We start from the raw sequence: 72089 nt of genomic DNA, 5'->3' as shown, positions 1-72089 counted from the left end.
TGGCTAGTTTATATCCACGTTCCATTTTAATTACTATTATCAGTTCTGCGATGTAAACTAGGGTAAATGTCTGAAAACATTACAACCAGGTCAAGACAGACATTAGAGAAGCTAGAATGAGATAACGTTTGACCAGAATTTTATAAAAAATATGTAAGCGTTGGAGTCAGGTGTCCAAGAACCAGTTTTACCCCCACCCCCACCCCCTTTTTCCTATGCTGCACTCCAGGCATATGGAGGTTCCCAGGCTAGGGGTCACATTGGAACTATAGCTGCCAGCCTACATCACAGCCACAGCAACACCAGGTGCGAGCTGCGTCTGTGACCTACACCACAGCTCACAGCAATGCCAGATCCTTAACCCACTGAGCGAGGCCAGGGATTGAACTTGATCGTCGTGGATCCTGGTCAGATTCATTTCCATTGAGCCATGATGGGAACTCCCACTTTTACCACTTTTTAATGAAGGGACGTTCTCTTTGAGATAAAGATTTGAATGGGAGTAATTGAACTGATTCTCCATTTCTCTCCCCCCCCCCTCTCTATTTCTCTGTCTCTCAAAAGTTTACTAATTACTAACATATCGGGGCAGATTGTGTTTTCCAAAGATGACCACAACAATATCTCTCATCTCAAATGTTCTTCCTGAAAAGAAGCTATGATCCTTTCCCACCAAGAGATGTGGGTCTGTACTTTCCCTTTGAAATTTGAAAGAAGCTATGTGACCCCTGAGGCTAGGATGTGAAAGGCAATGCAGCCTCTTCCCGTCTCTGAGACATTTCCTCTTAGAACTCATCACTATGCCCTGAAGTAGGGCAAACAGCCACATGAAGAGCTACGTGGGCTGGGCCTTCAGCATCTGTATTCTCAGAAACCGTGAGTACAGACTAACGGCCGTGTGACTGAGCCATCTCATCTGTCAGCCTGACCCGAGTGAAGAAGAGATGAGGCTTCCTTACCACACCTGGCACACAGTGCAGATCTGTGACCAAATAAATCACTGGGATTTTTTGTTTGTTTGTTTTTCTTTTACATTATAGCTTTCACAAGATACTGCATATAGTCCCCCGTGCTATACAGTAGGACCCTGCTGTTTATCTGTTTCATATCTAGTAGCTTTCATCTACTAATGCCAAACTCCTAAGTTATCCCCTCTTTCCCCTTTGGTAACCGTAAGTTTGTTTTCATGTCTGTGAGTCTACTTATGTTTTGTAAATAAGTTCATTACATTTTGAGATGTTTAGTCACGCAGCAGAAAATTAGCAGAACACACACCATTCTCTAGTGTGCATGGTCACTGCCACTAACAGAGACACACAGACACAGGTACAGTGCCATCCCCAGGTACCTCTAAGGTAACACTGGTTGCACTTCCAAATAATGTTACCTATGCTTCTTTATTTTCTGATCCCTCATATATCTTATAATGACTAAAGAACTTCTGGAATGACAGAGCAAGGACCTTCAAAAATCTATTCCTTTATAAAACTAAGGAGAACAATGGCAAAAGTTGTCAGAATTATTTTTCTAGAATGCTAGAATTTAACCAAGATCTTGTAACAATCTGAGTATTTAGCAAAAAAGTCACATCTCGGCAAGAATATAGAATTTTTTGGAATGAACGTGCTCCATCCCCATACCCCTCTCACAAGCTCTATGTAGCTTTGAAAGTCAACAACCTTGTAATCATGAAACCAGTGCCTAAGAACCACTGGAGGGGCAGGATGGATTTGGAACTCCCTAAAAGGCTCAATGGCAGAGAATTGCCATAATTTTATTTTTCTGTCTTTTGTCTTTTTAGGGCTGCACCCAAGGTATGTGGAGGTTCCCAGGCTAGGGGTCACATTGGAGCTACAGCTGCCGGCCTACACCACAGCCACAGCAACACAGGATCCGAGCCGTGTCTGCGACCTACACCACAGCTCATGGCAAGGCCAGATCCTTAACCCACTGAGTGAGGCCAAGGATCGAACCCACAACCTCATGGCTACTAGTTGGGTTCGTTAACCACTGAGTCACAGTGGGAACTCTGAGAATTGTCATGATTCGACACAAGATTTTAAGAAGGTTTCTCAGCAGATACCATGCAGGATGGGACAGAATGGGATGATATATTCCAAGTGCTGAAAGGAAAAAAAGCTTCCGGTTAGGAATAGCAGACATAACAAAACCATCCTTTAAAAACGAGGGAGAGAGGAGTTCCCTTCGTGGCTCAGTGGTTAACGAACACGACTAGGTTTCAGGTTCGATCCCTGGTCTCACTCAGTGGTTAAGGATCCAGTGTGGCTGTGAGCTGTGGTGTAGGTCCCAGAAGTGGCTCGGATCTGGCATTGCTGTGGCTGTGGCATAGGTCAGCAGCTGTAGCTCCGATTTGACCCACAGCCTGGGAACTTCCACATGCTGTGGGTGCAGCCTTAAAAAATTGTTTTAAATAAACATGAGGGAGAAAGAAATATTTTCCCAAACACACAAACACCATAGGAGTTCTTCATCACTGGACAAGCTGTAAAAGAGTATAAAGTTAAGAAGTTTTTCCAGTTAAAACAAAAGGACACTAAACAACAACCCGAAAACATATGAGAGTATAAATCTCAATGACACAGATCAAATGTAGACACAAACACAGAATAATGTAGTATTATAATGCTGGTGCATAACTCACTCTTAAATCTCACGTAAAAGTTAAAACTGAAAGTATTAATGTAATTATAATTATAAAAATCTGTTACTGGGCACACAACAAAAGATGTAAACTATGGCAGCAATAGCAGAAAGTGTATGGAGGCTGTAAAAGTATACAGTTTTCTAAGGACTTGAAGATAAGTTATTATCAGCATAACATAGACAGTAGAACTACAATATTGCTCAAGTTCATGCTCAGTTAAAGTACAATCAAAGTTTTGTGACCTTATTTATGGAGAAATTTAAGCCTAATTACATATGTGAAAGCCTATAAAACATACATTTCAAAAATTTATTATAAAAGGAACAGCTTATAATCACCACGCTGATCTATAAATAGATTGTTGCCAGCACACCAGAGCCCTATATGCGCCCCTACTTAATGCCAGTCTTCCATTCTTCATTCTCCATCCTGACTCTGCTGCCACTCCTCTCTGGCTGTTTTTGATGGCTTTATCACCTAAGTAGGGCCTCAAGGTCATCGGAATCAGCGCCAAAGAGGTTGTAGAAAGGGCACGCCATAGCCCCAGAACTGTGTTCGTCATGTCTGGATCTCAGTCACATGCTACCTACAATTTATGGCACGAGTGTCTGGGAAATGTGTGTCCTGGAAGAAGAGGTGAGCAGCCAGAATGGGCTGATCATACCAGTGCCTACAATGGCACTGATGTGAAGATTCAGAGAGATCTTGAAAGTAAGTACTGAACTGCTGACACTGGCACTCAGCAAGCACCTATTAACTATAACGATTGTTTTAGGCCAAACTATATATTGCCATTTATTCTTTGTATAGGCAGTATAAAAAAAATATATCTGGAGTTCCCACTGAGGTTCAGCGGGCTACGAACCCGACTAATGTCACGAGGATGTGGGTTCGACTCTCGGCCTTGCTCAGTGGGTGAAGGATCTGGCATTGCCATGAACTATGGTGTAGGTTGCAGATAGTGTTCGGGTCCCACATTGCTGTGGCTGTGGCATAGGCCAGTAGCTGCAGCTCCGATTCAACCCAATATGCTGCAGGTGTGGCCCTAAACAGCCAACAAAAAAAGAATATATCCATATATTCTAAATTAGGTAATAACTGTTGTCAATAAAACATGAAAAATACGCTACAGATATTTTCTTAATTTTTAATGTTTGTCTTTATCTGTATCCAGAGGTATTTTATCCACTGAAACCATTGTTCACGTTTCACTGACTTTTGAAAGTATGCTAAATTTTATATACTTTTCTGAAACCTGATGCATTTAAAATCTAAATATCCAAGTTCTGGTCTCAGCTCTACCACTTATAAACAGTGATTGTTTTTTTGTTGTTGTTGCTGTTGTCGTTTTGAATTTTTTTATTAGGAATTCCCGTTGTGGTGCAGAGGAAACGAACTCGACTAGAAATCATGAGGTTGTGGGTTTGATCCCTCACGTCGCTTAGTGAGTTAAGGATCTGGTGTTGCTGTGAGCTGTGGTGTAGGTCGCAGACGTGGCTCAGGTCCTACGTTGCTGTGGCTGTGCTGTACGCTGGCAGCTATAGCTCCAATTCAACCCCTAGCCTGGGAACCTATATATGCTGTGGGGGCGGCCCTAAAAAGGAAAAAAAATTCTTAAAATATAGTTGATTTACAATGTTCCTTCAATTTCTGCTGTACAGCAAAGAGACCTAATCATACAACATATACATTTTTTTTTTTTTTTCCGCACTATCTTCCATCATGTTCTAACCCAAGAGGTTGGGCATAGTTCCCTGTGCTGTATAGTAGGACTCCAGTGCTTATCCATCCCACATGAAATAGTTTGCATCTACCAACCCCAAAGTCCCCATCGTCCCACTCCCTTCCCTTCCCCCTTGGCAATCACAAATCTCCTCTCCATGTCCATCATCTATCTCTGCTGTTTAGATACAATCGTTGTGCCATATTTTTGATTTCACATATAAGTTATATATGCCCATCGATAGATGAGTGGATTAAGAAAACGTGGAACATATACACAATGGAATACTACTCAGACATTAAAAAGGACAAAATAATGCCATTTGCAGCGACATGGATGCAACTAGAGATCCTCATACTAAATGAAGTAAGTCAGAAAGAAAAAGGCTATAACCTGTGATTTGGAACAAACCACAGACATCTCTGAGCTTTAGTTTCATTATCGATGAAATGGGAACTAGGATTCCCTTCCTTCATTTTCTCACAGTTCTTTCCTGAGGAACACATAGCCTGAAGATGTGACCAGACAGAGAAAAAGGCAACACTACCTCTAAGAGCGATCAGAACACTCCGTACGTTCGCTATATTAATATCTGACGTGGGTCTATCACATTTTATGTCACAGAGAGACTTAAAGAGCCACCTGCCTCCCACTCACCAAGGAAGAGGTCGCTGCCTCAGAATGGAAAACGGACCAGCCCTGAGTGAGCCTTCAATGTGTAAAGGTGCATGTGCTGTACAAGCCCAGCATGTAAAGCAACTGCTTCACCTGGGGTCAGGCTGAATATACAGTGAAATCTCACAAGGCTTGGGAGGAAAAATCAACTGTGCCAGACTTGGGAAAAATAATGTGTCTGTCCTCAACACGGACATCAGTTCCCATAATCAAATCTCCATCGTAATTTTGAGTACATGAGACTGATGTGAATGTGTCCATGGGTAGCACGCAACTCCACTCGGCTATAATGAGAAAAACTACCTTTATGACTTTCTCTCAGCTGTGACACACAGCTCATTGCACGGATTACCACACACTGAGCATGTTCAAAATGGGTGTTTTGATTGTCGTCATTGTTGTTACTTAATTAAATGGATGATTGAATCAATAATGATTTCCTCTTGCTGGATTCCACAAGTACTTCCTGCTCAGTCTTGCCCCCTCAGGCCCTAGAACCAGGAATCACCTACGTGAATGTGCTTGCAGAGATCAAAAGGGGATTGTGTGCCATGCAATAGATGTTAGGCAGTGGTTTCATAAAACACAAGGCTTGAAGACACTGTGTGTGTCTGCGTGTGGACGGAGGCAGTAGAAAGTGCAGTGTTCGATGGGGTTCAATAAAATTGATTGGGGTTTAGGAACTAAAGGGATATGGAATTCAGAACCCCTTTTCCTTCTGATCTTCCTCAACTCTTAACCACAGTTCACCCTGATCATTCCAAATCTGACCCCGAGCAGTAACTGCATTGTGCCTAGAAAACGTTTCCATTACACAAATTCTGAGTGTAGCCAGGGGACTTTCCGGTCCTTAACTAAGAGGACCACTTCCGTTATACCCAGAAAATCAAAGCTTTCACTGACTTAGAAACAGCTCTGTCACAGAACACAGGACTTGCTTGATTCTCAGCTGTGCCAACTTTGACAGAATTATACTCCTTTTACCCAGTTGCTTATAAGAGATAAAACAAAAACTATCATGACAGCTCTATGCTCTGCAGGTTCAACAACTGACTTGATGCCACTGACACATCTCCCTTTGGAAAGAAGTCTAAGTAGCTATGTAGGACTTAAATGCACTCACTAAAATATTAAATTGCCTCCATTGAAACTTTGCCACCCCTGACTTTTACATAAGGTAGGAATAGCCATTTTTCTCATTAATCTTTTGCAAAATAGTCTGAACGAAGGAAACTGAATTCTGAAGAATCTTTTCTGACATGGACTCAAGTTAGATTTGTATTTCAAATCTCATCAAAGAAAAGGTTAATCACCAGCTTTAAGCCACTCTTTGGGTGACCTTAAATACATGACATATATAACAATAAACACACTCTGCAGTGTCTACAAAGGCTCCCAAATAGCAAAGATATTGTTTGCCGACTTAGAAACTCTGTCCTCTCAATATGGAAAAGGATTTTATCTGAAGAGACAGTTACTGAAAAATGAAAAATCAAACCAAGACCAACTATTTCATAGAAACAGAACTAGTTACATGAAAATCAAACACATTAATATTGCATAGGATACAGGATATGAACAATCATTGAAAACCTTAAGTCAACAGGTAGGTCATGATGAACATACGACAACAAACAAGCACGCCAACAATTCAGCTACGCTAAATTCCGAAATACCTAAACATTGAGTGGAGACTAGAAAACAGCAATGTAGTAAATGTTATTACAGTGTACTGAGAATATATTTAAATTGTCTCAACATGTCATAGTAAGGATTTTTGAGTGGTTATCTTTATCCTATTAACTCAAAAGGAAAATAATCCCGCCTCCCACTCTGTAAAAGACATTATCAAAATTTAGTTTATTCACCAAATATTTCTTTCAAGCCGTCATTCCTCTCTCAGCTGCAATTTGAAGTTTTTATCCTCTAAAATCCATCTAAGGGTAGCATATGGAAGTCAATGAAACAGGAGTCTGAGTTTAACATGTTTAGTATCAAATAACCTTTTAACTGATCCAGAGAAATTCTGTGACTCCACCCCCCCTCATCATATTTCTAGAGCCTTCTAAAAAGAAGAAGAGAGTCACAGAAAGGGCCTCTTTTCTCATCATTTTATTTCTAATCCTTCTTTCTAACTTGAGTTTGAGAAGCCATCACTATGTTATCTCCTTAAGCTGCTGCCCTCTCTCTCCCTGATTCCCCTGGAATGTGGCCATCGCCACCGGTCTTTATCCACAAAACCGCTAGGAATATGCGATCGCTGTCTCTTATAAGTGGTCATCAAAGCTTTATGGACAGTGGAAGATAATAACAGTAATCTACAGATCAGGAGACCAATTCAGGATGAGATGGAGTTTCTAAACCGCACTGCCATTCCCATGTGGGATCTGTTAATTACTGTTCCTATGTCTCTTTGGATCGTGGAATAAGGACACATTCCTAGAAATGGTTTTCTCCCATGCTCCATTCTCTGATTACAAGGCCCTGAAATACTTAATTTCATCCCTTTTTGCAGAAGACAAACATTAACCTTCAAACGAATGTTTTCTCATATCTTACATTGATTAAAATAGAAATAAAATGAAGGAGACAGAAGGTACACCGGAAAGAGTAGTAGTTACGAAAACAGAAGGGTAATAGTTTACTTCTGACTTTTGAATAAAGAAGCTGTGTGACTTTAAGTCCTTTACTTCGCCAAGTTTCCAAATGCTGCACCATAAACAAAAATTGGCAATCTAATGTGCTACTCTTAATGTGGAAAAGTAACTGAGAAATTTCTGAGGTAATATGAAAATATCTTAATGCATCCTGTTGAAGCTGCAAAGTGAGGTATATTTGATAGCTTTTCATGGAATCTCTTATAATTGTGAAATGCTGCTATTTGAACGAGTCACACTCCTGACCACTGTAAGGGGAAAGAGAAGGCTAGGCACAGGTTATCTGACTCATGCTTCCCATGGCACATACAAGTGACATTTAAGAAACTCCCAGGAGTTGGCTTCATGGCTCAGTGGTAAGAATATGACTAGCATCCATGAGGATGTGGGCTCAGTCCCTGGCCTCACTCAGTGGGTTCAGGATCTGGCGTTGCTGTGAGTTGTGGTGTAGGTCGCAGACACAGCTCAACAGATCTGGCGTTGCTGTGGCTATGGCAGAGACCTGAAGCTCCAACTCTCATTTGACCTGTAGCCTGGGAACCTCCATGTGCAGCAGGTGTGCCAGAGAAAGAAAGAAAGAAAGAAAGAAAGAGAAAAGAAGGCAGGAAGGAAGGGAGGAAGAAGATAGAAAGGGAGAGAAAGAAACTCCCCAATTAGCAAGGTTCACCTTATTTGTCATTCAAAATCAATGACTACAACAAACACTGGAAAATCATGCTAGTGTTCCTTTACTGATCTTTAGCAGAACTATTTACATTTTTCCAAGTGGAAAAGAAAAAAATTCCATAGTGACAATAGGAGAAAAAAATGGATAATGTTTATTTCTCAATGTTATCCTTAAATAGGAAACATGAGGAAATGGTGAAAATGGTAATGAAAGTGTGAACTGAAGTTTGGCACTTGCCATCAGCCTCCACACAGCTTAAAACCTGAGCCACTGCAGCTGCTGACCCACAGCATCCCCTGAAGGGAGCTCAGGGTGGAGACCAGGAGGGAGGGACTCTGTGCTCTGGGAAAACTGCAAGAACAGGTCTTCAGACAATTAGATACTTTCAGGAGAAGATTTTATGAGCCCAATTCTTGCATCTCCTCATATCTAGAAAAATCCTTCAATGATAACTGAGTGTGTGACTAGTAGCAACTTTGGCGAGACCAGCAACAAACTTCTGCATAATGTGTACTTGGTTACATGTGCCTCGCCCTTCACCTTTGTGACTTATACCTTGAAATGTCCCCTTTCCCCTTTGGGGCAGTGTTTCAGATGGCTGTGGGCTGAAGTTAGAGGTCACGGTCATCTGTGAGAACAGCCATTCCAAGGATGGGCCAGTAAGCCATGAGGGAACTTGGGAAAGAAACAAGGACCGGCCCCGAGCTGAGGTGCATATCAAAGGAGTGATCCCAGGAAGCCCAGACCTTTACACCTACCCAGACAAACTGGTTTTCTGTAAATCTTCTTCTGAAAATCTGGGTATCTGTAAATCTTTTGTTCCCTCCTAATACTTCCCCTTTGTTGCAAAACTCATCCTAGCTTTCCCCCTTGCCTCCTCTGAGCTGTTCTCAGGGCAACCTGAGATGCCATCTCCCAGGCTTAAGTACTACTTTCACCCCAAATACAATTTAACGCTCAACTTTCAGGTGGTATTTGTTTGTTTGCTTGTTTGTTTTTGTCTACAAAAGAAAGATTATCTAGTCTATAAAATTGAAAACAATTTGAGACAAGGCTCAAATGACAATTGCCATGATGAGAAAAAAATACGACAGGAAGATTGCCACTAAGTATATGATAAACACACAGAATCTGCTGCTCTACAACTACACGCACAGAGACACAAATCAATACCTTCTTCTCCTCAGGGTATTTCTCAGACCCACTTTTACATCTTTGTTCCTCAAACTGTAGACTAAAGGGTTCAACATGGGAACCACATTGGTATAAAAGACAGAAGAGATTTTCCCCTTATCCATAGACCCAGACGATGATGGTTGCAGATACATAAAGACACCGGACCCAAATAACAAACAGATAGCAATGACATGAGAACTGCAGGTATTGAAGGCTTTAGACCTGCCCTCCGTGGAGCTGATGCGAAGGATGTTGGAGAGGATGAGCCCATAAGACACAAAGATGGTGAGACTGGGCACAATGATGTTGATGCCTCCCACAATGAAAATGACCATCTCATTGACATAGGTACTTGTGCAGGAGAGCTGGAACAGAGGAAGGATGTCACAGAAGTAATGGTTGATGGTATTTGCATCACAGAAGGTCAGTCTCAGCATGCATCCAGTGTGAGCCATGGCACCAGAAAATGCCATCAAGTAGCAAGCAAGCATAAGGCTGGAACACACTTTAGGGGACATGGCAATGTTATACAACAGGGGGTTACAGATGGCCACATAGCGATCATACGCCATCGCAGTCAGCACATAGCATTCAGAAATACCAAAAAAACAGAAAAAGTAGAGCTGAGTCATGCACCCCAGGTAAGAGATAATCTTCTTCTCTGATAAGAAATGTGTGAGCATTTCTGGTGTAAACACTGAAGAATAGCAGAGATCTATGAAGGACAAGTTGAGGAGGAAAAAGTACATGGGGGTGTGCAGGTGGGAATTCAGCCCAATTACTGTGATCAAGCCAACATTTCCCAGCACAGTGGCCATATACATTACTAGGAACAGCAAGAACAAAGGAAGCTGGAGAGCTGGATGGTCCGTTAAGCCCACCAGAATGAAGTCAGTCACAAATGAACCATTTCCAGGAGCCATTCTTCTCTAAGAGGATCTGGGGACACAGGAGGAAAGGGTTACATGAGAGATCAACTCAGCGCTTCTCACAACAGCTCCCCCTGCAAGAGGGCGTATAGACTGGGCATGGCTGAGACTAGCCCAGCCTGGACCCAAAGAGTCTGCCTCCATCAGTATCATGATTGGGAATGGCATGGACTTCCACATATTCAAGTCTTGATAAGCTCAAGTAAACAAAGAGCATCACAGACTTAGCCCACAGAGGGAAGGCAGTGCTGTAATATGCAAACACGGCTGCTGGGCAAAACTAAGGGGTAAGAGAGACGGACAGAACAGGACAGAAAGTCTTTCTCTCACCTCACCAAAGCCCCTCTCCTCACCAGGAAAACTGTAGGCAGAGACCCCAGCTGCCTGGGGCTGGCCTCTTATGCAGATTAGACCTGCTGGGGTGAGAACCAAGAACAGTGCCACTAGACAAAAACTATGGGAACAAAAGCTCAGAGAGGTTAAGCTGCTGCCCCATGTAGGAGATTAAGAGTATGCCCATGGAATGATTTTGTGACTGAGATACTGTACTTTCTGAGCCTCCTCATCTCAGAATACCCTCTGATCTTCCTCGAAAACATTCTCCCAACAGTGGCACTTGAATCTCAGGACTGCACAAAGTGGGAAAGAAACGGGCAGATCTCACATCCCTGGTCTTCCATCTCAAAACCAGAAGGATGGTAATATCAGCAGTATTCAGAAACTCACCGTCCTTAAGTCAGCAAGCTTTGAGCCCTCTTACCCTTGCTGTTTGCCCTGTGGTCCTGAAAGGCAGTTCCAGCTTCAGAGGCAGTGGTTCCTTTGATTCTAAGAGGATGCAACCCACACTTCGTTTCGGATATGCCCTGGAATCTTTCTGAACTACACATATTACTGTCAGATTATGACTTTGAATCTTCTCAAGCAGCAAGGAAAAATAAATCGCATTGTGACCAGCTTTGCCACTTGATAAGACACAGAAGACTGAATGTGCATTTAAGGACCGAGCACAATTGAATGGACTCAGGGTAGAAGCTTGCTCAGCCTCTCCCCCAGGCACTAGAGTCTACGTGTTTAAGAGAAGTAAGGGGATTATATTTACACCATGAACCACGTTCTCTCTTTAGTTCCTTAGGGACTCAATCTTGTAATCCAGCTTACAGGTGACCCCAGGGACTGTCCATTCCCAAGGCAGAGGCAAAAATTAACTCTCATCTTCCTATTTTCTTTATCTCCTAAGGAAATCTACTGCTTAGCTTCTTTCGCAGTGTCTTCCAGTGTCCTAAATGAAAAATTTCCACAGTCTGCCTATTGGTTTCCTAAAAGCATTCCTTGAAATTGTGCAAAGACTCTAGCAACTCATTTCAGTTTTTGTCCCTCCTGAGTTACCTAAGGAAAAAAACATTTAATTTAGTTTTTTTCTCCCTTTTACAGTGTTTACTTGTAAGCACCTATGGGAAATTTCCAGATGAGGATCCTGCTAGGTTCTTAAATGGAATATGTCATTAACTGAGGTCATCAATTCCTTTTCATTGCAGAAAGGAGTGAGGGCTACAGAGTTCGAGGGTGAGGGCTTGCATCCTAACCCCATGCTTCCAAATGTGCTCACAGTACTTGAACTCTGCATACCTCGGATTCGTAATTTCTAAAATAGTCAGGATAACAGTAGCATCTCTTTCACTGGGTTGCCTTTATGATTACAAGAAGATTACACAAAACAGTTAGGACAGTAATTGGCACATACTATGTAGTCAAACAATGGCGCCCGTCATCATGATTTACATTCTCAAAACCTCCAGGTCGTCCATCATAAAACTTACCAGACATCTTCTCTTTAAGTCCTATGGTCCCTTATAAACTATAAGTTCTACAAAGACAAACACTTCTTCTGGCTTGCTTACTACCTCCTTTGTGGGGCTATGCATACTACACAGCACAGAGGAGGCCCGCCATACACAATCCTGTCAACTCGACTGTTCTCTGTTGAAAACCTTCAGAATAGTTTTCACATCTGTCACGTGCTCAGCATTAGAGTCTGCAGCCACACTGACCTCCATCCTTTGCCCTCAGGCACCATACAATTTCAGGTCCTCTTTAGGTTTTACCTGAACTATACTGAAGAGTTGTAATGCCTCTTCAATTTTTAACTTTTTCTTTCGATAATTATAATTTTTTTTTTTTTTTTTTGGTTCCCAGGCCAGGAACTGACCTGCTGGGCCACAGAGAACTCCACAAAGGCATTTTAATGTGGAAATTATTGGCTTTCACAACAAGGAAGGAATAATGACATATTTGTAATAAAACAAATGTACTAACAACCCAATTTAATCCGTACCTCACAACATTAACAAAAATGATCACAACATGCAATCAGAAATATTCATGTCAAACGTGAAACTTAACCTTTTAAAAGAGAAAACAGAAAGTATTTGTGACTAAGTGAGCATGAGTAGAATCGATAAAAAAGATACAGATATACACATATATCAACCAGGAAATCTATTTATATAAAATACATGCACATATCAGGGAAGGACATGACTTCTGATCTAGCACATAGATCAGAAAAGAAGAAAAAATAATGCTACTAATTACATGTAACATTATTTTCTACAGAAAACATCCCAAGGACTCTTTTTTAGAGCTACTGGAGTTTTCCAAAGAAAATGAAACCACTAATTTGAAAGGATAGGTGCATCCCCAAGGTCATGACTGCATTATTTACAGTCCTCAAGATATGAAGGCAACTTCAGTATCTATCGATATTGAAGATTAACAAATGAAATCTTGCCCTTGCAACAACATGCATGAATCTAAAGTGTATTACGCCAATGGAAATAAGTCATCCAGATAATGACAGGTACCATGTGATTTAAATTATATGTGGAATCTAAAAACAGAACAAATGAGCAAACAAACAAAAAAACAGACTCACAGATACAGCGAACAAGGGATTGCCAAAAGGGAAGCCACTGGGGAGTTGGGTGATAGAGGTGAATGAGATTAAGAGGTCCCAAATTCCAGTTGTAAAATAAATACATCTCAGAGATGTATCATACGGAGGAGGGAAAACTGTCAATAAAATCCTATGAGCTTTGTATGTAGATGGATTGCTATATGACTTCCTGCCGTGATCATGTCACAACATATTTTTTTATTACAAGATAGTTGATTTACACTGTTGTGTGAATTTCTGCTGTACAGCAATGTGGCCCGGTCATACATAGATGTACATTCCCTTTTTATATTATCTTCCGTCATGGTCTATCCCAAGAGACTGAATATAGTTTGTGTTATTCACAATGTGATAGTTTGCGTCAACTAACCCCAAACTCACAGTCCATCCGTTCCCTCTTCAGAATGTATCCAAATGTCAAAGCACTATGATATACATACCATGCTATACATTTGAAGCTAACATAATATTGTACATCAACTATATTCCAATTGAAAAATGCCTCAAGAAGCTCTTTTTGTTTTCTTTTTTTGCTTTTTGTCATTACACGAGCCGCGCTCGCGGCATATGGAGGTTCCCAGGCTAGGGGTCTAATCAGAGCTGTAGCCATAGGCCTATGCCCGAGCTACAGCAACGCGGGATCTGAGCCACATCTGCAGCCTACACCAGAGCTCATGGCAACACCTGATCCTTAACCCACTGAGTAAGGCCAGGGATCGAACCCACAACCTGTGGTTCCCAGTAGGATTCGCTAACCACTGAGCCACAACAAGAACTCCCTGAAGAAGGTCTTTTAGGAGAGACCTCAAGGAGAAAGTGAAAGAAAATAAAATTACGTAATGGGAGTAAGACTTAACTCCCATTTCTTATGCCATTAAATTAAATATAAGGTTTCACATCTACTACAAATACATAATTTGAGCTTGTACACTGACGTTCTTCCACCCACAGACACTGGTGGAAAATCTTCACTGAATCTGGTAAAAGGATTATCTCTGCCCTGGACGGGTCTGGACTAGGTTGTACCTATTACTCAATCTTGCTGATTACCCTGTGGGAGCTGATCTGTACTAGGAGAGCTGATTCCATACATTTGGATTGTTATTTCCAATGTTGGCTTACGGACTAGTTTGATAAGTTTAAGTAAAATATCATCTAGTTTTGCAACCTTAATTTATTCTGAAACTCAGCAAAAATACATATGTGAAAGCCTAGAAAACACACATGTCAAAAATGTAATATAAAATGGACAGCTTATACTCACCACTTAATTTTAAAAATAGATTATTGCCAGCACACCAGAGCCATGTGAGTGTCCCTACTTGATGTCAGCTTTTTCCATGCTTCCATTCTCTATCCTGACACTGCTGCCATCCTCTCTGGCTTTTCCTTCATGGCTTCATCACCAAAGTAGGGCCTCAAGGTCATGTGGTCAGCACAGAGAGGATGTGCAAAGGGCACACCTCAGCCCTGGAATTATGTCCATCATGTCTAGAACTCAGTCACCTGCTACGTCTCACTGCGAGAATGTCTCTCTGGGAGATGCATGCTATGCAAGAAGAGGGGAACAGTGAGCAGAATGCGCTAATCATACCAGTGCTTGTCAATATCACTGACGTGAAGGTTCAAAAAGGTCTTGAAAGGAAGAACTTACTGCTGACTCTGGCACTGAGCAAGCGCCTGTGAATAACAATGCCTGTTGGAGACCACCCTGATATTCTAAATTAAGCAATACCTATCAATGAAATGTGAAGGATCCGCTACAGATATTTTTCTTAATTTCTAATGTTTGCACCTATTTTTGTATCCAGAAGCATTTCATGCACTAAGACCACTGTCCATGTTTCACTGGTACATTCAGTATAAGGTTTTTAAACCTGCTATTGAGAATCTGAATACCCAAGTCCTGGTCTCAGCTGTACCACTTCTCAACTGTAATTTAGAAAAAGCCATGAACATCGCTGAGCTTTAGCTTCATTATCTGTGGAATGGTAACCAGGATCTCATTGCTTAAACTCCTCAAGTTCTCTCCTGAGGAACACATAGCCTGGCAGAGGCGATAGGACTGAGAAAAAGGCAACACCACCTCTAAGAGCCATCAGAACACCCTGTGCGTTCTCGACATTAATATCTGACGTGGGTCTATTACATTTTCCGTCACAGAGAGACTTAAAGAGCCCGGGGGATTCCATCTGCCTCCCACTCACCCAGGAAAGGGGGAATCGTGCCTCAGAATGGAAAGCTGACCAACACTGAGTGAACCTTTAATGTGTAAAGGTAAATGGTTTGGACAACAAACCCCACATATAAAGCAACTGCTTCATCTGGTGCCAGTCTGAATCAGTGAAATGTCCCTGTTCTTGAAAGAAAAATCAGCTGTATCAGACTTGGGAAAAATACTGTCTGTCCTCAATATGGATTTCAATTCATCATAATCAAATTTCAGGGACAATTTTGAGTACATAAGACTGACATGAAAGTGTCCATGGGCAGCACGCAACTCCACTACGCCCTAATGAGAAAAACTACCTGTATGACTTTCTCTCAGTTCAGACATACAGCCCATTGCACACATCATCAAATATGGGCACAAAATGGGAGTGTTGTTTGCTGCTCTCGTTGTTACCTAACTCAATGGATGACCCCTTCAACAACCATTCCCTCTTGCTGGGTTCAACAAGCATTTCCTGCTTAGCCTTGGCCCTCAGGCAGTGGCGCCAGGAGCCACGGACCTGAATGTGTTTGCAGAGATGAAAAGTGGGTTGTGTGCCATGCAGCTGATGATAGGCAGTGACCCCATAAAATATAACACTTGAAGACACCCCTGTGTGCGTGTGTCTGTGTGTGTGTGTATATTGTGAAACAGCACAAAGTGGAATGTACAATGGGTTGCAGTAAGTACGGGGTCAGGAATGAAAGGGATATAGAAATCAGAACCCTTTTATTTCCAGTTTTCCTCAGGTCTTAACCACAGGGCACTCTCTTCCTGTTCATTCCAAGCCTGACCCTGAGCAGTCACAGTAGCTCCCTTAGAGGAAGTTTACATCAAACCAATTCAGGATGTAGTCAGGGGACATTCTGGTCCTTCACTCAGAGGACCATTTCCGTCAGGCCTAGAAAACCAAAGCTTTCTCACTGACATAGAAACAGCTCTGTCCTGCAAGCATGCAAGCAAGTGGCAGACCCATGGCTTCCCTGTTTGAGTCTCAGCCTGGGGACACCTTCTTTCATCCCATTTCAAATGTTAAATAGAACCAAAATCTACACAAGGCTATTCTATGCTGTGCATGGAAAACAACTGACGTGTTTTCTCTGGCATATCCCTCCCTTTTGAAAGAAGTCCATAGAGCTCTAAAGCATTTAAATGTACTGATTAAAAATGTAAGTTGCCCCTCCTGGAACCTGGCCAGCCTTAACCTTTTACAATCCGTATGCACATGGCTTTCTGATAATTGTTGCAAAATCATCCAAAAGAATGAAACCTAATTTTAAAGAATGAGATTTGTCTGAGATCGAAAGAGGTTTCATTTGTATATTGAATCACATTAAATAAAAGATGAACCTGCAACCTCATGGTTCCTAGTCAGATTCATAAATAATTGAGCCACAACAGGAACGCCTCAATTATTTCATATAAATGAACTCATTAAGTGAACATGAAGCATATTAATACTGGGTCAGGGGATGGAATATGAGCCAACATTTAAAACCAGAAGTGGAATTCCTGTCGGGGGCAGCAGAAACAAATCAGACTAGGAACCATGAGGTTGCAGGTTCAATCCCTGGCCTCGCTCGTGGGTTAAGGATCTGGTGTTGCCGGAAGCTGTTCTGCAGGTGGCAGACTCAACTTGGATCTGGCATTGCTGTGGCTCTGGCATAGGCCTGCGGCAACAGCTCCAATTAGACCCCTAGCCTGGGAACCTCCATGTGCCAGGAGTGGGGCCCTAAAAAGACAAAAGATACAAATTCATAAATAAATAAAACCGCAAGTCAAGCTTTTAGCAATGAGCAGCTAAAATCAAACAAGAGAGCCAACAATCTGGCTATGATAAATTTCAAAAACCTAAACAGTGAGTGGAGATCAAAAAAACAGTAAAATAGGGAATGTTATGGTAGTGATATTAGAACATGTTTAAATTCTTTCTTCACATCATGTTAAGGATTTTCAAGTGGGTGGTCATCTCTTTGCCTATCTTCTCCAAAGAAAAATAATCCAACATACTTTTCTAAAAAAGACATTGTAAAAATGAACTTATTCACCACATATGCTTTCAAATTAACATTGCTCTCTCAAATGCAAGTTGAGCATTTGGTAGATTAAAAATTCCATTTGTGATATACTGTAAATTAACTGTATTTTAATTCTTAAAAAATCTCTATGAGAGTTGCATACAGAAACCAACAAAACAGGAGGAATTTTTTTTGTTGTTCCCAGATCCACTGGTTTTGTCCATTTGACTCTAACAATGGAATAACATCAGTTTTATTCTATCCTGAGAAATCTGGTGATACCCACAATGATTCTAAAGGCTCCAGAAAGAAGAGAGTCACAGAAGCGCTTTCTTCTTTCATCATTTTATGTTCTATTCATTCCTCTTACTTTGAGTTTCAATTACCAATCACTAGTTTATCTCCTTAAGAGGTTGTCCTCTCTCTACCTAGTTCTCCACAAATTAGTCTTCCTTCCCCAAACCGCTGTTAATGTGGCATCATTGTGTATAATAAGGGTTAATCAAGGCCTTATGAACAGTGGAAGATAATGACAATACTCTCCTGAACACGATACAAATTCAGAAGGAAATGCACTTTCTAAAACTCACTGTTCATTCCCCTGAGGCACCTCTTATGTACTGACTGTGTCTCTTTGCATGGTGGGCTAGGACACGCTCATGGGAAATTTTTCCTCCCACACCCTCGTCTCTGAATTACAAGACCCTGAAAACATTTCATTTCACACTATTTTTTACACAAAGTCTGCTTTCAAAGAAAAGTTTGCTCATACCTTCTATTTCTTAAAATAAATGAAGTAGACAGAAAGTATACTAGAAAGAGTAGTAGACCTGAAATCAGAAGGCTAAGCGTACATTCTACACTTTTTTCATAAGGAACCTGTGTGACTTTGAGTAAATCATTAACCTCTCTGACTTTCAGTATTCTTTCCATATAATAATTATGTATGGAACACCAAATGTGCCACTTCTAATGTCTAGAGGAATATATAATCTCTGAGGTAAATGTAAAGGAGCTTGTAAATGCATCATATTCACAGCTTGCAAGTAGGGTGTGTTTGAGGAGAGTCTTTATGGAATCTGCTATAACTGAGAGACACAGGCATTGAAAGGAGTCATATTCCTGACAAGTGCAGGGAGAAGGAGAAGTGGAGAAACAGCTTATCTCAGTCACGCTTCCAATGGCGCGAGCGGCATTTAAGAAACCCCCCAATGCACAAGATATTACTTTACTGATCACTCAAAATGATTTTAAAAAGACAAACGTGTTACTTTACTAATGACGCTAAAAAGCCAAACGTGTTACTTTACTAATCATTAGCAGAACCATTTCTGCTTTTCCAAGTGAAAAAAGGGAAACTTCATAATGATAACTTAAAAATAAACATGAGCTTACTTCTTAATGTTTATCGTAAAAAGACATAGGATGAAAAAAGAAAGGAAAATGGACAGAGTGAAAAAAGATGTACACGTATAAATTGGAAATGGCTGGCGAAAAGACTCAAATTTCCTTCACCAAGAGGAGAAAGAAATAAGGTAAGACGGCTGCCACCAAAAATATTATCAATAAACACATTGAATCTCCTACCCACTGACGACACCCACAGACAAAGATTCTAATCAAAACCGGAATCTTCTCCTCAGGGTTTTTCGCAGAGCAAATTTAACATCTTTGTTCCGCAAACTGTAGATTAAGGGATTCATCATGGGAACCACATTGGTATAAAAGACAGAAGAGATTTTCCCCTTATCCATAGACCCAGAAGATGATGGTCGGAGGTACATAATTGTCCCTGATCCAAAGAAGAGAGAAATTGCAATTATGTGGGAACTGCAGGTGCTGAAGGCTTTGGACCTGCTCTCCATGGAGCTGATGCGAAGGATGTTGGAGAGGATGAGCCCATAAGACACAAAGATGGTGAGACTGGGCACAATGATGTTGATGCCTCCCACAATGAAAACTATCATTTCATTGATGTAGGTACTTGTGCAGGAGAGCTGGAGCAGAGGAAGGATGTCACAGAAGTAATGGTTGATGGTGTCTGCATCACAGAAGGTCAGTCTCAGCATGCTTCCAGTGTGAGCCATGGCACCAGAAAATGCCATCAAGTAGCAAGCAAGCATAAGGCTGGAACACACTTTAGAGGACATGGCAATGTTATACAACAGGGGGTTACAGATGGCCACATAGCGATCATAGGCCATTGCAGTCAGCACATAGCATTCAGAAATACCAAAAAAAACAGGAAAAGAAGAGCTGAGTCATGCACCCCAGGTAGGAGATAATCTTCTTCTCTGATAAGAAATGTGTGAGCATTTCTGGTGTAAACACTGAAGAATAGCAGAGATCTATGACGGACAAGTTGAGGAGGAAAAAGTACATGGGGGTGTGCAGGTGGGAATTCAGCCCAATTACTGTGATCAAGCCAAAATTTCCCAGCACGGTGGCCATATACATTACTAGGAACAGCAGGAACAAAGGAAGTTGGAGAGCTGGATGGTCCGTTAAGCCCACCAGAATGAAGTCAGTCACAAATGAACCATTTCCAGGAGCCATTCTTCTCTAAGAGGATCTGGGGACACAGGAGAAAAGGGTTACATGAGAGATCAACTCAGCTCTCCTCACAACAGCTCCCCCTACAAGAGGGTGTATAGACTGGGCATGGCTGAGACTAGCCCAGCCAGGACCCAAAGACTCTGCCTCTATCAGTATCATGACTGGGAATGGCATGGACTTCCACATATTCAAGTCTTGATAAGCTCAAGTAAACAAAGAGCATCACAGACTTAGCCCACAGAGAGAAGGCAGTGCTGTAATATGCAAACACGGCTGCTGGGCAAAACTAAGGGATAAGAGAGAGGGACAGACCAGGACAGAAACCCGTTCTTCACTCCCTTAAGCCCTCTCCTCACCAGGAAAACTGTAGGAAGAGACACTAACTACATGCTGCTGGCCTCTAATGCAGATTAGACCTGCTGGGGTGAGAACCAAGTACAGTGTCTCTAACCAAAACCAAGGGACCCAAAGCTCAGAGGAGCTAAGTCACCCACCTATGTGGGAGCCTGAGAGTCTGCCCACAGAGGGGGAACTTACTGACTGAGAAACTGTACTTTCTGAGCCTTCTCATCTCGCAACACCCTCTGATCTCCCCACTACACATTCTCCCGACAGTGGCACGTGAATCTCAGCATAGCACAAAATGGGGAAAGACATGGCACATCTCACATCCCTGGTCTTCCATCTCAAAACCAAGTGTTGTTCATATCAACAAAACTCAGAAACTCTCCCTGAAACTCCCTGCTTCGTCTGCAACCTTATATCCCTCTTATCCTTGGTGTTTGCCCTGTAACTCTGGAAAAGCAGTTCTTGCTTCAGAGGCACTGGGTTACTTTGATTCTAAAAGGATGCAACCCAGACTTCATTTCAGATATGCCCTGGAGATCTTTCTGAACTACACATATTAATGTCAGGTTATGACTCTGAGTCTGCCCATGCGGCAAGGAAAAATAAATCGCATTCTGACCAGGTTTGCCACTTGATAAGACAGAGAACACTGATTGTGAGTTTAATTACATAGCACATTTGAGTATCTATAGGGTAGAATTCTCTCCCAAAGAGAATAGAGTCTACATGTGAAAGAAACATAATAGGATTATACTTACACTATGGACCATCTTCTCTCTTTGGTTCCTTAGGGACTCAATATTGTAATCCAGTTTACATGTCACCCTAGGGATTGTATATCCCCCGAAGGCAGAGTCAAAAATAAACCCCCATCTTCCTATCATCTTCATCTATTAAGAGAATTTTTTTTCTTATGTCCCACCAATTTTATAAAACAATTTATATAACAACTTTATGGAATTCCTTTCTATTTCAGTTCAGTGATAAGGTAGGTACATTTTTTTTGTCTTTTCTTTATTACTCAAATGAATTTATCACATCTGTAGTTATATAATCATCATAACAATCCAGTTTCAGAGGATTTCCATCCCATAACCCAAGCACATCCCCCCACCCCCCAAACTGTCTCCTCCAGAGATCAGAGCTTTTTCAATGTCTGTGAGTCATTATCTGTTCTGCAAAGAAGTTGAGTCTGTCCTTTTTTCAAATTCCACATGTCAGTGGTAGCATTTGATGTTGGTGTCTCATTGCATGGCTGACTTCACTTAGCATGATAATTTCTAGGTCCATCCATGTTGCTAAACATGCTGGTATTTCATTCCTTTTAATGGCTGAGTAATATTCCACTGTGTATATGTACCACAGCTTCTTCATCCACTCCTCTGTCGAGGGACATTTAGGTTGTTTCCATATCTTGGCTATTGCAAATAGTGCTGGAATGAACATTGGAGTACATGTGTTTTTGCGAGGTATGCTTGTTTTCTGGGTAGATGCCCAGGAGTGGGATTGCTGGATCAAATGGTAGTTCTATGTTTAGTTTCCTGAGGAATCTCCATACTGTTTTCCACAGTGGTTGCACCAATTTACACTCCCACCAACAGTGTACTAGAGTTCATTTTTCTCCACACCCTCTCTAGCACTTATTGTTTGTAGACTTTTGGATGGTGGCCATTCTGGCTGGTGTAAGGTGGTACCTCATCGTGGTTTTGATTTGCAGTTCTCTAATATTGAGTGATGTTGAACGTCTTTTCATGTGTTTTTTGGCCATCTGCATGTCTTCTTTGGAGAACTGTCTGTTTAGATCTTCTGCCCATTTTTTGATGGGGCTTTTTGGTTTTTTGGTAGGGAGCTGCAGAAGGTGTTTGTAAATTTGTACGATGAAGCCCTTGTCAGTTGAATCACTAGCAAAGATTTTTCTCTCATTCTGTGGGGTGTCTTTTCATTTTGTTTAGGGCTTCCTTTGCTGTGCAGAAACTTTGAAGTTTGATTAGGTCCCATTTGTTTATTTTTGACTTTATTGTCACTACTCTGATAGGTGGATCTGAGACGATGTTGCTGTCGTTTATGTCAGAGGGTGTTTGGCCTATGTGTTCCTCTAGGAGTTTGATAGTGTCTGGTCTTAGACCTAGGACTTTAATCCATTTGGAGTTTATTTTTGTGTATGGTGTTAGGGAGTGTTCGAATTTCTGTCTTTTCCATGTGGCTGTCCAATTTTCCAGTTTATATTGGTTCTTTCTCTGTCTTTCCTATCCCAAAAGGAAATTTTCCAGAGTTTTCACACAGGTTTCTTCATATCTTTACTTGAAATTGTCCAAAGACTCTAGCAACTCATTTCAAGTTTTTGTCACTCCTGGGTTATCTTTTATTTGTCTTTGGTCTTTTTAGGGCCGCACCAGCGGCATATGGAGATTCCCAGTCTAGTGGTCTAATTGAAGCTACAGCTGCCAGCCTATGCCAGAGCCAGATCAATGCCAGATCTGAGCCTCATCTGCGTCTTGCACCACAGCTCATGGCAACACTGGATCCTTAACCCACTGAGCAAGGCCAGGGATCAAACCCTCAACCTCGTGATTCCTAGTCGGATCCATATCTGCTGTGCCACAATGGGAACGCCACTCCTGGGTTATCTTAAAAAAATGAAAATAATAATGCCTTTGTCCCTTTTATAGTTTTCACACTAAAACTCAAACTGGAATTTTCCACCTGAGGATCCAGCTGGTCCCTTAATGGTATCATTTCCCTAACTGAGGTCATCAGTTCCTTCTAATTATAGAGAAGAGTCGGGGCTATATATTTAGAGGGTATGAGTTTGAATCTTAACCCCATGCTTACTAACTTGATCATAGTTCTTGAACTCTCCATGCCTCGGGTTTATATTTTCCAAAGTAGCTTTAACTCTGTTTTTCTGATTTGTGAATGAGTTCTTTTGTATCATTTTTATTAGATTCCACATATTAATGATCTCACATGGTATTTATTTTTCTCTATCAGACTTACTCCACTTTGTATGAAAACCTCCAGGTCCATACATGTTGCTGCAAATGACATTATTTTGTTCCCTTTTATAGCCAAGTGATAATCCATTGTATATAGGTACCACGTCTTCTCTATCCATTCCTCTTTTGATGGACGTTTAGGTTGATTCCATGCCCTGGCTACTGTGAAAAGTGCCGCAAGGAACATCGGGGTGCATGCATATTTTTTGAATTTCTCCAGATTTATTCAGGAGTGAGACTGCCGTATCATATTGTAATTCCATATTTAGTTTTGTAAGGAAATTCTATACTGTTATCCATAGTGGTGGCACCAAACCACATTGCTATCAACACTATATGAGGGTTCCCTTTTCTCTATGTCCTCTGCAGCCTTTATTGTTTGTAGACTTTATGATGGCAGCCATTCTGACAGATGTGATTCTGATTTACATTTTTCTAATAATTAGTGAGAATGAGCATCTTTTCATGTGCTTTTTGGCCATCTATCTGTCTTCTGTGGAGCAATGTCTATTCAGGAGCTCTGATCATTTTTTTTATTGGGTTGCTTGCTTTTTTGATATAAAGGTGTAATGAGATGTCTGTATATTTTGAAGATTAATCCCTTGTCAGTTGGTTCATTTGCAAATATTTTCTCCCATTCTGTGAGTTGTCTTTTCGGTCTTTTGTATGGTTTCCTTTGCTGTGCAAGAGCTTTTAAGTTTAATTATACCCCATATGTTTACTTTTGTTTTTATTTTCATTACTTTAAGAGGGAGAACTGAAGACACTGCTGCCATCTATGTAAGAGAGTGTTCTGTCTATGTTTTCCTCTAGGAGTTTTAGAGTATCTCAATTTGTGTTTAGGTCTTTAATCCATTTTGAGTTGATTTTTGTGCACGGTGCTAGAGTGTTCTAATTTCATTCTTTGGCATGTAGCTGTCAAGTTTTCCCAACACCACTTTTTGAAGGCGCTGTCTTTTCTCCACTGTATATTTTTGCCTCCTTTATCATAGATTAATTGACCATTCATGTGTGGATTTATCTCTCGGATTTCTATCCTGTTCCATTGATCTATAGCTTATCGTCCATACCATAATGTTTTGATGACTGTAGCTTTGTAATATAGTCTGAAGTCTGGGCGCTTGATTCCTCCAGCTCTGTTTTTCTTTTTCAAGATTGCATTGGCTATTTGGGGCCTATTTTGTGTTTCCATAAAAATTTTAAAATCTTTTGTTCCACTTCGGTAAAGAGTGCCACGGGTAATTTAATATGGATTGAACTGAATCTGTAGGTGCCCTTTGGTAGTATAGTCATTTTGATAATACTGCTTCTTCCAATTTAAAAGCATGGTATAGCTTTCCATCTGTTTGTGTCTGCTTTCTTTCCTGAGCTTTTGTGGTTTTCACAGAACAGGTCTTTTGCCTGCTTAGGTAGTTTTCTTCTCTTTGATGTGATAGTAAATGGGATCGTTTCCTCATTGCTCTTTGTGATCTGTCATTGTTAGTGTATAGGAATATAAGAGATTTCTGTGTATTCATTTTGTATCCTACGACTTTACCAAATTCATTGATGAGTTCTTGTACTTTTCTAATAGCATCTTTAGGATTTTCTTATACAGTATCAGGTCAGCTGCAAGTGGCGACAGTCTTACTTCTTCTTAAAGAGAACAGATTCTCTTGCACAGCTCTCGGAAGGAACCCATCCTGCCAACACCTTGATCTTGAATGTTTCTCATCCTCCAGGAATGTGAGATAATATTTTTTATTATGTAAGCCACTTACTTTGCGATACTTTTTATAACAGCCTTAGTAAACTAACATATCTTATCCTGTGTGATTTTGCTACCATTCATTTTACTAAGCCACAGTTGAAAAGTTTGTGAACAATGTTTGTAATCGGAAAGTGCACTTGTTCAATTTAGCTAGAGAGCATAGTAGTCATTTTTATGTAAATTTACTATTTTAAGATTTAAATTAACCCAACTGCTTTAACAAACACAAACCATTATATAAATATGTGTAGATAAAAAAATACATATAATAATACCTACATACACACACACACACACACACACACACACACACACACTGCTTACATGAAGTAAAGGGAAAAGGACATCATGCTATACTTAATAAGAAGGGTTCCTTTATTAGTCAGAAAGTGCCAGGCTCCTCAACTGTTCAAACTGCTCAAAATAAGGAGTGCCTCCAAAAGACATAATTAAGACAGTGAAAACACAACACAGACAATGCGTGCTAATCATCTATTTGATAAGGACCTAAGATCCAAAATGCATAAACCACTTTTCCGCTCAATAATTTTAAAAAAATCCAAACGTTAAATGGACAACTTGTTGGAATCAACATTCCTCCAAAGAAGATGTACAATTTGCAAAAAAAAAAAAAAAAAAACCATGTAAAATATGCATAATATCATTAGTAAAGAAGGAAATGCAAGTCAAAACCATAGAAAAATATGAGTTCACACACACTGGGAGGGTACAAAAAGGGAGACAGGTAATACTAAGTCTTGAGAGGATGTGAAGAAATTGAATATCCATACACTGCTGGCTGGAATGTGTAATGGTGCAGCCACTTGGGAAAGCAATCTAGCAGTTTCTCAACAATGTAAAAGTAGAATTATCACATGAGCCAGCAATTTCTCTCCTAGGTATATGTCTGAGAGAAAATATATCCATAAAAATATATACAAATGTTTCCATACCATTATTTATAATAGCCAATATGTAGAAAAATATAAATAAATGTCCATCAGCTGGTTAAAGGATAAACCAGATGTATATATCCATATAGCAAAATATGATTCACCAGATAAAAAGGAATAGAGTAGCTTTAAATGTTATATTTAAAATCTAAGCTAACTTCGGACTCACTACGGATGAACTTGAAAACACTATGTTAAGTGAGGGAAGCCAATCACAAAAGACCACATGTTGTATTATTCCATTATATGCAGTATCTACAACATTCGAATCTATTGAGTCATGAAGTAGATGAGTATTTTCAGAGGGCTGGGAGAAAGAAAGTAGAGGGGTGATAGCTACAGGGTGTGAGACCTCTCTGGGGGATGATGAAAAAGTTGCAAAACTGATTGTGGTATGGTTGCACAGCTCTGTACATAAACTAAAAACTACTGAATGTTACATACTAAACATGAGTCACATGGTACATGAATAATATCGAGAAATTTCTTACCAGAAAAAAGTAGTAAAACTTTAATTTTTTAAAAAGGTGAAAAAAAGGAAGTCAGAAAACATTTCAAGGAGTTCCCATCGTGGCACAGCAGAAACAAATCTGACTAGGAACCATGACCTTGCGGGTTCAATCCCTGGCCTTGCTCAGTGGGTTAAGGATCCAGCATTGCCATGCACTCTGGTGTAGGTCACAGACGCGGCTTGGATCTGGTGTTGCCATGGCTCTGGCGTAGGCCAGCAGCTACAGGTCCAATTGGACCCCTAGCCTGGGAACCTCCATATGCCACGGGTGTGGCCCTAAAAGGACAAAAGACCAAAAAAAAAAAAAAAGAAAGAAAGAAAAAAGAAAACATTTCGACATAAATACAAATATAAACACAAAATATAAAAATGTGTATAATATAAATATAGTGCTTAAAAGGTGCTATAGGGCATCTAAATGCCTTCATTGGAAAAGAAAAGAGGTTTTAAATCAAAGACTTAATTAAAACGTCACCTTATGAAACTGCAAAGTAACATTAAATTAAAACCTAATTTAACAACAACAAAAAAAGACCACTAAGTAGAAAAATAGGATCATTAAAATCACAGCAAAAAAAGCGAATAACATAGGATATGGAAGATCAGTTCATCTAAAGGTGTATTTTGCAATTATTAAAAACAATAATTCCCTAGCCAGACAAATACCAGAAATAGGAGAGGATGTAGCTATGCCTCCGACAATCACTAAGAGGAAAATAAAAGAATGTTGTGAGCAAATTTATACCAAAGAATGTGACACCCAGCGAAGGATAAATTTGTTGAAAGACAAAAAGAGCAAAATGCACTTTAGCTAAGTAGAATGGTCTTATGTCTATTGAAATAATTGAACCTTAAGTTTAAAACCTTCACACCAAGAAAAACTAGGGGCCCACATAGGTCTGTTTTAAAATCTACCAACTGTTTACAAAGGAAAAAAATAGCAATTCTGCACAAGCTGAAAAGCTTTAAAACAAGGAAATTTTACAACTGAATCTATAAGATAAGCATTACCTCAAGGCCCAAACCAGACAAAGTAATTATTAGAAAAGAAAACTGAAGACAGTACTTTTCAAAACCAAATACACAAAGTTTTCCCTAAGTTTTAGTAAACTGAATTCAAGAACACAGAAAAACAAAAACCCATCAAGAAAGTAAGGTATAGTCTTGAGAATCCAAAATCAGTTTTCAATCATTGAAAAAATGTAATTACCAAGGTAACCAGTACAATCACCATATTAAAAGAGTAAAGAAGTAAAATTATATGGTTATCCAAACAATGTGGGAAAACCACTTAAAAATATATATATAAATGGAAAGGAAGGAAACTTCCTGAACCAAAGAAAGTTTACTTACAAAAAGAAAAAAATCTATAACTAGTTTCACATTGAAAGACAAAGGGTGAATCCTTTTTGCCTAAATGTGGAAACAACACAAGAAATTTTCACTCTCACTATGGCTCTTGGACATTGCACTGGAGATCATTAAGTAGTCAAATAAGGCAATACCAATAAAAAATAGGAGATGCCAAAAAAAAAAAAGATTATTTTTCTTAGGAAAAGACAAGATTACATTAAAAATCCTAACAAATCTAAAAAATATATACCTATCAGGACCCAAAAACCCTGGGCAAATTCAGAGAATGTAAGTCAATATTATTTCTATTTACTAGCAATTAACTGTTATAAATCAAAACTTTAAAAAATCTGTTCCATTTACAATAGCACCAAAAATAATGGAAACAAGTATAAAGCCGTAAGATATGTGCAATACCTGTACACAGTGGATTATATTAAAAATGAGGAAAGAAATCAAAGAATAGCTATATAAATGGAAAAGTAAATGGTGTTCATGAATTGAAAGATTCAATATCGTTGAGATACTCATCCTGCCTAAACTGATGTAAACATTCCATGCAATTACATTAAATTCCAAGCACAATTATTTACAGAAAACTGATTTTCAGATTTATAGGAAAATCCAAAGGAACAAGAACAGCCAAAATAATATCTTAAAGGAAAACATTTGGAAAACTCACACTATGTGACTTCAATAGTTACTCTATAAGTCAACAACAGTCAAGACAATACAATTGTTACAAAAAATACGAGATAGCTCAATGGAATGGAATACAGAGTCTGGAAGTACATCTACATATCTTAAGTCAACTGACCTTGACAAAAATGCAAAGGCACTTTTGGCCACACCCACGGCACATGGAGGGTCCCAGGCTGGGGGGGAATTGGAGCTGAAGCCACCTGCCTACGCCACAGCCACAGCAACTTGGGATCCGAGCTGCGTCTGTGACCTACACCACAGCTCACAGCAACGCCAGATTCTTAACCCACTGAGCTAGGCCAGGGATCGAACTCATGTCCTCATGGATACTACTCAGGTCCGTTAACCACTGAGCCATGACAGGAACTCCTTTTTTTTGACTTGTTAATAAAGAAGCTGTGCCATCTTAAGACTTCAACTTCTCTAAGTTTCCATATTCTATCTATGCGATAAATACAAATTGACAAGCTAATGTGCGACTTTTAATGTAGAAAAATAAATATGAAATTTCTGAGGTAAATATGAAAATATCCTAATGCATCCTGTTTAAGCTGCAAAGTGGGGAATATTTGATAGCTTTTTATGGCATCTTCTACAGTTGTGAAATGCTAGTATTTGAAGGAGTCATATTCCTGACCACTGCAGGGGGAAAGAGAAGAGTACAGACAGGTTATCTGATTCATGTTTCCAAGAGCACATACACCTGGCATTTAAGAAACACCCAGGAGTTCCCTTCTTGGCTCAGTGGTAAAGAACCCGACTAGTATCCATGAGGACACAGGTTCAAACCCTGGCCTCGACCAGTGGGTTAACATAGTTGTTGCCATGAGCTATGGTGTAGTTGACAGACGCTGCTGGAATCTGGCTGTGCTGTGGCTGTGGCAATGGCTGGCATATACAACTCCGATTTGACCCCTAGCCTGGGAACCTCCATATGCCTCAGGTGCAGCCCTGAAAAGAAAAAAATAAATAAATAAAGGAAGGAAGGAAGGAAGAAAAAAGAAAGAAACAAACAAAGAAATTCCCCAATTTGCAAGGTCTTACTTTATTAATCATTCAAAATTAATGACCTTAAAAAACTAAAGTCGAATAGTGTTACTTTACTGATCACTAGCAGAAGTCTTCATATTTCCAAAGGAAAAAAGCGTCCACAACCACTATGGAGAACAGTATGGAGGTACCTTAGAAAACTATACATAGAAATACCATATGACCCAGCAATCCCACTCTTGGGCATATATCTGGACAAATCTTTCCTTAAAAATTAAGACACATGAGAGGAGGCCAGACGGCAGAAGAGTAAGAGGACGTGCTCACCCTCTCCCACAGATACCTCAAAAACACATATCTACATGTAAGACGACTTGCAAAGAACATCAACTGAATGCCAGCAGAAGAACTTAAACCTCCAAAAAGGGCAAGAAACTCTTGACATAACTGGGTAGAATAAAAGAAAAAAAGAGAAAGAAAAGGAAACAGGACGGGACTAGCACTCCCATGAAGGAGCTGTGAAGGAGAAAGGGAACCCAAACCCTGGGAAGCCACCTAACCAACGGAAAGATCAGCCAAGTTGGAGGGATCCCCAAGATACCGAGAATAGCAGAGCAGGAGGTCTGAGAACAAAAAAGTGGAGTGAGAGAGGCACAGATCATCTGAACCACGGGCACAGACACCACAGCCTGATATGCTCGGGTCGGGGCTGGGTGCTGAGACTTAGGCTCTGGAGGTCAGTCCCTGGGAGCGGGCTGGGGTTGGTGGTGTGGAGACAGACTAAGGAACTAGGGAGCAGTGTGCTGTGGGCAGGGGGAGCAGTATGCTAAGGGCTGGGGAGTGGAAAGCCACAGCAGAGGGAACCCGGGAGAAGGTCTCGACCCACAGGAGAGACAAGGCACCACTGTTGGGAAGGGGAGAGGACGAGGGGTGGGCCACCATAAAAAACTCCTTGCATGCCAGTCTGCATGCCTGCCCACCAACTCACAGACAGCTGGTCATTCCTGGCGCAACCCGCCACGCCCAACTCCGCCTGGCCAGATGCCACTTGCTATGAACCGCAGACCGGACCCCACCCGCCAGTGGGAAGCCACTCTGCTGGCCTGACACGCTCACTTATGTTAGACTTAATTGACATTTTAAGGACATTACATCCAAAAAAATCAGAATATACATTCCTATCAAGTGCACATGGAACATTCTCAAGAATTGATCACATACTGGGGCACAAAGCTAACCTCAACAAATTTAAGAGTACAGAAATTACTTCAAGTATCTTCCCTGACTACAATAGCATGAAACTAGAAGTCAACCATAGGAAAGAAATGAGAAAAAAACTTACTAAATGAAGACTAAACAACATGCTACTAAAAAACAAATGGGTCAATGGGGAAATCGAGAAGGAATTTACAAAATACCTCAAGACAAATGATAATGAAGACACAACCAGTCAAAATCTATGGGACACCACAAAAGCAGTGCTCAGAGGCAAGTTCATAGCAATACAGGCCTTCCTCAAAAAAGAAGAAAAATCTCCAATTGACAACTTAACCCACCACCTAAATGAATTAGAAGAAGAAGAACAAACAAAACCTCAAGTCAGCAGATGGAAGGAAATCATAAAGATCAAAAAGGAAATCAATAACAGAGAGATTCAAAAAAACAATAGAAAAAAAATCAATAAAACCAAGAGCTGGTTCTTTGAAAAGGGAAAGAAAATTGACATTCCTCTGGCTAGACTCACCAAGAAGAGGAGAGAAAAAACCCAAATAAATGAAATAAGAAATGAAAAAGGAGAAGTCACAACGGATACTACAGAAATACAAAAAAACCATGAGAGAATACTATCAACAATTATATGCCAACAAATTTGACAACCTAGAAGAAATGGACAACTTTCCAGAGACTTACAGCCTTGCAAAACTGAATCAAGAAGAAATAGATCAACTGAACAGACCAGTCACTAGAAATGAAATTGAATGTCATAAAAACACTCCCTACAAATAAAAGTCCAGGACCAGATGGCTTCACAGGTGAAGGCTACCAAACATTCAAAGAGGAGCTTATCTTAAACTTTTCCAAAAGGTTAAAGAAGAAGGAACACTCCCAAAGACATTCTATCTCACCACCATCACCCCAAATCCAAAACCACACAAAGATGCCACCAAAAAAGAAACTATCAGCCAATATCTTTGATGAATATAGGCACAAAAATTCTCAACAAAATTTTAGCCAACTGAGTACAAAAAACATATCAAAATGAGCATACACCACAACCAAGTGGGATTCATTCCAGGTTCACAAGGATGGTTCAACATGCACAAATCAATCAATGTCCTACACCACAGTAACAAAAGGAAAGTCAAAAACCACATGATTATCTCAATAGATGCAGAAAAGGAATTTGACAAAGTCCAACATCCATTCATGATCAAACCTCTTACCAAAGTGGGCATAGAGGGAACATTCATTAACATAATCAAAGCCATTTATGACAAAACCCACAGCAAATAGAATACTCACTGGAGAAAAGCTGAAAGCCTTCCCACTAAAATCTGGAACAAGACAGGGATGCCCACTCTCACCACTGTTGTTCAACATAGTATTGGAAGTCCTAGCCACAGCCCTCAGACAAACAAAAGAAATAAAAGGCATCCAAATAGGAAGATAAGTGGTAAAAGTGTCACTGTATGCAGATGACATGACACCATATATAGAGAAGCCTAAGGACTCAACCCAAAAACTACTTGGACCGATCAGCAAATTCAGCAAAGTAGCAGGATATAAGATTAACATTCAGAAACCAGTCGTATTTCTGTACACTAACAATGAAATATTAGAAAAGGAATACAAAAATGCAATACCCTTTAAAACTGCATGCCAGAAATCAAATACCTGGGTATACACCTGACCTAGGAGGTGAAAGACATAGATGCTGAGAACTATAAAACATTAATCAAAGAAATTAAAGAAGATGTAAAGAAATGGAAAGATATTCCATGCTTCTGGGTTGGAAAAATTAATATTGTAAAAGGGCCATACTACCCAAAGCGATCTACAGATTCAAGGCAATCTCTATCAAATAACCCATGACATTTTTCACAGAAGTAGAACAAACAATCCAAACATGTATATGCAACCACAAAAGACCCAGAATTGCCAAAGCAACTCTAAAGACGAACAAAAACCAAGTAGGAGGCATAACTCTCCCAGACCTCAGGCAATATTACAAAGCCACAGTCATCAAGACACTGTGGTACGGGTACCAAAACAGACAGACAGAACAATGGAACAGAAGAGAGAACACAGAAATAAACCCAGACACCTATGGTCAATTAATCTTTGACAAAGGTGGTAAGAACATAAAACGGGAAAAAGACAGTCTTTTCAGCAAGAATTGCTGGGAAACCTGGACAGCTGCATGCACATCAGTGAAACGAGAACACACCCTCACACTATGCACAAAAATAAATGCAAAATGGCTGAAAGACTTAAATATAAGACAAGACACCATCAAACTCCTAGAAGGGAACATAGGCAAAATACTCTCTGACATCAACATCATGAATATGTTGATGTCATGTCAGTCTCCCAAAGCAACAGAACTAAAAGCAAAAATAAACCAATGGGACATAATCAAACTGACAAGCCTTTGCACAGCAAAGGAAACCAAAAAGAAAACAAAAAGACAACTTACAGGATGAGAGAAAATAGTGTCAAATGATACAACTGACAAGGGCTTAATCTCTAAGATATGCAAGTAACTTATACAACTCAACAGCAAAAAAGCCAACAACCCAATGGAAAAATGGGCAAAAGACATGAACAGACTGTTCTCCGAGGAAGATACACAGATGACCAACAAGCACATGAAAACATGCTCAACATCCCTGATTATGAAAGATCTGCAAATCAAAACTACCCTGAGATACCACCTAACAGGAGTCAGAATGGCCATCATTAGTAAGTCCACAAATAACAAGTGCTGGAGGGAGTGTAGAGAAAAGGGAACCCTCCTGCACTATTGGTGGGAATGTAAGCTGGTACAACCACTATGGAGAACAGTATGGAGGAATCTTAGAAATCTATACATACAACTACCGTATGACCCAGCAATCCCACTCTTGGGCATATATCCAGACAAAACTTTCCTTAAAAAAGACACATGCACCCGCATGTTCATTGAAGCACTGTCCACAGCAGTCACGACATGGAAGGAACCCAAATGTTCATCCACAGATGACTGGATTAGGAAGATGTGGTATATATGCACAATAGAATACTACTCAGCCATAACAAACTAATGCCATCTGCAGCAACATGGATGGCACTAGAGACTCTCATCCTGAGTGAAATGAGTCAGAAAGACAGAGACAAATACCATATGATATCACTTATATCTGGAATTTAATATACAGCACCAATGAACCTTTCCACAGAAAAGAAAATGATGGACTTGGAGAATAGACTTGTGGTTGCCAAGGGGGAGGGGGATGGAGCGGAATGGATTGGGAGTTTGGGGTTAATAGATGTAGACTATTGCCTTCAGAATGGATTAGCAATGAGATCCTGATGTGTAGCACTGTGAACTATGTCTAGTCACTTATGATGGAGCATGATAACATGAGAAAAAACAATGTATACATGTATGTGTAACTGGGCCATGACGTTGTACAGTAAAAAAAAATGTATTAGGGAAATAATAATAAAAAAATTAAAAAAAAAGAATCCATAATGACAATGGGAGAAAAAACCAGATACATTTATTTCTTAATGTCATCCTTAATTAGGAAACATGAGGAAATTGTGAAAACTGTAATGAAAGAAAGAAAATCTACTCTAAAATTGACAATAATTAGAGAGAAGGCTAAAATGTCCTTCTCCATGGTGAGAAAGAAAGAGCGTGAGAAGGTTGCCACTTAATATGTTAATATATTGTAAATACAGAGAATCGTCTGTTCTACAACTAAACGCACAGAGACACTAATCAATACCTTCTTTTCCTCAGGGTATTTCTCAGAGCACTTTTACAACTTTATTCCTCAAAGTATATATTCATGGGTTCAACATGGGAACCACATTGGTATAAAACACAGAAGAGATTTTCCCCTTATCCATAGACCCAGAAGATGATGGTCGGAGATACATAAAGTCACCAGATGCAAATAACACACACAGATAGCAATGATGTGGGAACTGCAGGTGCTGAAGGCTTTAGACCTGCTCTCCATGGAGCTGACGCGAAGGATGTTGGAGAGGATGAGCCCATAAGACACAAAGATGGTGAGACTGGGCACAATGATGTTGATGCCTCCCACAATGAAAATGACCATCTCATTGACATAGGTACTTGTGCAGGAGAGCTGGAAGAGAGGGAAGATATCACAGAAGTAATGGTTGATGGTATTTGCATCACAGAAGGTCAGTCTCAGCATGCATCCAGTGTGAGCCATGGCACCAGAAAATGCCATCAAGTAGCAAGCAAGCATAAGGCTGAAACACACTTTAGAGGACATGGCAATGTTATACAACAGGGGGTTACAGATGGCCACATAGCGATCATACGCCATTGTAGTTAGCACGTACGCTTCAGAAACGACAAAAAAAAAAAAAAAAAAAACAGGAAAAGAAGAGCTGAGTCATGCACCCCAGGTAAGAGATAATCTTCTTCTCTGATAAGAAATGTGTGAGCATTTCTGGTGTAAACACTGAAGAATAGCAGAGATCTATGAAGGACAAGTTGAGGAGGAAAAAGTACATGGGGGTGTGCAGGTGTGAATTCAGCCCAATTACTGTGATCAAGCCAAAATTTCCCAGCACAGTGACCGTATACATTACTAGGAACAGCAGGAACAAAGGAAGTTGGAGAGCTGGATGGTCCGTTAAGCCCACCAGAATGAAGTCAGTCACAAATGAACCATTTCCAGGAGCCATTCTTCTCTAAGAGGATCTGGGGACACAGGAGAAAAGGGTTACATGAGAGATCAACTCAGCTCTCCTCACAACAGCTCCCCCTGCAAGAGGGCGAATAGACTGGGCATGGCTGAGACTAGCCCAGCCAGGACCCTCAGCATCTGCCTCCAACATTATCATGACTGGGAATGGCAAGGACTTCCATATATTCAAGTCTTGATAAGCTCAAGTAAACAAAGAGCATCACAGACTTAGCCCACAAAGGGAAGGCAGTGCTGCAATATGCAAACATGGCTGCTGGGCAAAACTAAGGGATAAGAGAAGGGATGAACTAGGACAGAAACCCTTTCTTCAGTCATTTAAGCCCTCTCTTCACCATAACAATGGTAAGCAGAGACCCCAGCTGCCAGGTGCTGGCCTCTTATGCAGATTAGACCTGCTGGGGTGAGAATCAAAAAGATTCTCTCTTCCCAGAAACCATGGGAACAAAAGCTCAGAGGAGTTACCTTACTCCCTCATGTGGGAGACTGAGAGTCTGCCCACAGATAGAACCTACTGACTCAGATATTGCACTTGCTGAGCCTCCTAATCGCAGAATACCCTCTGATCTTCCTGGAACACATTCTCCCAACAGTGGCACTTGAACCTCAGGACTGCACAAAGTGGGAAAGAAACGGGCAGATCTCACATCCCTGGTTTTCCATCTCAAAACCAGAAGGATGGTAATATCAACAGTATTCAGAAACTCACTGTCCTTAAGTCAGCAACCTTCGAACCGTCTTACCCTTGCTGTTTGCCCTGTGTTCCTGGAAAGGCAGTTCCAGGTTCAGGGGCAGTGGTTCCTTTATTCTAAGAGGATGCAACCCAGACTTCATTTCGGATATACCCTGGAATCTTTCTGAACTACACATATTACTGTCAGATTATGACTTTGAGTCTTCTCAAGCAGCAAGGAAAAATAAATCGCATTGTCACCAGCTTTGCCACTTGATAAGGCACAGAAGATGGAATGTGAATGTAAAGACCGAGCACAGCTGAACATACACAGAGTAGAAACTTGCTAAGCGTCTCTACCAGGCACTAGAGTCTACAAACAAAAGAAAATTAGAGCATGGTATTTACAACCATGAACCACACTGTCTCTTTAGTTCCTTAGGGACTCAATATGTAATCCAGCTTACAGGTGACTCCAGGGACTCTACATTCCCAAGGCAGAGGCAAAAATTAACTCCCATCTTCCTATTATCTTCATCTCTTAAGGAAATCTATTGCATAGGTTCTTTCTCAGTGTCTTCCAATATCCTACATAAATTTTCCAACCTCAGAGTTCCCGTCGGGGCTCAGTGGTTAACGAATCTGACTAGGAACCATGAGGTTGCGGGTTCGATCCCTGGCCTTGCTCAGTGGGGTAAGGATCTGGCGTTGCCGTGAGCTATGGTGTAGGTTGCAGAGGAGGCTTGGATATGGTGTTGCTGTGGCCCTGGTGTAAGCTGGCAGCTACAGCTTTGATTAGACCCCTAGTCTGGGAACCTCCATGTGCCACTAGTATGGCCCTAGAAAAGCAAGAAAAAACAAACAAAAACTCCAGAGTCTGCCTATTGGTTTTTTTAAGAGCATTACTTGAAATTGTGCATAGACTATAGCAAATCATGTTAGGTTTTGACCCTCATCAGTTATCTCAAAAAAATTTAATTTCAACTTTTTCTCACTTTTACAGTTATTACATTGAAACACCTATTGGAAATTTCTAAATGAGGATGCAGCTGGATCCTTTAATATAATATTTCATTAAGTGAGGTCATCATTTCCTTCTTATTACACAAAAAAGTGAGGCTGTAGAGTTGGACTGTATGGCTTTGAATCCTAACCCCATGCTTACTAACAGGGGCATGGTCCCTTGAACTCTCCATGCCTCAGATTCATAATTTCTACAAGAGTGATGAGAACAATAGCATCTCTTTCATTGGGTTGCCTTTATGATTAAATGAAAAACAGTACACAAAACAGAACAGGACTCGGCACGTGGTACACAGTCAGACAATGTCAGCTGTCATTATTTACCCTCTCAAAACTTCTAGGAGGTGCTTCATCATAAAACCTATCAGACATCTTCTCTTTAATTCCTAGGAGCCCTGATAAACTATAAGTTCTATAAAGGAAAACATCTCTTCTGGCTTGCTTACTACTTCCTTTGTGGTGCTATGTATACTACACAGCACAGAGGAGGCACGCCATACATAATTCTGTAAACTATAGTGTTCTCTGTTGAAAACCTTCAGAACAATTTTCACATCTCTCACGTGCTAAACATTAGTCTGCAGCCACACTGACTTTCATCCTTTTCCCTCAGGCACTATACAACCTCAGGTCCTTTTTAGGTTTTAACTGAACTATACCTGCAGAGTTATAATGACTCTGCAATTTCTAATTTTTTATTTCTTTAATTTTTTTTGGCCCTGCCTACGGCATCCGGAAGTTCCTAGGCAGTCACTCCTTGTCCATTCTAAGGTCACAGTTTGCATCTACTAACCCAACACTCACAGTCCATCCCGTTCCCTCTTCATAATGTATTTAATTTTCAAAGCACTGTGATATACATACCAAGCAATACATCTCAAGCCAACATGATATTGTTTATATTTCAACTGAAAAATAACTGAGGAAGGTCTTTAGGGAGAGACTGTGTGAAGAAAGTGAAAGAAAATAAAATTATGTAATAGGGAATAAGACTTAACTCCCCTTTCCTATACCATTAAATTAAATATAAGGTTTCACATCTACTACAAATATACAATTTGAGCTTGTTCACTGACGTTCTTCCACCCACAGACACTGGTGGAAATTCTTCACTGAATCTGGTAAAAGGATTATCTCTGCCATAAACAGGTTTGGAGAACGTTGTACCTACTACTCAATCTTGCTGATTTCCACGAAGGGAGCTGATCTGTACTAGGACGGCTGATTCCATACATTTAGATTGTTATTTTCAATCTTGGCTTACCAAATACTTTGATGTTTAAGTAAAATTCATCAAACTTTTGTAACCTTAATTGACTGTGATACAAAGCAAAAATACATGTGTGAAAGCTTAGAACACACACTTCAAAAATGTACTATAAAATGGACAGCTTAGGGAGTTCCTGTTGTGGTGCAGTGCTTAACAAATCCGACTAGGAACCATGAGGTTGCGGGTTCGGTCCCTGCCCATGCTCAGTGGGTTAAGGATCTGGCGTTGCCGTGAGCTGTGGTGTAGGTTGCAGATGCGGCTCGGATCCTGTGTTGCTATGGCTCTGGTGTAGGCCGGGGCCTGCAGCTCCGATTAGACCCCTAGCCTGGGAACCTCCATGTGCCTCAGGAGCGGCCCAAAGAAATAGCAAAAAAAAAAAAAAAAGACAAAAAAAAAAATAAACTGGACAGCTTAAAATCACCAGATAGATTTATAAGTAGAATACTGCCAGCACACCAGAGCCCTGTCTATGCCCCACTTAATGGCAGCTTCATCCAGTCTGCCATTCTCCTTCCTGACTCTACCACCATCCCTCTCTGGCTTTTCCTTCTTGGCTTTATCACCAAAGGAGGGCCTCAAGGTCATGTGATCAGCACAGAGAGGATGTGCAAAGGGCACACCTCAGCCCTGGAATTATGTCCATCATGTCTAGAACTCAGTCACCTGCTACGGCTCACTGCGAGAATGTCTCTCTGGGAAATGTACATTGTGCAAGAAGAGGGGAACAGAGCAGAATGCGCTAATCACACCAGTGCTTGTCAATATCACTGACGTGAAGGTTCAAAAAGGGCTTGAAAGGAAGAACTTACTGCTGACTCTGGCGCTGAGCAAGCACCTGTGAGTAACAATGCCTGTTACAGACCACCCTAATATTCTAAATTAAGCAACACCTATCAATGAAATGCGAATGATACGCTACAGATATTTTTCTTAATTTCTAATGTTTGCACCTATTTTTGTATCCAGAAGCATTTCATGCACTAAGACCACTGTCCATGTTTCACTGGTACATTCAGTATAAGGTTTTTAAACCTGCTATTGAGAATCTGAATACCCAAGTCCTGGTCTCAGCTGTACCACTTCTCAACTGTAATTTAGAAAAAGCCATGAACATCTCTGAGCTTTAGCTTCATTATCTATGAAATGGTAACCAGGATCTCCTGGCAGACGTGATAGGATTGAAAAAAAAAGCAACACCGCTGCTAAGAGCAATCAGAACACACTATATGTTCCATACATTAATATCTGACGTGGATCTATTACATTTTACATCACAGAGAGACTTAAAGAGCCCAGGTGATTCTATCTGAGTCCCACTCACCAAGGAAGAGGTCGCTGCCTCAGAATGGAAAACTGACCAACACTGAGCTTGTCATGTGTAAAAAGGTACAGATTTTGGACAACAAACCCGGCATATAAAACAATTACTTCATCTGGTGCCAGGCTGAATATACAATGAAATGTTCCTGGGCTTGAGAGAAAAATCAGCTATACCCAACTTTGAAAAACTACTGCCTGTCCTCAATGTGGACATCAATTCATCATAATCACATTGCAATGAACAATTCTCAGTACATAAGACTGATGTGAAAGTGTCCATGGGTAGCACGCAACTCCACTACGCTCTAATGACAAAAACTACCTGTATGACTTTCTCTCAGATGAGACATACAACCCATTGCACACATCATCAAATATGGGCACAAAATGGGAGTGTTGTTTGCTGCTCTAGTTGTTACCTAACTCAATGGATGACCCCTTCAACAACCATTCCCTCTTGCTGGATCCAACAAGTATTTCCTGCTTAGCCTTGGCCCTCAGGCAGTGGCGCCAGGAGCCACGGACCTGAATGTGTCTGCAAAGATGAAAAGTGGGTTGTGTGCCATGCAGCTGATGATAGGCAGTGACCTCATAAAATACAACACTTGAAGACACCCCTGTGTGTCTGTGTCTGTGTATGTGTGCCTGTGTGTGTGTGTGTGTGTGTGTATGTGTGTGTCGGGAAACAATACAAAGTGGAATGTACAATGGGTTGCAGTAAGTACGGGGTCAGGAATGAAAGGGTTATAGAAATCAGAACCGCTGTTACTTCCAGTTTTCCTCAGGTCTTAACCACAGGGCACTCTCTTCCTGTTCATTCCAAGCCTGACCCTGAGCAATCACAGTAGCTCCCTTAGAGGAAGTTTACATCAAACCAATTCAGGATGTAGTCAGGGGACATTCTGGTCCTTCACTCAGAGGACCATTTCTGTCAGGCCTAGAAAACCAAAGCTTTCTCACTGACATAGAAACAGCTCTGTCCTGCAAGCATGCAAGCAAAGTGGAGGCCCATGGCTTCCCTGTTTGAGTCTCAGCCAGGGGACAACTTCAATAGAGTTATATTTTACCCCACACCTTCTTTCATCCCATTTCAACTGATAAATAGAACCAAAATCTACACATGGCTATTCTATCCTGTGCATGGAAAACAAGTGACCTGTTTTCTCTGGCATATCCCTCCCTTTTGAAAGAAGTCCATAGAGCTCCAAAGCATTTAAATGCAATGATTAAAAATGTAAGTTGCCCCTCCTGGAACCTGGCCAACCTTGACGTTTACAATCCGTATGCACATGGCTTTCTGATAATTGTTGCAAAATCATCCAAAAGAATGAAACCTAGTTTTAAAGAATGAGATTTGTCTGAGATTGAAAGAGGTTTCATTTGTATTTTGAATCACATTAAATAAAAGATGAATGGTCAATTGTAACCCACTCTTTGAGCCACCTTAAATACTATAAAATATATAACAGATTGAACACACTCGATGCCACCTACAAAGCTTCCCAAAGTGTTTGCCTGTTGAGACACACTTTTCTTTCAATATGGACAACAAAGTGATCAGAAGAGACAGTGACTAAAAGAAGAACAAAATGAAAAATATGACAAAGATCAATTATTTTGTGTCTTTTTTGTCTTTTTGTCTACTCTTTGGCTGCACCCGAGGCATATGGAGATGCCCAGGCTAGGAGTCTAATCAGAGCTGTAGCTGCCTGCCTATGCCAGAGCCACAGCAATGCAGGATCCAAGCCCTGTCTGTGACCTACACCACAGCTCACGGCAACACTGAATCCTTAACCCACTGATGGATGCCAGCGATCAAACCCAAAAGCGATCAAACCCAAAACCTCATGGTTCCTAGTCGGATTTGTTAGCCGCTGAGCCACGACGGGAACTCCTCAATTATTTCATATAAATGAACTCGTTAAGTGAAAATCAAGCATATTAATATTGGATCAGGGGATGAGATATGAGTCGTCATTTAAAACCATAAGCCAGAAATCCCATCAGGCACAACAGAAACAAATCCAGCTAGGAAACAACAGGATGCAGGTTCAATCCCTGGCCTCGCTCAGTGGGTTAAAGATCCAACATTTCAGTGAGCTCTGGTGCAGGTTGCAGATTCAACTTGGATCTGCCACTGCTGTGGCTCTGGTGTAGGCAGGCAGCTACAGCTCCAATTAGACCCGAAGCCTGGGAACCACCATATGCTGGAAGTGGGGCCCTAAAAAGACAAAAGACACAAATAAATAAATAAATAAATAAATAAAACCGCAAGTCAAGCATTTAGCAATGAGCATCTAAAAACAAACAAGAGAGCCAACAATGTGACTAGGATAAATTTCAAAATAGCTAAAGAGTGAATGGAGATGAAAAAACCAGTAAACTAGCAAATGTTATGGCAGTGATATTAGAACATGTTTAAATTGACTCTGGACATCATGTTAAAGATTTTTAAGTGGGTGGGGTCATCTCTTTGCCTATATTCTCAAAAGAAAATAACCCAAGATACTTTTCTAAAAAAGACATTGTAAAAATGAACTTATACACCACATATGCTTTCAAATTAACATTGCTCTCTCAAGTGCAAGTTGAGGATTCTCTAGCTTAAAAAAACTCCAAATTAGACAATGCTGAAAATTAACTATGTTTTAATTTTTGAAAAATCTCTATGAGAGTAGCATACAGAAACCAACAAAACAGGAGGAATTTTTTTTTTGGTTCCCAGATCCACTGGTTTTGTCATTTAACACCAACAACGGAATAATGTCAGTTTTCTTCTATCCTGAGAAATCCGGTGATACCCACAATGTTTCTAAAGGCTCCAGAAAGAACAGAGTCACAGAAGCGCTATCTTCTCTCATCATTTTACGTTCTATTCATTCCTCCTAATATGAGTTTCAATTACCAATCACTAGTTTATCTCCTTAAGAGGTTGTCCTCTCTCTACCTAGTTCTCCACAAATTGGTCTTCCTTCCCCAAACCGCTGTTAGTATGTGATCATTTGTGTATAATAAGTGTTAATCAAAGCCTTATGAACAGTGAAAGATAATGACAATACTCTCCTGAGCACGATACAAATTCAGAAGGAAATGCACTTTCTAAATCTCACTGTTCATCCCTGAGGGACCTCTTATGTACTGACTGTGTCTCTTTGCATGGTGGGCTAGGACACGCTCATGGGAAATTTTTCCTCCCCAACCCTCTTCTCTGAATTACAAGACCCTGAAAACATTTCATTTCACACTTTTTTTTACAGAAAGTCTGCCTTCAAAGAAAAGCTTGCTCATATCTTCTATTCCTTAAAATAAATGAAGTAGACAGAAAGTATGCTAGAAAAAGTAGTTGACCTGAAATCAGAAGGCTAAGTGTTGATTCTAAAATTTTTCAGAAAGCAGCAGTGTGATTTTAAGTAAATCACTATCCTCTCTGACGCTCAGTGTTTTTCCCATATAGTAAATACGTATTGAAAACCAAATACTACTTCAAATGTAGTGATGAATATGAAATCTCTGAGGTGTATATGTAAGCGTTTAAATGCATCATATTCACAGTTTGCAAGTGGGGGTGTATTTGAGGAGAGTCTTTATGGAATCTGCTATAATTGAGAAACACAGGCACTGAAAGGTGTCATATTCCTGACAAGTGCAGGGAGAAGGAGAAGTGTAGAGACAGCTTATCTCATTCATGCTTCCAATGGCGCAAGCGATATTGAAGAAACGCCACAATGCACAAGATATTACATTACTGATCATTCAAATCAATGACTTTAAAAACCCAAACGTTTCACTTTACTAATGATGTTGAAAAGCCAAATGTGTTACTTTACTAATGATTAGCAGAACCATTTCTGCTTTTCCAAGTGAAAAAAGGGAAACTTCATAATGATAACTTAAAAATAAACAAAGATGAGCTTAATTCTTAAAGTCTTCCTTAAAAAGACACAGGACGGAAAAAGAAAGGAAAATGGAGATTTTGAAAAAAGACGTACATTAATAAATTGGAAATGGCTGGCGAAAAGACTCAAACTTCCTTCACCAAGAGGAGAAAGAAATAAGGTAAGACGGCTGCCACCAAAAATATTATCAATAAACACATTGAATCTCCTACCCACTGACGAAACCCACAGACAAAGATTCTAATCAAAACCGGAATCTTCTCCTCAGGGTTTTTCGCAGAGCAAATTTAACATCTTTGTTCCGCAAACTGTAGATTAAGGGATTCATCATGGGAACCACATTGGTATAAAAGACAGAAGAGATTTTCCCCTTATCCATAGACCCAGAAGATGATGGTCGGAGGTACATAATTGCCCCTGATCCAAAGAACAGAGAAACTGCAATTATGTGGGAACTGCAGGTGCTGAAGGCTTTGGACCTGCTCTCCATGGAGCTGATGCGAAGGATGTTGGAGAGGATGAGCCCATAAGACACAAAGATGGTGAGACTGGGCACAATGATGTTGATGCCTCCCAGAATGAAGACTACCATTTCATTGATGTAGGTACTTGTGCAGGAGAGCTGGAGCAGAGGAAGGATGTCACAGAAGTAATGGTTGATGGTATTTGCATCACAGAAGGTCAGTCTCAACATGCACCCAGTGTGAGCCATGGCACCAGAAAATGCCATCAAGTAGCAAGCAAGCATAAGGCTGGAACACACTTTAGGGGACATGGCAATGTTATACAACAGGGGGTTACAGATGGCCACATAGCGATCATACGCCATCGCAGTCAGCACATAGCATTCAGAAATACAAAAAAAACAGAAAAAGTAGAGCTGAGTCATGCACCCCAGGTAAGAGATAATCTTCTTCTCTGATAAGAAATGTGTGAGCATTTCTGGTGTAAACACTGAAGAATAGCAGAGATCTATGACGGACAAGTTGAGAAGGAAAAAGTACATGGGGGTGTGCAGGTGTGAATTCAGCCCAATTACTGTGATCAAGCCAAAATTTCCCAGCACAGTGACCATATACATTACTAGGAACAGCAGGAACAAAGGACGTTGGAGAGCTGGATGGTCCGTTAAGCCCACCAGAATGAAGTCAGTCACAAATGAACCATTTCCAGGAGCCATTCTTCTCTAAGAGGATCTGGGGACACAGGAGGAAAGGGTTACATAAGAGATCAACTCAGCTCTCCTCACAACAGCTCCCCCTACAAGAGGGCGTATATACTGGGCATGGCTGAGACTAGCCCGGCCAGGACCCAAAGACTCTGCCTCTATCAGTATCATGATTGGGAATGGCATGGACTTCCACATATTCAAGTCTTGATAAGCTCAAGTAAACAAAGAGCATCACAGACTTAGCCCACAGAGGGAAGGCAGTGCTGCAATATGCAAACACAGCTGCTGGGCAAAACTAAGGGATAAGAGAGAGGGACAGAGAGGATTAAGATGGTGGGATAGAGGACTGGAGCTCAAATTCTCTCACAAAAACAACAAAATTCACAACTAAAGGCTGAGCAATCTCCACCCTAATGGACCAGAAACCTTACAAAAGATGTGCTACTCCAGAAGAAAAAGAGGAGTCCACAACAAGAGGTAGGAGGGGCGATTGTGTGATATAAACAACCCTATATCTCCCAGGTAGGAAGCTCCACAGACTGAAAACTAACTGGTTCACAGAGACTCACCTACAGGAGTGAGATTTCTGAGCCCCACATCAAGCCCTCACATGCAGAGACCTGGCACTGGGAGAAAGAGCCCCTGGAATATCTGGCATGGAAGTCCAGTGGGGCTTGTGCGCAGGAGCTCCACAGGACTGGGGGAAATGGAGACCCCATTCTTAAAAGGCGCACACGGATTTTCACATGCACTGGGTCCCAGGGCAGAGCAAGGTCTCCATAGGAACCTGGGTCAAACCTGATTGCAGTTCTTGGAGGTCATCCTGGGGAAAGAGGAGTGCAGGTGGCTTGTTGTGAGGGAAGGACATTAAAAGCAAAGCTCTCAGGAATATTCAGCAGCTTGCCTGTCTCTGGAGGTGGCCATTTTTGGAAAATCTGGCCCCACCATCAGTCAGTGCTGAGAAGCCCCAGGGCAAAAACCAATCCAGGTGGGCTCACAGCCCTGCTCCTCAGTAAACAGGCTACCTAAAGACCCCTCAGCCAACAGCTGCCTCTAATCCCATCCAGAGACTAAGCCCCACCCACCAGGACGATTAGAATCAGCTCCACCTACCAGGGGGCAGACATCAGCCCCTCCCATCAGGAAGCCTACAGCAAGCCCCCACACTGACTTCAGCCACAGGGGGGCACATGCCAGAAGTAAGAGAGGCTACAACTCTACTATCTGTAAAAAGGTCACCACACCAAAAACCTATGAAAATGAAAAGACAGAGAACTACAACTCAGATGAGGGGGAAAGGAAAAACCCCAGAAAATCAGCTAAGCCATGAGGAGACTCTTAGCCTCCCGGAAAGAGACTTTAGATTGTTGATGATAAAGATGATGCAACACATTGGAAATACACTGGAGCCAAAGATGGATAACGTACAGAAAACACTGACCAAAGAGACACAACACATAAACCTTAAACAAGAAGAGATGCAAAATACAATAACTGAAATAAAAAATGCACTAGAAGCCGTTAACAGCAGAATACAGGAGGCAGAAGAACGAATAAGCGAGGTGGAGGACAGATTAGTGGAAATTACAGATGCAGAACAGAAAAAAAGAAAAAAGATGGAAAACAAAGGAAGAGAGTCTCAGAGAACTCTGGGACAACATTATGCACCAACATCCATATTATAGGGGTGCCACAAGGAGAAGAGAGAGAGAAGGGGACAGAAAAAATATTCCAAGAGATAATAGCCAAAAACTTCCCTCACATGGGAAAGGAACCACTCACTCAAATCCAGGAAGCACAAGGAGTACCATATATTAATCAAACTGACCAAAATTAAAGACAAAGAGAAAATCTTGAAAGCAGCTAGGGAAGAGAAACAAATAACATACAAGGGAACCCCAATGAGGTTACTGGCAGATGTTTCAGCAGAAACTCTGCAGGCCAGAAGGGAGTGGCATGATATATTTAACATGATGAAAGGAAAAAACCTCCAACCAAGATTAGTCTACCCAGCAAGGCTCTCATTCAGATTTGAAGGAGAAATCAAAACCTTCACAGAAAAGCAAAAGTCAGAGATTTCAGCAACGCTAAACCAGCCTTACAACAAATACTAAAGGAACTTCTCTAGGCAGAAAAGAAAAGGCCACAACAGGGAACAAACATTCCACAAATGACAAGGCTCACCAGTAAAGGCATGAAGTCATCCATGCACAATTGTACCACCAAAATCCGAAATCAAGAGAAGACGTGGGTACAAATGCAGGACACTGAAGATGAACTTGCAATTAAGAGACCAACAACTTAAACCACTCTCATGTACATATAGACTCTTACATCAAAACTTCAGAATAACTGCAAACCAAACATCTACAATTGATACACAAACAAGGAACCTCTGGAGAAGAAATATATCTCATAGTAAATAAGTGCGTAATCCACCATGAAGGGGGTCATTTGACATCACTCTTGGAATGCTGAAGTCTTCTTACATCTGATTCTGATTTCCTCTCCATCAAAGAATTTATGATAATTATAATTAAATAATGCAACTGTACAATTAAATAATACAGTTCTACAATTGTATTATTAATAACCATTTCTCTCCATGGTACAATGTAAGGTCTATAATGTCTTCTTTATCACATCACCTAGAATGGTGTAATGCCTATATTGAAGAATCAATAAGATGTAACAAATTGTGAGGACATATTTATATAGTTACACTATTTTTTTAACCAATTTATGCATTTTATATTTTACTTATTTTCAGAGGGTGTATTAAGTTGTTATTCTTACCAGTTAAGTTATTCTTTTTATTATGCTATATAAAACATTCAATAGTATATAAGGCTTTCTTCTTTATAAATTTTAGTGGCATAATATACACAATTTTAATATGCGAATTTTTAAAGAAAAATTGAAACAAAATAGATAATACTAAGTAGTAAAGATGAAAGCCATACAAAATGGGATAAAGTATAGAATAAATTTCCTATTTGTCTCAGCATATTTTTCATTCCACTTCTCCAGAGGGAGTCACATACTCTGTTTCTTAAGATCCATGATATAATAATCTGTGTGAATGTAACTGCGTTTAAATATATGTACTTTATTATGTAAAAAAAAGTAAAAATAAACAAATAAACTGGTAAGAAAAAAAACAGAGAGAGAGGGACAGACCAAGACAGAAACCTGTTCTTCTCTCCCTTAAGCCCTCTCCTCACCAGGAAAACTGTAGGCAGAGACCCCAGCTGCCTGGGGCTGGTCTCTAATGCAGATTAGACCTGCTGGGGTGAGAATCAAAAGGATTCTCTCTTCCCAGAAACCATGGGAACAATAGCTCAGAGGAGTTACTTTACTCTCATGTGGGAGACTGAGAGTCTGCCCACAGATAGAACCTACTGACTCAGATATTGCACTTGCTGAGCCTCCTAATCGCAGAATACCCTCTGATCTTCCTGGAACACATTCTCCCAACAGTGGCACTTGAACCTCAGGACTGCACAAAGTGGGAAAGAAACGGGCAGATCTCACATCCCTGGTCTTCCATCTCAAAACCAGAAGGATGGTAATATCAACAGTATTCAGAAACTCACTGTCCTTAAGTCAGCAACCTTTGAGCCCTCTTACCCTTGCTGTTTGCCCTGTGTTCCTGGAAAGGCAGTTCCAGGTTCAGGGGCAGTGGTTCCTTTATTCTAAGAGGATGCAACCCATACTTCGTTTCGGATATGCCCTGGAATCTTACTGAACTACACATATTAATGTCAGATTATGACTTTGAGTCTTCTCAAGCAGCAAGGAAAAATAAATCGCATTGTCACCAGCTTTGCCACTTGATAAGACACAGAAGACTGGAGTTCCTGTTGCGGCGCAGTGGTTAATGAATCCAACTAAGAACCATGAGGTTGGGGGTTCGATCCCTGGCCTCACTCAGTGGGTGAAGGATCCGATGTTGCCTGAGCTGTGGTGTAGGTCGCAAATGCGGCTTGGATCCCACATTGCTGAGGCTCTGGTGTAGGTTGGCGGCTACAGCTCCAATAGGACCCCTATCCTGGGAACTTCCATATGCCGTGGGATTGGCCCTACAAAAGACCAAAAAAAAAAAAAAAGACACAGAAGACTGAATGTGCATTTAAGGACCGAGCACAATTGAATGGACTCAGGGTAGAAGCTTGCTCAGGCTCTCCCCCAGGCACTAGAGTCTACGTGTTTAAGAGAAGTAAGGGGATTATATTTACACCATGAACCACGATCTCTCTTTAGTTCCTCAGGGACTCAATCTTGTAATCCAGCTTACAGGTGACTCCAGGGACTGTACCTTCCCAAGGCAGAGGCAAAAATTAACTCTCATCTTCCTATTATTTCATTGCGTAAGGAAATCTAGTGCTTGGGTTCTTTCTCAGTGTCTTCCAATGTCCTAAAGGGAAAATTTCCAGAGTCTGCCTATTGGTTTCCTAAATGCATAATGTTAACTCGTGCCAAGATTCCAAAACTCGGATTTTGTCCCTCATCCGTTATGTCAGAAAAATAACAAAGGAGGTCCCGTCAGGGCACAGCAGAAACAAATCCAAGTAGGAACCATGAGGTTGGGGCTTCAATCCCTGGCCTCGAGAGTGGGTTAAGGATTTGGCGTTGCTGTGAGCTGTGGTGTAGGTCTCAGACATGGCTCGGATCTGGCTTTGCTGTGGTTGTGGTGTAGGCCAGCAGCTGTAGCTCCGAATAGTCCCCTAGCCTGGGAACCTCCATATGCCATGGAGGCGGCACCAAAAATACAAAAGACAAAAAAAAAATATTTTTTTTTCACAAAAAGAAAAATAATTTACCTTTTTGTCCCTTTTACAGTTATTACATTGAAACACCTATTGGAAATTTCTAGATGATAGTCCAGTTGCGTCCTAAATGTCATATCTCCTTAAGTGAGGTCATCGGATCCTTCTCATTACAGAAAAGAGGGGGGCTGTAGAGTTGGACTGTATGGCTTTGAATCCTAACCCCATGCTCACTAACAGGGGCATGGTCCTTGAACTCTCCATGCCTCCGATTCATAATTTCTACAAGAGTGATGAGAACAATAGCATCTCTTTCATTGGGTTGCCTTTATGAGTAAATGAAAAACAGTACACAAAACTGTTAGAACAGGACTTGGCACATGGTACACAGTCAGCCAATGTCAGTTCTCAGCAGGATTTATCTTCTCAAAACTTCCAAGAGGTCTTCTGTCCTAAAACTTATGACTCTCCTTAATTCCTAGGATCCCTTATAAACTGTTAAGTTCTATAAAGACAAACATCTCTTACTACTTCCTTTGTGGTGCTATGCATACTACACAGCACAGAGGAGGCACGCCATACGTAATTCTGTCAACTCGACTGTTCTCTGTTGAAAACCTTCAGAACAGTTTTCACATCTCTCAAATGCTAAACTTTAGTCTGCAGCCACACTGACCTCCATCCTTTGCCCTCAGGCACCATACAATCTCAGGTCCTTTTTAGGTGTTAACTGAACTATAATGCAATATAAACATATGTAATTGACTCTGCATTTTTTTTTTTTTTTTTTTGCTTGTTAGGGCGACACCCATGGCATATGGAGGTTCCCAGGCCAGGAGTCGAATCTCAGCCACAGCTGCTGTGGCTTATACCACAGCTACAGCAGCAGAGGATGCAAGCCACGTCTGCCACCACTGCACAGCCCACAACCACACTGGGTCCTCAACCCACTGAGCGAGGCCAGGGATCGAACCCACAACCTCACGGGTCCCAGTCGCTTTTGTTTCTGCTGTGCCACAACGGGAACTCCGACTCCCCAATTTTTAATTTTTTCTTTCTTTAATTTTTTTCGCCTTGCCTACCGCATCTGGAAGTTTCTCAGCCCTCATTGCCTATCCTTTCTAAAGGCAACAGTTTGTGTCTACTAACCCCAAACTCAGTCCATCCCGTTCCCTCTTCATAAGGTACTCAAAGGTCAAAGCGCTATGATATACATTCCATGTTATCCATCGGAAGCTAACGTACTATTGTACATCACCTATATTCCAGTTGAAAAATGCCTGAAGAAGGTCTTTTAGGAGAGACTTCATGGAGAAAGTGAGAGAAAATACACTTATGTAATAGGGAATGAGATTTAGCTCCCCTTTCCTAGAGCATAAAGTTAAATAGGCAAGGTTGTACATCGACTACAAATACACATGATGCGCTTGTTCATTGACTTTCCTCCACCCACAGGCACTGGCGGAAATTCTTCACTGAATACGGTAAAAGGATTCTCTCTGCCTTGGACTGGTCTGGAATATGTTGAACCTATTACTCAATCTTGCTGATTTCCACCGTGGGAGCTGATCTGTCTAGGAGGGCTGATTCCATACATTTGGATTGTTATTTTCAATCTTGGCTTATGGATTAGTTTGATGTTTAGTTTAAGTAAAATGTCACCATTGTTTTGTAACCTTAATTGATTGCGAAACTCAGCAAAAATACACATGTGAACGCCTAGAAAACCCACACGTTGGAGTTCCCATTGTGGCTCAGTGGTTAGGGAATCCGACTAGGAACCATGAGGTTGTGGGTTTGCCCCCTGGCCTCCATCAGTGGGTTAAGGATCCGACTGTGGTGCAGGTCACAGATGTGGTTCGGATTCCATGTTGCTGAAGCTCTGCTGTAGGCCAGCGGCTGCAGCTCATATTCAACCCCTAGCCTAGGAACCTCCATATGCCGAGGGTGCACCCCTAAAAAGACCAAAAAAAAAAAAAAGCGAAAACACATACTTCCAAAATTTATTATCAAATGGACAGCTTATAATCACCAGGTAGATAGATAAATAGATAACTACCAGCACACCAGAACCCTGTCTATACCCCACTTAATGGCAGCTTCATCCAGTCTGCCATTCTCCTTCCTGACTCTACCGCCATCCCTCTCTGGCTTTTCCTTCTTGGCTTTATCACCAAAGGAGGGCCTCAAGGTCATGTGGTCAGCACAGAGAGGATGTGCAAAGGGCACACCTCAGCCCTGGAATTATGTCCATCATGTCTAGAACTCAGTCACCTGCTACGTCTCACTGCGAGAATGTCTCTCTGGGAGATGCATGCTATGCAAGAAGAGGGGAACAGTGAGCAGAATGCGCTAATCATACCAGTGCTTGTCAATATCACTGACGTGAAGGTTCAAAAAGGTCTTGAAAGGAAGAACTTACTGCTGACTCTGGCGCTGAGCAAGCGCCTGTGAGTAACAATGCCTGTTGGAGACCACCCTAATATTCTAAATTAAGCAATACCTATCAATGAAATGTGAAGGATACGCTACAGATATTTTTCTTAATTTCTAATGTTTGCACCTATTTTTGTATCCAGAAGTATTTCATGCACTAAAACCACTGTCCATGTTTCACTGGTACATTCAGTATAAGTTTTTAAACCTGCTATTGAGAATCTGAATACCCAAGTCCTGATATCTGCTCTACCACTTATAAACTGTAATTTAGTTCTCTTTTTCTTTTTAATATTTGTAAACTCAAAGCTGAGCAGAGTGACTTTACTTTCTCCTGTTTGATATTAAGTTGACTGTGTTCCTTCCTTTACCACCTCGTGGTTCCCTTCCCTTTCCTAAAACAATAGTGCACAACTTTAGTTATTTTTGCTTCAAAAATTTGAAAGAAAAAGTTCATGAATATTTTTTTTGCAAGACACCTGTTTATCCCTTTGTTCAAACGTAAATGTTCCCTTATGCTTTTGAAATAAATATACATTCGTAAAAAAAAAATTTTTTTTAAAAACCCTGTAATTTAGAAAAAGCCATGAACTTCTGTGAGATTTAGTTTCATTGTCTGTGGAATGGTAACCAGGATCCCCTTGCTTAAGCTCCTCAAGTTCTCTCCTGAGGAACACATAGCCTGGCAGAGGCGATAGGACTGGGAAAAGGCAACACCACCTCTAAGAGCAATCAGAACACCCTGTGCCTTCTCTACATTAATATCTGACGTGGGTCTATTACATTTTCCGTCACAGAGAGACGTAAAGAGCCCGGGGGATTCCATCTGCCTCCCACTCACCCAGGAAAGGGGGAATCCTGCCTCAGAATGGAAAGCTGACCAACACTGAGTGAACCTTTAACATGTAAACGTGCATGTTTTGGACAACACACCCCGCATATAAAGCAACTGCTTCATCTGGTGCCAGGCTGAATATCAGTGGAATGTCCCTGTTCTTGAAAGAAAAATCAGCTGTACCAGACTTGGGAAGAATATTGTCTGTCCTCAATATGGACTTCAATTCATCATAATCAAATTTCAGGAACAATTTTGAGTACATAAGACTGACGTGAAAGTGTCCATGGGTAGCACGCAACTCCACTACACTCTAATGACAAAAACTACCTGTATGACTTTCTCTCAGATGAGACATACAACCCATTGCACACATCATCAAATATGGGCACAAAATCGGAGTGTTGTTTGCTGCTCTAGTTGTTACCCAATTCAATGGATGACCCCTTCAACAACCATTCCCTCTTGCTGGGTTCAACAAGCATTTCCTGCTTAGCCTTGGCCCTCAGGCAGTGGAGCCAGGAGCCAAGGACCTGAATGTGTCTGCAAAGATTAAAGGTGGGTTGTGTGCCATGCAGCTGATGATAGGCAGTGACCCCATAAAATACAAGACTTGAAGACACTCCTGTGTGTGTGTGTCAGGAATCAATACAAAGTGGAATGTACACTGGGTTGAAGTAAAGTGGGGGGTCAGGAATGAAAGGGATATAGAAATCAGAACCGCTGTTACTTCCAGTTTTCCTCAGGTCTTAACCACAGGGCACTCTCTTCCTGTTCCAAAAGAATGAAATCTAATTTTAAAGAATGAGATTTATCTGAGATCGAAAGGGTTTCATTTGTATCTTGAATCGTGTTAATTAAAAGATGAATGGTCAACTGTAACCCACTCTTTGAGCCACCTTAAGTACTATAAACTATATAACAGATTGAACACACTCGATGCCACCTACAAAGCTTCCCAAAGTGTTTGCCCGTTGAGGTACACTTGTCTTTCAATATGGAAAACAACGTGATCAGAAGAGACAGTGACTAAAAGAAGAACAAAATGAAAAAAGCTGACAAAGACCACTCATTTCGTTTCTTTTTTGTCTTTTTGTCGATTCTATGGCTGCACCCGAAGCATATGGAGATGCCCAGGCTAGGGGTCTAATCAGAGCTGTAGCTGCCTGCCTATGCCAGAGCCACAGCAATGCAGGAACCGAGCCCTGTCTGCAACCTACACCACGGCTCACAGCAACACTGGATCCTTAACCACTGAGCAAGGCCAGGGATCAAACCTGGAACCTCATGGTTCCTAGTCAGATTCGTTAACCACTGTGCCACAATGGGAACTCCTCAATTATTTCATATAAGTGAACTCGTTAGGTGAAAATCAAGCATATTAATATTGGCTCAGGGGATGGGATGTGTGTCTAAAACCCTAAGCCGGAATTCCCATCGGGCGCAGCAGAAACAAATCTGACGAGGAACCTTCAGTCTGCAGGTTCAATACCTGGCCTCGCTCAGTGGGTTAAGGATCTGGCATTGCAGTGAGCTGTGGTGCAGGTCGCAGATGCGGCCTGGATCTGGCATTGCTGTGGCTCCTGTTTAGGTGGGCAGCAACAGCTCCATTTAGACCCCTACCCTGGGAACCTCCATATGCCAGAAGTGGAGCCCTAAAAAGACAAAAGACACATAAATAAATAAATACAGCTGCAAGTCAAGCATTTAGCAATGAGCATCTAAAAACAAACAAGAGGGTCAACAATCCGGCTAGGATAAATTTCACAATACCTAAAGAGCTAACAGAGATTTAAAAAGTGAACTACGGGAGTTCCCGTCGTGGCGCAGTGGTTAACGAATCCGACTAGGAACCATGAGGTTGCGGGTTCGATCCCTGGCCTTGCTCAGCGGGTTAAAGGATCCGGCGTTGCCGTGAGCTGTGGTGCAGGTTGCAGACTCGGCTTGGATCCCGAGTTGCTGTGGCTGTGGTGTAGGCAGGCAGCTGCAGCTCTGATACGACCCCTAGCCTAGGAACCTCCATATGCTGCAGGAGCAGCCCAAGAAATGGCAAAAAGACAAAAAATAAAATAAAATAAATAAAAAAGTAAACTATGGGATGTTATGGTAGTGATATTAGAACATGTTTAAATTCTTTCTTCACATCATGTTAAGGATTTTCAAGTGGGTGGTCATCTCTTTGCCTATCTTCTCAAAAGAAAAATAAACCAACATACTTTTCTAAAAAAGGCATTGTAAAAATGAACTTATTCACCACATATGCTTTCAAATTAACATTACCCTCTCAAGTGCAAATTGAGCATTTGGTAGGTTAAAAACTCCATTTGTGACATACTGTAAATTAACTATATTTTAATTCTTTAAAATTCTCAATGAGAGTAGCATACAGAAACCAACAAAACAGGACGAATTTTTGTTTGTTTCCAGATCCACTGGTTTTGGCCATTTAACTCTAACAACGGGATAACGTCAGTTTTCTTCTATCCTGAGAAATCCTGTGACATGCATAAGATTTCTAAATTCTCCAGAAAGAAGAAGAGGGGCACAGAAGTGATTATTTCTTCTCATCTCTTTACTTTGTATTCATTCTTTTTAAATTGAGTTTCAACTACCAACCACTAGTTTATTTCCTTAAGAGGTTCTCCAGTCTCTACCTAGTTGCCCACAAATTGGTCTTCATTCCCCAAACTGCTGCTAATATGGGATCATTGCATATAATGAGGGTTAATCAAGGCCTTATGAACAGTGGAGGATAATGACAATACTCTCCTGAACACAATACAAATTCAGAAGGAAATGCACTTTCTAAATCTCACTGTTCATTCCCCTGAGGCACCTCTTATGTACTGACTGTGTCTCTTTGCATGGTGGGCTAGGACATGCTCATGGGAAATTTTTCCTCCCACACCCTCTTCTCTGAATTACAAGACCCTGAAAACATTTCATTTCACACTATTTTTTACACAAAGTCTGCCTTCAAAGAAACATTTGCTCATACCTTCTAGTTCTTAAAAGAAAACTTAAATGAAGTAGACAGAAAGTGTACTAGAAAGAGTAGTAGACCTGAAATCAGGAGAATGAGCATCTACTCTAGACTTTTACATAAAGCTGTGTGACTTTGACTAAATCATTAACCTCTCTGACTTTCAGTGTTCTTGCCATATAATAAACCTGTATTGAAAACCAAATGTTTTACTTCTAGAGAGGAAGATGAAATTTCTGAGGTAAATGTGAAAGGAGCTTGTAAATGCATCATATTCACAGCATGCAAGTGGGATGTGTTTGAGGAGAGTCTTTATGGAACCTGCTATAACTGAGAGACACAGGCATTGAAAGGAGTCATATTCCTGACAAGTGCAGGGAGAAGGAGACGTGGAGAGACAGCTTATCTCAATCACGCTTCCAATGGCGCGAGAGGCATTTAATAAACCCCCCAAAGCACAAGATATTACTTTATTGATCATTCAAAATCAATGACTTTAAGAAGTCAAACATGTTACTTTACTAATCATTAGCAGAACCATTTGTCTTTTTCAAGTGAAAAAAAGGAAAATACATAATGATAATTTAAAAATAAACAGACATGAGCTTAATTCTTAAGGTGTTTCTATTTTTTTTTGTCTTTTTGCCTTTTCTAGGACTGCTCCCGCAGCATATGGGGGTTCCCAGGCTAAGGGTCGAATCACCTGTAGCCTCGGGTCTACAGCAGAGCCATAGCAACAGCAACAAGGGATCCGAGCCGGGTCTGCAACCTACACCACAGCTCACAGCAACACCGTATCCTTAACCCACTGAGCAAGGGCAGGGATGGAACCCGCAACCTCATGGTAACTAGTCAGATTCATTAACCACTGCGTCACGACGGGAACTCCGTAAGGTGTTTCTAAATAAGAAACAAGATGGAAAACAGAGATTAAAAAAGAGACCAACTCTAAAAAATTGTAAACAGCTAGAGAAAGGCTCAAACTTCCTTCACCAAGGGAAGAAAGAAATAAGGGAAGAAGACTGCCACTAAAAATATTATCAATAAACACATTGAATCTCCTACCCACTGACGACACCCACAGACACAGATTCTAATCAAAACCGGAATCTTCTCCTCAGGGTTTTTCGCAGAGCAAATTTAACATCTTTGTTCCGCAAACTGTAGATTAAGGGATTCATCATGGGAACCACATTGGTATAAAAGACAGAAGAGATTTTCCCCTTTTCCATAGACCCAGAAGATGATGGTCGGAGGTACATAATTGCCCCTGATCCAAAGAACAGAGAAACTGCAATTATGTGGGAACTGCAGGTGCTGAAGGCTTTGGACCTGCTCTCCATGGAGCTGATGCGAAGGATGTTGGAGAGGATGAGCCCATAAGACACAAAGATGGTGAGACTGGGCACAATGATGTTGATGCCTCCCACAATGAAGACTATCATTTCATTGACATAGGTACTTGTGCAGGAGAGCTGGAGCAGAGGAAGGATGTCACAGAAGTAGTGGTTGATGGTATTTGCATCACAGAAGGTCAGTCTCAGCATGCATCCAGTGTGAGCCATGGCACCAGAAAATGCCATCAAGTAGCAAGCAAGCATAAGGCTGGAACACACTTTAGGGGACATGGCAATGTTATACAACAGGGGGTTACAGATGGCCACATAGCGATCATATGCCATTAATGTCAGCACATAGCATTCAGAAAGAATTAAAAAACAGAAAAAGAAGAGCTGAGTCATGCACCCCAGGTAAGAGAAAACATTCTTCTCTGATAAGAAATGTGTGAGCATTTCTGGTGTAAACACTGAAGAATAGCAGAGATCTATGAAGGACAAGTTGAGGAGGAAAAAGTACATGGGGGTGTGCAGGTGGGAATTCAGCCCAATTACTGTGATCAAGCCAAAATTTCCCAGCACAGTGACCGTATACATTACTAGGAACAGCAGGAACAAAGGACGTTGGAGAGCTGGATGGTCCGTTAAGCCCACCAGAATGAAGTCAGTCACAAATGAACCATTTCCAGGAGCCATTCTTCTCTAAGAGGATCTGGGGACACAGGAGAAAAGGGTTACATGAGAGATCAACTCAGCGCTTCTCACAACAGCTCCCCCTGCAAGAGGGCGTATAGACTGGGCATGGCTGAGACTAGCCCAGCCTGGACCCAAAGAGTCTGCCTCCATCAGTATCATGATTGGGAATGGCATGGACTTCCACATATTCAAGTCTTGATAAGCTCAAGAAAACAAAGAGCATCACAGACTTAGCCCACAGAGGGAAGGCAGTGCTGCAATATGCAAACACGGCTGCTGGGCAAAACTAAGGGGTAAGAGAGATGGACAGACCAGGACAGAAAGTCTTTCTCTCACCTCACCAAAGCCCCTCTCCTCACCAGGAAAACTGTAGGCAGAGACCCCAGCTGCCTGGGGCTGGCCTCTAATGCAGATTAGACCTGCTGGGGTGAGAACCAAGAACAGTGCCTCTAACCAAAACCAAGGGACCAAAAGCTCAGAGAGGTTAAGCTGCTGCCCCATATAGGAGATTAAGAGTATGCCCATGGAATGATTTTGTGACTGAGATACTGTACTTTCTGAGCCTCCTCATCTCAGAATACCCTCTGACCTTCCTCAAAAACATTCTCCCAACAGTGGCACTTGAATCTCAGGACTGCACAAAGTGGGAAAGAAACGGGCAGATCTCACATCCCTGGTCTTCCATCTCAAAACCGGAAGGATGGTAATATCAGCAGTATTCAGAAACTCACCGTCCTTAAGTCAGCAAGCTTCAAGGCATCTTACCCTTGCTGTTTGCCCTGTGGTCCTGAAAGGCAGTTCCAGCTTCAGGGGCAGAGGCTCCTTTGATTCTAAGAGGATGCAACCCACACTTCGTTTCGGATATGCCCTGGAATCTTTCTGAACTACACATATTACTGTCAGATTAGGACTTTGAGTCTTCTCAAGCAGCAAGGAAAAATAAATCGCATTGTGACCAGCTTTGCCACTTGATAAGACACAGAAGACTGAATGTGCATTTAAGGACCGAGCACAATTGAATGGACTCAGGGTAGAAGCTTGCTCAGCCTCTCCCCCAGGCACTAGAGTCTACGTGTTTAAGAGAAGTAAGGGGATTATATTTACACCATGCACCATCATCTCTCTTTAGTTCCTTAGGGACTCAATCTTGTAATCCATCTTACAGGTGACCCCAGGGACTCTACATTCCCAAGGCAGAGGCAAAAATTAACTCTCATCTTCCTATTTTCTTTATATTGTAAGGAAATCTAGTGCTTTGGTGCTTTCGCAGTGTCTTCCAGTGTCCTAAATGGAAAATTTCCACAGTCTGCCTATTGGCTTCTTAAAAGTACAACTTTAAATTGCGCCAAGACTCTAGAAACTCAGTTTTTGTCCCTCATCCGTTATGTCAGAAAAATAATAAATGAGGTCCCGTCAGGGCACAGCAGAAACAAATCCAAGTAGGAACTATGCGGTTGAGGGTTCAATCCCTGGCCTCACTCAGTGGGTTAAGGATAAAGCGTTGCTGTGAGCTGTGGTGTAGGTCTCAGACATGGCTCAGATCTGGCTTTGCTGTGGTTGTGGTGTAGGCTGGCAGCTGTAGCTCCAAATAGTCCCCTAGCCTGGGAACCTCCATATGCCATGGAGGCGGCACCAAAAATACAAAAGACAAAAAAAAATATATTAAAAAAAATAGAAAAATAATTTACCTTTTTGTCCCTTTTACAGTTATTACATTGAAACACCTTTGGGAATATCTAGATGATAGTCCAGTTGCGTCTTAAATATCATATCTCCTTAAGTGAGGTCATCGAGTCCTTCTCATTACAGAAAAGAGGGGGGCTGTAGAGTTGGACTGTATGGCTTTGAATCCTAACCCCATGCTCACTAACAGGGGCATGGTCCTTGAACTCTCCATGCCTCCGATTCATAATTTCTAAAAGAGTGATGAGAACAATAGCATCTCTTTCATTGGGTTGCCTTTATGAGTAAATGAAAAACAGTACACAAAACTGTTAGAACAGGACTTGGCACATGGTACACAGTCAGCCAATGTCAGTTCTCAGCAGGATTTATCTTCTCAAAACTTCCAAGAGGTCTTCTGTCCTAAAACTTATGACTCTCCTTAATTCCTAGGATCCCTTATAAACTGTTAAGTTCTATAAAGACAAACATCTCTTACTACTTCCTTTGTGGTGCTATGCATACTACACAGCACAGAGGAGGCACGCCATACGTAATTCTGTCAACTCGACTGTTCTCTGTTGAAAACCTTCAGAACAGTTTTCACATCTCTCATGTACTAAGCGTTAGTCTGCAGCCACACTGACCTCCATCCTTTGCCCTCAGGCACCATACAATCTCAGGTCCTTTTTAGGTGTTAACTGAACTATACTGCAATATAAACATATGTAACTGACTCTGCAATTTTTTTTTTTTTTTTTGCTTTTTAGGGCGACACCCATGGCATATGGAGGTTCCCAGGCCAAGAGTCGAATCTCAGCCACAGCTGCTGTGGCTTATACCACAGCTACAGCAGCAGAGGATGCAAGCCACGTCTGCCACCACTGCACAGCCCACAACCACACTGGGTCCTCAACCCACTGAGCGAGGCCAGGGATCGAACCCACAACCTCACGGGTCCCAGTCGCTTTTGTTTCTGCTGTGCCACAACGGGAACTCCAACTCCGCAATTTTTAATTTCTTATTTCTTTAATTTTTTTCGCCTTGCCTACCGCATCTGGAAGTTTCTCGGCCCTCATTGCCTCTCCTTTCTAAAGGCAACAGTTTGTGTCTACTAACCCCAAACTCAGTCCATCCCGTTCCCTCTTCATAAGGTACTTAAAGGTCAAAGCGCTATGATATACATTCCATGTTATCCATCGGAAGCTAACGTACTATTGTACATCACCTATATTCCAGTTGAAAAATGCCTGAAGAAGGTCTTTTAGGAGAGACTTCATGGAGAAAGTGAGAGAAAACACACTTATGTAATAGGGAATGAGACTTAGCTCCCCTTTCCTAGAGCATAAAGTTAAATAGGTAAGGTTGTACATCGACTACAAATATACATGATGCGCTTGTTCATTGACTTTCCTCCACCCACAGGCACTGGCGGAAATTCTTCACTGAATACGGTAAAAGGATTCTCTCTGCCTTGGACTGGTCTGGAATATGTTGAACCTATTACTCAATCTTGCTGATTTCCACCGTGGGAGCTGATCTGTCTAGGAGGGCTGATTCCATACATTTGGATTGTTATTTTCAATCTTGGCTTATGGATTAGTTTGATGTTTAGTTTAAGTAAAATGTCACCATTGTTTTGTAACCTTAATTGATTGCGAAACTCAGCAAAAATACACATGTGAACGCCTAGAAAACCCACACGTCGGAGTTCCCATTGTGGCTCAGTGGTTAGGGAATCCGACTAGGAACGATGAGGTTGTGGGTTTGCTCCCTGGCCTCCATCAGTGGGTTAAGGATCCGGCTGTGGTGCAGGTCACAGATGTGGTTCGGATTCCATGTTGCTGTAGCTCTGCTGTAGCCTGGCGGCTACAGTTCATATTCGACCCCTAGCCTAGGAACCTCCATACGCCAAGGGTGCAGCCCTAAAAAGACCAAAAAAAAAAAAAAAATCGAAGACACATGCTTCCAAAATTTATTATCAAATGGACAGCTATGAATAACCAGGTAGATAGATAAATAGATAACTACCAGCACACCAGAGTCCTATCTATGCCTCACTTAATGCTAGCTTCATCCAGTCTGCCATTCTCCTTCCTGACTCTACTGCCATCCCTCTCTGGCTTTTCCTTCTTGGCTTCATCACCAAAGGAGGACCTCAAGGTCATGTGATCAGCACAGAGAGGATGTGCAAAGGGCACACCACAGCCCTGGAATTATGTCCATCATGTCTAGAACTCAGTCACCTGCTACGTCTCACTGCGAGAATGTCTCTCTGGGAAATGTATGTTATGCAAGAAGAGGGGAACAGCGAGCAGAATGCGCTAATCATACCAGTGCTTGTCAATATCACTGACGTGAAGGTTCAAAAAGGTCTTGAAAGGAAGAACTTACTGCTGACTCTGGCACTGAGCAAGCGCCTGTGAATAACAATGCCTGTTGGCAGACCACCCTGAATATTCTAAATTAAGCAATACCTATCAATGAAATGTGAAGGATCCGCTACAGATATTTTTCTTAATTTCTAATGTTTGCACCTATTTTTGTATCCAGAAGCATTTCATGCAGTAAAACCACTGTCCATGTTTCACTGGTACATTCAGTATAAGTTTTTTAAACCTGCTATTTAGAATCTGAATACCCAAGTCCTGATCTCTGCTCTACCACTTATAAACTGTAATTTAGTTCTCTTTTTCTTTTTAATATTTGTAAACTGATAGCTGAGCAGAGTGACTTTACTTTCTCCTGTTTGATATTAAGTTGACTGTGTTCCTTCCTTTACCACCTCGTGGTTCCCTTCCCTTTCCTAAAGCAATAGTGCACAACTTTAGTTATTTTTGCTTCAAAAATTTGAAAGAAAAAGTTCATGAATATTATTTTTGCAAGACACCTGTTTATCCCTTTGTTCAAATGTAAATGTTCCTTTATGCTTTTGAAATAAATATACATTCGTAAAAAAAAAATTTTAAAAACACCCTGTAATTTAGAAAAAGCCATGAACTTCTATGAGATTTAGTTTCATTGTCTGTGGAATGGTAACCAGGATCCCCTTGCTTAAGCTCCTCAAGTTCTCTCCTGAGGAACACATAGCCTGGCAGAGGCGATAGGACTGGGAAAAGGCAACACCACCTCTAAGAGCCATCAGAACACCCTGTACATTCTCTACATTAATATCTGACGTGGGTCTATTACATTTTCCGTCACAGAGAGACTTAAAGAGCCCAGGGGATTCCATCTGCCTCCCACTCACCCAGGAAAGGGGGAATCCTGCCTCAGAATGGAAAGCTGACCAACACTGAGTGAACCTTTAATGTGTAAAGGTAAATGGTTTGGACAACAAACCCCACATATAAAGCAACTGCTTCATCTGGTGCCAGGCTGAATATCAGTGAAATGTCCCTGTTCTTGAAAGAAAAATCAGCTGTATCAGACTTGGGAAGAATATTGTCTGTCCTCAATATGGACTTCAATTCATCATAATCAAATTTCAGGAACAATTTTGAGTACATAAGACTGACATGAAAGTGTCCATGGGTAGCACGCAACTCCACTACACTCTAATGACAAAAACTACCTGTATGACTTTCTCTCAGTTCAGACATCCACCCCAATGCACACATCATCAAATATGGGCACAAAATGGGAGTGTTGTTTGCTGCTCTAGTTGTTACCTAATTCAATGGATGACCACTTCAACAACCATTCCCTCTTGCTGGATTCAACAGCATTTCCTGCTTAGCCTTGGCCCTCAGGCACTGGAGCCAGGAGCCAAGGACCTGAATGTGTCTGCAAAGATTAAAGGTGGGTTGTGTGCCATGCAGCTGATGATAGGCAGTAACCCCATAAAATACAAGACTTGAAGACACTCCTGTGTGTGTGTGTCAGGAATCAATACAAAGTGGAATGTACACTGGGTTGAAGTAAAGTGGGGGGTCAGGAATGAAAGGGATATAGAAATCAGAACCGCTGTTACTTCCAGTTTTCCTCAGGTCTTAACCACAGGGCACTCTCTTCCTGTTCCAAAAGAATGAAATCTAATTTTAAAGAATGAGATTTATCTGAGATCGAAAGGGTTTCATTTGTATCTTGAATCGTGTTAATTAAAAGATGAATGGTCAACTGTAACCCACTCTTTGAGCCATCTTAAGTACTATAAACTATATAACAGATTGAACACACTCGATGCCACCTACAAAGCTTCCCAAAGTGTTTGCCCGTTGAGGTACACTTGTCTTTCAATATGGAAAACAACGTGATCAGAAGAGACAGTGACTAAAAGAAGAACAAAATGAAAAAAGCTGACAAAGACCACTCATTTCGTTTCTTTTTTGTCTTTTTGTCGATTCAATGGCCGCACCCGAAGCATATGGAGATGCCCAGGCTAGGGGTCTAATCAGAGCTGTAGCTGCCTGCCTATGCCAGAGCCACAGCAACGCAGGAACCGAGCCCTGTCTGCGACCTACACCATGGCTCACAGCAACACTGGATCCTTAACCACTGAGCAAGGCCAGGGATCAAACCTGCAACCTCATGGTTCCTAGTCAGATTCGTTAACCACTGTGCCACAATGGGAACTCCTCAATTATTTCATATAAGTGAACTCGTTAGGTGAAAATCAAGCATATTAATATTGGCTCAGGGGATGGGATGTGTGTCTAAAACCCTAAGCCGGAATTCCCATCGGGCGCAGCAGAAACAAATCTGACGAGGAACCTTCAGTCTGCAGGTTCAATACCTGGCCTCGCTCAGTGGGTTAAGGATCTGGCATTGCAGTGAGCTATGGTGCAGGTCACAGATGCGGCCTGGATCTGGCATTGCTGTGGCTCCTGTTTAGGTGGGCAGCAACAGCTCCAATTAGACCCCTACCCTGGGAACATCCATATGCCGGAAGTGGAGCCCTAAAAAGACAAAAGACACATAAATAAATAAATAAAGCTGCAAGTCAAGCATTTAGCAATGAGCATCTAAAAACAAACAAGAGGGTCAACAATCCGGCTAGGATAAATTTCACAATACCTAAAGAGCTAACAGAGATTTAAAAAGTGAACTATGGGAGTTCCCGTCGTGGCGCAGTGGTTAACGAATCCGACTAGGAACCATGAGGTTGCGGGTTCGATCCCTGGCCTTGCTCAGCGGGTTAAAGGATCCGGCGTTGCCGTGAGCTGTGGTGCAGGTTGCAGACTCGGCTTGGATCCCGAGTTGCTGTGGCTGTGGTGTAGGCAGGCAGCTGCAGCTCTGATACGACCCCTAGCCTAGGAACCTCCATATGCTGCAGGAGCAGCCCAAGAAATGGCAAAAAGACAAAAAATAAAATAAAATAAATAAAAAAGTAAACTATGGGATGTTATGGTAGTGATATTAGAACATGTTTAAATTCTTTCTTCACATCATGTTAAGGATTTTCAAGTGGGTGGTCATCTCTTTGCCTATCTTCTCAAAAGAAAAATAAACCAACATACTTTTCTAAAAAAGGCATTGTAAAAATGAACTTATTCACCATATATGCTTTCAAATTAACATTGCCCTCTCAAGTGCAAGTTGAGCATTTGGTAGTTTAAAAACTCCATTTGTGACATACTGTAAATTAACTATATTTTAATTCTTTAAAATTCTCAATGAGGAGTTCCCGTCATGGCACAGTGGTTAACGAATCAAACTAGGAACCATGAGGTTGCGGATTCGGTCCCTGCCCTTGCTCAGTGGGTTAACGATTTGGCGTTGCCGTGAGCTGTGGTGTAGGTTGCAGACGCGGCTCGGATCCTGCGTTGCTGTGGCTCTGGCGTAGGCCGGTGGCTACAGCTCCGATTCAACCCCTAGCCTGGGAATCTCCATATGCCGCGGGAGCGGCCCAAGAAATAGCAACAACAACAACAACAACAACAGACAAAAGACAAAAGACAAAAAAATAAATAAATAAAAATAATAAAATTCTCCATGAGAGTAGCATACAGAAACCAACAAAACAGGACGAATTTTTGTTTGTTTCCAGATCCACTGGTTTTGGCCATTTAACTCTAAGAACGGGATAACGTCAGTTTTCTTCTATCCTGAGAAATCCTGTGACATGCATAAGATTTCTAAATTCTCCAGAAAGAAGAAGAGGGGCACAGAAGCGATTATTTTTTCTCATCTCTTTACTTTGTATTCATTCTTTTTAAATTGAGTTTCAACTACCAACCACTAGTTTATTTCCTTAAGAGGTTCTCCAGTCTCTACCTAGTTCTCCACAAATTGGTCTTCATTCCCCAAACTGCTGCTAATATGGGATCATTGCATATAATGAGGGTTAATCAAGGCCTTATGAACAGTGGAAGATAATGACAATACTCTCCTGAACACAATACAAATTCAGAAGGAAATGCACTTTCTAAATCTCACTGTTCATCCCCGAGGGACCTCTTATGTACTGACTGTGTCTCTTTGCATGGTGGGCTAGGACATGCTCATGGGAAATTTTTCCTCCCACACCCTCTTCTCTGAATTACAAGACCCTGAAAACATTTCATTTCACACTATTTTTTACACAAAGTCTGCCTTCAAAGAAAAGTTTGCTCATACCTTCTAGTTCTTAAAAGAAAACTTAAATGAAGTAGACAGAAAGTGTACTAGAAAGAGTAGTAGACCTGAAATCAGGAGAATGAGCATCTACTCTAGACTTTTACATAAAGCTGTGTGACTTTGACTAAATCATTAACCTCTCTGACTTTCAGTGTTCTTGCCATATAATAAACCTGTATTGAAAACCAAATGTTTTACTTCTAATGTAGAGAGGAATATGAAATTTCTGAGGTACATATGAAAGGAGCTTGTAAATGCATCATATTCACAGCTTGCAAGTGGGGTGTGTTTGATAATAGTCTCTATGGAACCTGCTATAACTGAGAGACACAGGCATTGAAAGGAGTCATATTCCTGACAAGTGCAGGGAGAAGGAGACGTGGAGAGACAGCTTATCTCAGTCACGCTTCCAATGGCGCGAGAGGCATTTAATAAACCCCCCAAAAGCACAAGATATTACTTTATTGATCATTCAAAATCAATGACTTTAAGAAGTCAAACATGTTACTTTACTAATCATTAGCAGAACCATTTGTCTTTTTTCAAGTGAAAAAAAGGAAAATACATAATGATAATTTAAAAATAAACAGACATGAGCTTAATTCTTAAGGTGTTTCTATTTTTTTTTGTCTTTTTGTCTTTTTGCCTATTCTAGGACTGCTCCCGCAGCATATGGAGGTTCCCAGGCTAGGGGTCGAATCGGACCTGTAGCCTCGGGTCTACGCCAGAGCCACAGCAACAGCAACAAGGGATCCGAGCCGGGTCTGCAACCTACACCACAGCTCACAGCAACACCGTATCCTTAACCCACTGAGCAAGGGCAGGGATGGAACCCGCAACCTCATGGTAACTAGTCAGATTCGTTAACCACTGCGTCACGACGGGAACTCCGTAAGGTGTTTCTAAATAAGAAACAAGATGGAAAACAGAGATTAAAAAAGAGACCAACTCTAAAAAATTGTAAACAGCTAGAGAAAGGCTCAAACTTCCTTCACCAAGGGAAGAAAGAAATAAGGGAAGAAGACTGCCACTAAAAATATTATCAATAAACACATTGAATCTCCTACCCACTGACGACACCCACAGACACAGATTCTAATCAAAACCGGAATCTTCTCCTCAGGGTTTTTCGCAGAGCAAATTTAACATCTTTGTTCCGCAAACTGTAGATTAAGGGATTCATCATGGGAACCACATTGGTATAAAAGACAGAAGAGATTTTCCCCTTATCCATAGACCCAGAAGATGATGGTTGGAGGTACATAATTGTCCCCGATCCAAAGAAGAGAGAAATTGCAATTATGTGGGAACTGCAGGTGCTGAAGGCTTTGGACCTGCTCTCCATGGAGCTGATGCGAAGGATGTTGAAGAGGATGAGGCCATAAGACACAAAGATGGTGAGACTGGGCACAATGATGTTGATGCATGACACAATGAAGAGTACCATTTCATTGATGTAGGTACTTGTGCAGGAGAGCTGGAGCACAGGGAGGATGTCACAGAAGTAATGGTTGATGGTGTCTGCATCACAGAAGGTCAGTCTCAGCATGCATCCAGTGTGAGCCATGGCACCAGAAAATGCCATCAAGTAGCAAGCAAGCATAAGGCTGGAACACACTTTAGGGGACATGGCAATGTTATACAACAGGGGGTTACAGATGGCCACATAGCGATCATACGCCATCGCAGTCAGCACATAGCATTCAGAAATACCAAAAAAACAGAAAAAGAAGAGCTGAGTCATGCACCCCAGGTAAGAGATAATCTTCTTCTCTGATAAGAAATGTGTGAGCATTTCTGGTGTAAACACTGAAGAATAGCAGAGATCTATGAAGGACAAGTTGAAGAGGAAAAAGTACATGGGGGTGTGCAGGTGGGAATTCAGCCCAATTACTGTGATCAAGCCAAAATTTCCCAGCACAGTGGCCATATACATTACTAGGAACAGCAGGAACAAAGGAAGTTGGAGAGCTGGATGGTCCGTTAAGCCCACCAGAATGAAGTCAGTCACAAATGAACCATTTCCAGGAGCCATTCTTCTCTAAGAGGATCTGGGGACACAGGAGAAAAGGGTTACATGAGAGATCAACTCAGCTCTCCTCACAACAGCTCCCCCTGCAAGAGGGCGAATAGACTGGGCATGGCTGAGACTAGCCCAGCCAGGACCCTCAGCATCTGCCTCCAACATTATCATGACTGGGAATGGCAAGGACTTCCATATATTCAAGTCTTGATAAGCTCAAGTAAACAAAGAGCATCACAGACTTAGCCCACAAAGGGAAGGCAGTGCTGCAATATGCAAACATGGCTGCTGGGCAAAACTAAGGGATAAGAGAAGGGATGAACTAGGACAGAAACCCTTTCTTCAGTCATTTAAGCCCTCTCTTCACCATAACAATGGTAAGCAGAGACCCCAGCTGCCAGGTGCTGGCCTCTTATGCAGATTAGACCTGCTGGGGTGAGAATCAAAAAGATTCTCTCTTCCCAGAAACCATGGGAACAAAAGCTCAGAGGAGTTACCTTACTCCCTCATGTGGGAGACTGAGAGTCTGCCCACAGATAGAACCTACTGACTCAGATATTGCACTTGCTGAGCCTCCTAATCGCAGAATACCCTCTGATCTTCCTGGAACACATTCTCCCAACAGTGGCACTTGAACCTCAGGACTGCACAAAGTGGGAAAGAAACGGGCAGATCTCACATCCCTGGTTTTCCATCTCAAAACCAGAAGGATGGTAATATCAACAGTATTCAGAAACTCACTGTCCTTAAGTCAGCAACCTTCGAACCGTCTTACCCTTGCTGTTTGCCCTGTGTTCCTGGAAAGGCAGTTCCAGGTTCAGGGGCAGTGGTTCCTTTATTCTAAGAGGATGCAACCCAGACTTCATTTCGGATATACCCTGGAATCTTTCTGAACTACACATATTACTGTCAGATTATGACTTTGAGTCTTCTCAAGCAGCAAGGAAAAATAAATCGCATTGTCACCAGCTTTGCCACTTGATAAGGCACAGAAGATGGAATGTGAATGTAAAGACCGAGCACAGCTGAACATACACAGAGTAGAAACTTGCTAAGCGTCTCTACCAGGCACTAGAGTCTACAAACAAAAGAAAATTAGAGCATGGTATTTACACCATGAACCACACTGTCTCTTTAGTTCCTTAGGGACTCAATATGTAATCCAGCTTACAGGTGACTCCAGGGACTCTACATTCCCAAGGCAGAGGCAAAAATTAACTCCCATCTTCCTATTATCTTCATCTCTTAAGGAAATCTATTGCATAGGTTCTTTCTCAGTGTCTTCCAATATCCTACATAAATTTTCCAACCTCAGAGTTCCCGTCGGGGCTCAGTGGTTAACGAATCTGACTAGGAACCATGAGGTTGCGGGTTCGATCCCTGGCCTTGCTCAGTGGGGTAAGGATCTGGCGTTGCCGTGAGCTATGGTGTAGGTTGCAGAGGAGGCTTGGATATGGTGTTGCTGTGGCCCTGGTGTAAGCTGGCAGCTACAGCTTTGATTAGACCCCTAGTCTGGGAACCTCCATGTGCCACTAGTATGGCCCTAGAAAAGCAAGAAAAAACAAACAAAAACTCCAGAGTCTGCCTATTGGTTTTTTTAAGAGCATTACTTGAAATTGTGCATAGACTATAGCAAATCATGTTAGGTTTTGACCCTCATCAGTTATCTCAAAAAAATTTAATTTCAACTTTTTCTCACTTTTACAGTTATTACATTGAAACACCTATTGGAAATTTCTAAATGAGGATGCAGCTGGATCCTTTAATATAATATTTCATTAAGTGAGGTCATCATTTCCTTCTTATTACACAAAAAAGTGAGGCTGTAGAGTTGGACTGTATGGCTTTGAATCCTAACCCCATGCTCACTAACAGGGGCATGGTCCTTGAACTCTCCATGCCTCAGATTCATAATTTCTACAAGAGTGATGAGAACAATAGCATCTCTTTCATTGGGTTGCCTTTATGATTAAATGAAAAACAGTACACAAAACAGAACAGGACTCGGCACGTGGTACACAGTCAGACAATGTCAGCTGTCATTATTTACCCTCTCAAAACTTCTAGGAGGTGCTTCATCATAAAACCTATCAGACATCTTCTCTTTAATTCCTAGGAGCCCTGATAAACTATAAGTTCTATAAAGGAAAACATCTCTTCTGGCTTGCTTACTACTTCCTTTGTGGTGCTATGTATACTACACAGCACAGAGGAGGCACGCCATACATAATTCTGTAAACTATAGTGTTCTCTGTTGAAAACCTTCAGAACAATTTTCACATCTCTCACGTGCTAAACATTAGTCTGCAGCCACACTGACTTTCATCCTTTTCCCTCAGGCACTATACAACCTCAGGTCCTTTTTAGGTTTTAACTGAACTATACCTGCAGAGTTATAATGACTCTGCAATTTCTAATTTTTTATTTCTTTAATTTTTTTGGCCCTGCCTACGGCATCCGGAAGTTCCTAGGCAGTCACTCCTTGTCCATTCTAAGGTCACAGTTTGCATCTACTAACCCAACACTCACAGTCCATCCCGTTCCCTCTTCATAATGTATTTAATTTTCAAAGCACTGTGATATACATACCAAGCAATACATCTCAAGCCAACATGATATTGTTTATATTTCAATTGAAAAATAACTGAGGAAGGTCTTAGGGAGAGACTGTGTGAAGAAAGTGAAAGAAAATAAAATTATGTAATAGGGAATAAGACTTAACTCCCCTTTCCTATACCATTAAATTAAATATAAGGTTTCACATCTACTACAAATATACAATTTGAGCTTGTTCACTGACGTTCTTCCACCCACAGACACTGGTGGAAATTCTTCACTGAATCTGGTAAAAGGATTATCTCTGCCATAAACAGGTTTGGAGAACGTTGTACCTACTACTCAATCTTGCTGATTTCCACGAAGGGAGCTGATCTGTACTAGGACGGCTGATTCCATACATTTAGATTGTTATTTTCAATCTTGGCTTACCAAATACTTTGATGTTTAAGTAAAATTCATCAAACTTTTGTAACCTTAATTGACTGTGATACAAAGCAAAAATACATGTGTGAAAGCTTAGAACACACACTTCAAAAATGTACTATAAAATGGACAGCTTAGGGAGTTCCTGTTGTGGTGCAGTGCTTAACAAATCCGACTAGGAACCATGAGGTTGCGGGTTCGGTCCCTGCCCATGCTCAGTGGGTTAAGGATCTGGCGTTGCCGTGAGCTGTGGTGTAGGTTGCAGATGCGGCTCGGATCCTGTGTTGCTGTGGCTCTGGTGTAGGCCGGGGCCTGCAGCTCCGATTAGACCCCTAGCCTGGGAACCTCCATGTGCCTCAGGAGCGGCCCAAAGAAATAGCAAAAAAAAAAAAAAAAGACAAAAAAAAAAATAAACTGGACAGCTTAAAATCACCAGATAGATTTATAAGTAGAATACTGCCAGCACACCAGAGCCCTGTCTATGCCCCACTTAATGGCAGCTTCATCCAGTCTGCCATTCTCCTTCCTGACTCTACCACCATCCCTCTCTGGCTTTTCCTTCTTGGCTTTATCACCAAAGGAGGGCCTCAAGGTCATGTGATCAGCACAGAGAGGATGTGCAAAGGGCACACCTCAGCCCTGGAATTATGTCCATCATGTCTAGAAC

General features: G+C 41.3%; 4 protein-coding genes and 2 pseudogenes across 4 annotated transcripts; all 6 read right to left on the bottom strand.

Annotated features, from left to right (window-relative positions):
- Positions 1-9553: 9553 nt before the first annotated feature.
- LOC125111087 (olfactory receptor 8B3-like) lies at positions 9554-10486 on the bottom strand. The gene has a single exon (XM_047752900.1). It carries the CDS (start codon positions 10484-10486, stop codon positions 9554-9556), a length of 933 nt encoding a protein of 310 aa, XP_047608856.1.
- Positions 10487-19294: 8808 nt separating this feature from the next.
- LOC125111146 (olfactory receptor 8B3-like) lies at positions 19295-20231 on the bottom strand (annotated as a pseudogene).
- A 14590-nt stretch (positions 20232-34821) lies between these two features.
- LOC125111542 (olfactory receptor 8B3-like) lies at positions 34822-35768 on the bottom strand (annotated as a pseudogene).
- Positions 35769-44214: 8446 nt separating this feature from the next.
- LOC125111079 (olfactory receptor 8B3-like) lies at positions 44215-45165 on the bottom strand. Its single transcript, XM_047752872.1, has one exon. The coding sequence runs from the start codon at positions 45148-45150 to the stop codon at positions 44215-44217; it is 936 nt and encodes a 311-aa protein (XP_047608828.1). The 5' UTR covers positions 45151-45165.
- A 12096-nt stretch (positions 45166-57261) lies between these two features.
- On the bottom strand, positions 57262-58197 carry LOC125111136 (olfactory receptor 8B3-like). The gene has a single exon (XM_047752966.1). It carries the CDS (start codon positions 58195-58197, stop codon positions 57262-57264), a length of 936 nt encoding a protein of 311 aa, XP_047608922.1.
- A 9319-nt stretch (positions 58198-67516) lies between these two features.
- LOC125111135 (olfactory receptor 8B3-like) lies at positions 67517-68452 on the bottom strand. Its single transcript, XM_047752965.1, has one exon. It carries the CDS (start codon positions 68450-68452, stop codon positions 67517-67519), a length of 936 nt encoding a protein of 311 aa, XP_047608921.1.
- Between the last annotated feature and the right edge of the window lie 3637 nt (positions 68453-72089).

The sequence above is a fragment of the Phacochoerus africanus genome, chromosome 11, assembly GCF_016906955.1.
Source record: "Phacochoerus africanus isolate WHEZ1 chromosome 11, ROS_Pafr_v1, whole genome shotgun sequence".
In the NCBI taxonomy this organism is placed as follows: domain Eukaryota; kingdom Metazoa; phylum Chordata; class Mammalia; order Artiodactyla; family Suidae; genus Phacochoerus; species Phacochoerus africanus.
Note: the sequence above shows the minus strand (reverse complement) of the source record. Positions and strands in the feature narration are given on the sequence as shown.

What these genes read in the sequence shown, in the direction of transcription:
- LOC125111079 (XM_047752872.1), bottom strand. Translation starts at nt 45,150, where the DNA reads ATGGCTCCTGGAAATGGTTCATTTGTGACTGACTTCATTCTGGTGGGC.
- LOC125111135 (XM_047752965.1), bottom strand. Translation starts at nt 68,452, where the DNA reads ATGGCTCCTGGAAATGGTTCATTTGTGACTGACTTCATTCTGGTGGGC.
- LOC125111087 (XM_047752900.1), bottom strand. Translation starts at nt 10,486, where the DNA reads ATGGCTCCTGGAAATGGTTCATTTGTGACTGACTTCATTCTGGTGGGC.
- LOC125111136 (XM_047752966.1), bottom strand. Translation starts at nt 58,197, where the DNA reads ATGGCTCCTGGAAATGGTTCATTTGTGACTGACTTCATTCTGGTGGGC.